Here is a 72,089-nt window from a genome sequence, read left to right on the forward strand (position 1 = left end):
CTTCAAGCTGGAATAGCCAGCGAGTAGGAGACCCGTGGGACAGGTAAGAGGGCCTGGGATACAGGCAGGGGTATCAGATGGACAGAGGCCTTGCCAGTACTCTGGGGATCCACAAACATGCATGTGCTTGTGAATCTAGAAAGTGTCGTGTGTGTGCCTTCACTAGTGATCTGTTTCTGCCAGCCAAAGAGGAAGGGGACTTGGCTGTCTGTGTTATGTGGTTTATGTGCATCCTATATGTAGGTGCTGTTGAAGGCAGTGACTTGTTTCTGGCAGTCTTTGTAGCCAGCCACGTCAGCGTCTGGATGTGTGTGTCTCTGGGATGCGTGCTCAGCTTCACTACTGGTCAAACCTGCAAATAGGAAAGCAGCAGCCACGTCCCTCAGTCTGGGCAGAGATCCCAGGTCCCCGGGCTGGGCTCCAGCATCCAGACAGGAGGAAACCCCAGGCCCCAGAGCTCCTGGAGGTGGTGGCTGCCTATAACATCCCTGAACAACACTAACATTTACCATAGTACCCTAAAAATCTTTATCTTCTTAGCTACAGTTGTAAGTTGTAAAATTGTTGGCATTCAACACAATTACAATACTGTTTTGGAAAATGTTATTAAATTTCTTATATAATCTAGGAAGAGGCTTTACCTCTGGCAAGTCTTCCATATACCATGCAGTTTTACCTGCAAGAGTTGAAGGTGGCTCAATTTAGTGCTTTAATTAACATTTAAAAGGTATTGTACACTGTTGGCCCATGTGAATTACTTTATTCATGAATTGGCTCTATTGAAAATAGCTAGCTGTGTCCTATCTACAGGCATAGGAAATGTTGTGCATGAGGGACACCATTTAATTAAAGTCTTGTTGGTCAGTTCCAGCATTACATAGTGATTTAATCCTCCTCCTGCAGTAGGAACTAATGAATTTCAGCCTGGCTTGTGTGTCAACAGCCTATCTATCTACGCATGCAAAATGTACGTGCAAGAGCTATAGCCCCCTGCAGCAAAAAAATATACAATCTCAGATTTCTGTACAGTTGTGCAAGCATGGGCTTAACTTGCTTTTTTATGTTCCTAGGGAAATACCCCTGCCTAAGTAGTACATATGTGCCCATCGTTATCAAGTACAATCCTGCTCTGACACCATAACCAGCTTACTACCTGCAAAGGAGAAAAACACACACACACACAAAACCCAAAACCAAGCCATCAGCCAATTTCTCTACATCCTATTAGAAACTGAGGGATGACTTGCACAGAAATCTGAGTAATTGCTTACAGAACAACTCCTTTACAAACAGCTTCTTAAGTAGATTAAGCCCTCATGAGGTTAGAAAGAAAACCTTTACCGAAGTTCAGGGACATCATGAAACAAAGCAGTAGAAATATGTCATTAGCTTCTTGTGACTAGTAACAATAGCATCCCACCAGTAACAAATTCCCATTGGTTCCACTTCCATTGGAAGATGTGGTGACAGATGTCAGTTAGTGGCCTGACTGCACCATCGTTGGGGTCACTGTTTTGTCGTTAGGAGGCAAGGTGGCTGATCACCAGGTTGCTGTCACTTAATTATGAGCAGATCACAGTTCAGACATTAAAGGGGGTTTTTGAGGCCTAGGACAAAAGGCAACGCTCTTAAATATGGCTCTCATACTCTGATGCAGATCCATGTCTCATTAATTTCTCAGTATCAGGATTGGCTGAAGTCCTTAGGCCTCCAGTAGACCAATTCATAGCCTTCCCCCTCCTGACATATTGAGGGTAGAGGATGTAGCTGTTTCTGCAGCAGCAGTTGTTACTGGTAGACAGCTCAAGTTGTCCAAGCAGCCCTTGTAGATTACAAGGCTCTTAGTGTGTCCAAGCAACCTATAGGGTCAATGCTTTTTCCAAGTTGCAAGTAGCAAAGTTAGCACTGTTGATACAAGTCATTAGGGCAGTAGGATCAACACCTTATCTCCTGACTTGAGTATGACTCACACAGCAGTATGGGCACAGGCTAGGTACTGAGTTTTCACATTTATGGCATTTACTAAAATGAGTTTGCATGTCTGGGTTGAGGCACTTTTCCAAAGCATTTTTAGCTCAAGTCTGTAACTGCGTAGCCCCATAATATAGTATTGCTATTGCTAGTAACAGGCCATAAGCTTTATACTGAGTTTGCAAGGCCTCAGGACAGGCGTGTCAGGCCTCCTCTGTCTGAAATTTTCTTGACCTGGCTACAGCTTTGTTTTACTTAGTTTAGCTGTGACAGTCATTTCTCTAATTGACCATGTGTCTATGACCAAGTTGTTTTACTTTTATCTTTGTGTGATACAACCATATTTTATACAGATAGCAATAAGAAGCAGTTGTTCTAGGTAGAATGAGATATTTACAACTAACACAATGATGTAGAGAAATATAGGCCCGGTATGACAGCAGAGGCCTCCAAGAAGTGGAGACAGAGGATGCGGCGTAGAGGTATACATGCATGGGATGATAAATCATGGGGCACATGCTGGCACTGGAGATCCCACAGCTATAAACAACTCACCCATGGTCACTTAAAAAACCTGCAGACCTGGAGCTGGACAAAACAAGTTTCAGGGGTAACAAAGAGAACAAAGAAATAATATCTAACATACATAAGTGGCAAGATATATAGTAATTTTAGATGTTAACTGGAGCTGCAGAGCAATGAAGAAGGAATAGGGTATAAAAACATGTTAGCAAATGTATAAAAGTGACCATGAGGGGATACTAGAGGGAGGAAGAAGAAACCATCAACATGAACATCATATTTCTCCTGGCAAAGGACTCCAGCTGCTGACAACTCGCTGTAACACCCCCCTCCCACCACCACCACCAGCATCTGACCTTAGGGCTCAGAGAAGCAGTGAAAGGGTGAGCATAACACCAGGAAGAGGTGTAGAAACTCTGTGTGTATGTGTGTGTGTGTGTTGCGCTTAATTCTATTATTACAACTTTTTCCTATATAAGTACTCTAGCTGCATTATTATTCTGTTTTTTTCCTGTAATAATTAGATCTAGACTAATGATAATGGTTCAATTACTGTTAAGATTTCCATTATACTAAAAATAAGTAATTACATTTACATAATTTAAATAAAAATATATTATATATTAAACGCATATAAAAATAATATATACATATATGAAAATAAAAGTTGTGCTTCCTCTTTAGCCATAAACAAGATTTTGAATGTAACAAGTCCAAGAGCTGGAAACTGCATTCTATTCCTTCCCCTGCCTGAAGAGAATTGTCCCACTGATAAGGCAAACGCTCCTATCAGTCACATGGGTGTAGCTGACTATAAACTCATCAATGGTAATTTGGAAAAGGAATTTGGCTTGCAAAATTTCATTTTGACCAGGTGGAATATGCAGAGAGTTCTTTTGAACTCATCTATATTTTGACCTCTAATCTGTAAGAACCCAAAATAAGAATTCCACTTGAGACAAGGATCATGTAAATAGTTGCCTTCATAAAATAAAGGCCATAACACTTATGGGAAGAACTAGCCCAAGGAGCCTGCTCCAAGAGCTCCTTTCTTGACTAACCCATTTTTCCCAATTTTCAGGGATTCTCAAAGGGGAGGGAAGCATTATAACAGGAAAGCAGACACTGCTTCCCAGGACCGATGGTAGACCGGGACTAAACTACTGTGCTTGAGGTTAAGATTGGACCAGTCTTCTCAGCACGGTCTATAAAATTGCATATTTGTACTAGGATTAGCAGTCTAGAACTGAGTTTTCTTAAACTGAAAACTGGTCTAAGAAAAGCAACATTGAAAAAATGTTAGAATTACACTGAAATTTTTCATCATTGTCCTGGTTTCGGCTGGGACAGAGTTAACTTTCTTTTTAGTAGCTGGTACAGTGCTGTGTTTTGGATTTAGTGTGAGAATGATGTTGATAACACTCTGAGGTTTGAGTTGTTGCTAAGTAGCACTTATCTTAAGCCAAGGACTTTTCAGCTTCCTGTGCTCTGCCAGCAAGCAGGTGTGCAAGGAGCTGGGAGGGAGCAGAGCCGGGGCAGCTGACCTGAACTAGCCAAAGAGGTATTCCATACCATGGAACGTCATGCCCAGTATATAAACAGGGGGGAGCTGGCCGGGAGGCGCGGATCACGGTTCGGGAACTAACTGAGCATCGGTCAGCGGGTGGTGAGCAATTGCATTGTGCATCACTGGTTTTTTTTTCTTCCCCCCCCCCTTCTTTTGTTGCATTCCTTTTCATTACTATTATTATTATATTTCATTATTACTATTGTTAGTATTATATTTTACTTTAGTTATTAAACTGTTCTTATTTCAACCCACGAGTTTTACTTTTTTTTTCCTTTGCTTTCCTCCTCCTCACCCCACTGGGAGGGGGAGGGGAAGCGGCTGCGTGGTGCTTAGTTGCTGACTGGGTTAAACCACGACAGCCTTTTTGGCGCCCAACGTGGGGCACGAAGGGTTGAGATAACGACAGATCTGATCAGAGTGTGTTAAAACAAACTTCTTATAAGTATTCATTGTATTGGTTTGATAGTTACTGGTTACAATGTGGGTTCGTTTGCTCTCAAAGTTGGTGTTGTGGTTCTTGAAGTTGCGTTATGTAATGCCCTACTTGCAGTATATGCTCCCTGTTGTGCTGTTTATCATCTGTGGGAACCGGGCTAGAGTTATCACGTTGTTGTTGTTTGTAACACTGGTTTATGATATGATAGAAGTGCAAGCCGTGAAACTAATCGGGTGTTTGTACTCGGCATTGTTGTCACCTCTGTACTTCGGGAGCTGCCTATGGGAGACTATTAATAATTGTACCTTTTACCTTTTCTCCTCTGGGAACCAATCTATGGAGGAGACATCTCCGTACTTCGGGTGCTATCTCCTAGAGAATATTAATAACTGCACTTTCTACCTTTTCTCCTCAGGGAGCCAACCTATTGGGGAGACATCTTCCCACATCTTCCTTTTCTTTACCAGGTTAATTGCAATAGCATTGAAGGAGTTTGTAAATTTTGAATATCCTTGGGATGTTGAACTTAGTATGGTCGTACTGCTAGGAATCAGCCTGTTCCTGAATGTGATTCAGATCTTGTCTAGGGTTAAACAACTATTTAAAAATACCACCCAGAGATCAGCTCCCATGACTGCAGCTACTCCAACCCTGGTGACAGGCACTACGGCTACTCAAACTCTGGCGACAGGCACTGCAGCTACTCTAATCCCTATGACAAGCACTGTGGCTACTCAAACCCAGCAACAGGCACTGTGGCTACTCAAACTCTGGCGACAGCTACTGCAGCTACTCTAATCCCTATGACAAGCGCTGTGGCTACTCAAACCCCAGCAACAGGCACTGTGGCTACTCAAACTCCGGCGACAGCTACTGCAGCTACTCTAATCCCTATGACAAGCACTGTGGCTATTCAAACCCCAGCAACAGGCACTGTGGCAACTCAAACCTTGGCGATGGATGATGCAGCTGAACTAGAGGATCAACCGGTGCCAATATCAATCGCCCCTATACAGAAGAGGAAATATACAAAAAAATCAGCTCGCTTAGCGAAGGATGAAGGTGAAGCAGGGCCATCACGAGAACAGGAGGAAGAGGCAGAACCGGAGATAATCACCCGGTCACTATCCCCGAGTGAGCTGCGAGATATGCGAAAAGACTTCAGCCGTCATCCAGGCGAGCACATTATCACCTGGCTGCTCCGATGCTGGGATAATGGGGCAAGTAGCTTGGAATTAGAGGGTAAGGAAGCCAAGCAATTGGGATCCCTTTCTAGGGAAGGGGGCATTGACAAGGCGATTGGAAAAAAGCCACAAGCCCTCAGCCTCTGGAGGCGACTTCTATCGGGCGTGAGGGAAAGGTATCCCTTCAAGGAAGATGTTGTATGTCACCCAGGCAAGTGGACCACCATGGAGAAAGGTATCCAGTACCTGAGGGAATTAGCCGTGCGGGAGATGGTTTATTATGACCCAGACGATGGGCAGTTACCCACAGATCCAGATGAAGTCCAATGTGCACGACCCATGTGGCGGAAGTTTGTACGAAGCGCACCATCATCGTATGCCAGTGCATTGGCAGTAGTGGACTGGAAAGATGAGGAGGGACCAACAATAGATGAATTGGCTCGCCGACTTTGGCAATACGAAGAAAGTCTCTCTTCCTCCCTCGTCGTGGCTGTGGAGAAACTGCCAGACACGCTAGTCGAGAAATGGTCCCAAGAGTTCCAGCGATTTGAGGATAAGTTTGGCCGCCCACCTGTACGGACCAATACCTCAGCTATTAGGAGAAGGTATTCTTCTGGGCAAGAGAGAAGAGAGAGAAGGTATATACCATGGGGTACCCTGTGGTTTTACCTGCTTGACCACGGAGAGGACATGAGGAAGTGGGATGGAAAACCTACCTCAGTCCTAGATGCACGGGTACAGGAATTGCGAGGAAAAACAACTACAAATGAGGGTTCTTCCAGGAAAATGGTTGCTTCAGCCTCCAGTGAGCACTGTGAGCAGTGTGGCCGACAGAGTGGAAGGGCTGATCTTACTCCTGATTCTATGAGAAGGAATTCTAATCCATTGTTACAACAAGTGAGTGGAGAATCCTATGACCAGGACTAGAGGGGCCCTGCCTCCAGCCAGGCGGAGGAGAGGGACAACCGGGTTTACTGGACTGTGTGGATTCGATGGCCTGGCACATCAGATCCACAGGAGTATAAAGCTCTAGTAGACACCGGTGCACAGTGTACTTTAATGCCATCAAGCTATAAAGGGGTAGAAGCTATTTGTATTTCTGGGGTGACAGGGGGATCTCAACAGTTAACTGTATTGGAGGCTGAAATAAGCCTAACTGGGAATGAGTGGCAGAAACACCCCATTGTGACTGGTCCGGAGGCTCCATGCATTCTTGGCATAGATTATCTCAGGAGGGGGTATTTCAAGGACCCGAAAGGGTACCGGTGGGCCTTTGGTATAGCTGCCTTGGAGACAGAGGGAATTGAACAGTTGTCCACCTTGCCCGGACTCTCTGAGGACCCTTCGGTTGTGGGGTTGCTGAGGGTCGAAGAACAACAGGTGCCGATCGCTACCACAAGGGTCCACCGGCGGCAATATCGCACCAACCGAGACTCCCTGATTCCCATCCATACGCTGATTCGTCAACTGGAGAGCCAAGGAGTGATCAGCAGGACTCGCTCACCCTTTAACAGCCCCATTTGGCCAGTGCAAAAGTCTAATGGAGAATGGTGACTAACAGTAGACTATCGTGGCCTGAATGAAGTCACACCACTGCTGAGTGCTGCTGTGCCAGACATGCTAGAACTTCAATATGAACTGGAGTCAAAAGCAGCCAAGTGGTACACCACAATTGATATTGCCAATGCATTTTTCTCAATCCCTTTGGCAGCAGAGTGCCAGCCACAGTTTGCTTTCACTTGGAGGGGCGTCCAGTACACCTGGAATCGACTGCCCCAGGGGTGGAAACACAGCCCCACCATTTGCCATGGACTAATCCAAAATGCACTAGAAAAAGGTGGAGCTCCAGAACACCTGCAGTACATTGATGACATCATCGTATGGGGCAACACAGCAGAAGAAGTTTTTGAGAAAGGGGAGAAAATAATCCAAATTCTTCTGAAAGCCGGTTTTGCCATAAAACAGAGTAAGGTGAAGGGACCTGCACAGGAGATTCAATTTTTAGGAATAAAATGGCAAGATGGACATCATCACATCCCAATGGATGTGATCAACACAATAGCAGCTATGTCTCCACCAACTAGTAAACAGGAAACACAAGCTTTCTTAGGTGTTGTAGGTTTTTGGAGAATGCATATTCCAAATTATAGTATGATTGTAAGCCCTCTCTATCAAGTGACCCGGAAGAAGAACGATTTTAAATGGGGCCCTGAGCAACAACAAGCCTTTGAACAGATTAAACGGGAGATAGTTCATGCAGTAGCCCTTGGGCCAGTCCGGGCAGGACCAGATGTTAAAAATGTGCTCTACACCGCAGCCGGGGAGAATGGCCCTACCTGGAGCCTCCGGCAGAAAGCACCTGGGGAGACCCGAGGTCGACCTCTAGGGTTTTGGAGTCGGGGATATCGAGGATCTGAGGCCCGCTATACTCCAAGTGAAAAGGAGATATTAGCAGCATATGAAGGAGTTCGAGCTGCTTCAGAAGTGGTTGGTACTGAAACACAGCTCCTATTAGCACCCCGACTGCCAGTGCTAGGCTGGATGTTCAAAGGGAAAGTCCCTTGTACACATCATGCAACTGATGCTACATGGAATAAGTGGGTTGACTGATCACACAATGAACTCGAATAGGAAACCCCAGTCGCCCAGGAATTCTGGAAGTGATCACGGACTGGCCAGAAGGCAAAGATTTTGGAATATCACCGCCAGAGGAGGAGGTGACAGGTGCTGAAGAGGCCCCACTGTATAATAAACTGCCAGAACATGAGAGGCAATATGCCCTGTTCACTGATGGGTCCTGTTGTATTGTAGGAAAGCATCGGAGGTGGAAGGCGGCTGTATGGAGTCCTATACGACAAGTTGCAGAAACTGCAGAAGGAGAAGGTGAATCAAGTCAGTTTGCAGAGGTGAAAGCCATCCAGCTGGCTTTAGACATTGCTGAACAAGAAAAATGGCCAATACTTTATCTCTATACTGACTCATGGATGGTGGCAAATGCTCTGTGGGGGTGGTTGCAGCAATGGAAGCGGAGTAATTGGCAACGCAGAGGTAAACCCATCTGGGCTGCTGCATTGTGGCAAGATATTGCTGCCCGGCTAGAGAATCTGGTTGTGAAAGTACGTCACGTAGATGCTCATGTACCTAAGAGCCGGGCCACTGAGGAACATCAAAACAATCAACAGGTAGACAAGGCTGCTAGGATTGAAGTAGCTCAGGTGGATCTGGATTGGCAGCATAAGGGTGAATTATTCATGGCTCGGTGGGCCCACGACACCTCAGGCCATCAGGGAAGAGATGCAACATATAGATGGGCTCGCGATCGAGGGGTGGACCTGACCATGGACACTATCGCACAGGTCATCCATGAATGTGAAACATGCGCTGCAATTAAGCAAGCCAAGCGGTTAAAGCCTCTTTGGTATGGAGGACGATGGCTGAAATACAAATATGGGGAGGCCTGGCAGATTGACTATATCACACTCCCACAAACCCGTCAAGGCAAGCGCCATGGGCTTACAATGGTGGAAGCAACAACTGGCTGGCTGGAAACATATCCCGTGCCCCACGCCACCGCCCGGAACACTATCCTGGGCCTCGAGAAGCAAATCTTATGGCGACACGGTACCCCAGAAAGAATTGAGTCAGACAACGGGACTCATTTCCGGAACAATCTCATAGACACCTGGGCCAAAGAGCATGGCATTGAGTGGGTGTATCACATCCCCTATCATGCACCAGCCTCTGGGAAAATTGAGCGATACAATGGATTGTTAAAGACTACATTGAGAGCAATGGGTGGTGGGACTTTCAAACATTGGGATACACATCTAGCAAAGGCCACCTGGTTAGTCAACACTAGAGGATCTGCCAATCGAGCTGGCCCTGCCCAATCAGAACTTTTACATACTGTAGAAGGGGATAAGGTCCCTGTAGTGCACATGAAAAATATGCTAGGAAAAACAGTTTGGGTTACTCCTGCCTCAGGCAAAGGCAAACCCATTCGTGGGATTGCTTTTGCTCAAGGGCCTGGGTGCACTTGGTGGGTGATGCGGAAGGATGGGGAAGTCCGATGTGTGCCTCAAGGGGATTTGATTTTAGGTGAGAACAGCCAATAGATTAAATTGTATGCTATTAATTGCTATATAATCCTGCCACTGTATGTCATCATTATTATAATTATTATGTGCTATATTAATGGTATTATAGTAAGAATTACTTAGATTAATGAAGAATGAACTTTGACAAAACTGAGTGAAGTGCAGTAGTGATGGAACCAGGACTGACTGCAGCATGCAACAATCCGACACCACACACCAGCCTCCTGCTGCGCCCAATGTCACCTGCCTGCCACATCACACCGAAGCCCAATCCTGTTCTACCGACTGAGCGGACTTTGCATCATCCCTCCTGCCCAGACAGACTGTTACGATAGATGGAGCTCAAAGTCATGGACTGAATGAACTCAACACACATTTGATAGAGGTGGCCCATAGATCGCGGGAATGATATCTATACATATATATTAAAAGACAGGAAAAGTGATGGTGATTAATTGGAAATGTATTGGAAAGTGTGGGATCCGGGCATAACGTAAATGGTATAGAATAAGGGGTGGATATTGTCCTGGTTTCGGCTGGGACAGAGTTAACTTTCTTTTTAGTAGCTGGTACAGTGCTGTGTTTTGGATTTAGTGTGAGAATGATGTTGATAACACTCTGATGTTTGAGTTGTTGCTAAGTAGCGCTTATCTTAAGCCAAGGACTTTTCAGCTTCCTGTGCTCTGCCAGCAAGCAGGTGTGCAAGGAGCTGGGAGGGAGCAGAGCCAGGGCAGCTGACCTGAACTAGCCAAAGAGGTATTCCATACCATGGAACATCATGCCCAGTATATAAACAGGGGGGAGCTGGCCGGGAGGCGCGGTTCGGGAACTAACTGAGCATCGGTCAGCGGGTGGTGAGCAATTGCATTGTGCATCACTGGTTTTTTTTTCTTCCCCCCCCCCTTCTTTTTGTTGCATTCCTTTTCATTACTATTATTATTATATTTCATTATTACTATTGTTAGTATTATATTTTACTTTAGTTATTAAACTGTTCTTATCTCAACCCACGAGTTTTACTTTTTTTTTCCTTTGCTTTCCTCCTCCTCACCCCACTGGGAGGGGGAGGGGGAAGCGGCTGCGTGGTGCCTAGTTGCTGACTGGGGTTAAACCACGACACTTGACTAACCCATTTTTCCCAATTTTCAGGGATTCTCAAAGGGGAGGGAAGCATTATAACAGGAAAGCAGACACCGCTTCCCAGGACCGATGGTAGACCGGGACTAAACTACTGTGCTTGAGGTTAAGATTGGACCAGTCTTCTCAGCACGGTCTATAAAATTGCATATTTGTACTAGGATTAGCAGTCTAGAACTGAGTTTTCTTAAACTGAAAACTGGTCTAAGAAAAGCAACATTGAAAAAATGTTAGAATTACACTGAAATTTTTCATCTACAATGATTAGAACATTCAGACAGAACCAAGTTAAAATAATATCTCTCTGCTTTTCTCCTCTACAGGCTCACCTATTCCTATGACCACATCTGCTACTGCTTTACTTAATACATCGCTACAGATTACATTATTTCAATAATGAAGGTGGAAGTCAAGCTTCACATAGCAGTAGGTCGACACAGATTCCATATTTTAGTCATGAACAACCTACATTGGCTATACACAGCATAGCACAGAACAGTATTTAAGTAGCAGCTGGTTAGAAACAAGAAGTTTTACAACTAGCTCTCTACATCAGGACTAAAGCTGGCAGACCAAGAAACTATTAATTCTTAAATAAACTGGTAAATCACACAAGTTTAATGGACATGAAAAAAATTAAACAAATTTGTGTCAGGTTCACATATTACACATTTGCATTATAGAGCAAGTTCTGATTTGACAAACAGCAGTGCAAATCCAAAAACTGTAGATATATCTTCACATGAATTAGAAATACTTGTGCATCCTTCAGTAAACCGCAGCTCTACAGAGCATCAAGAACGCTACAGAACCTTAGTCTAAGACCAGGCACTTGAACACAGATACAAGAATTGCAGATTTAGTCAAGAAAACTATTCCAGACTGCTTGTCTGACAGACAGTGTTTATGATCAACTTGATCTGCACTTGCATCCTGGAGCTTTATACAAATTGCAAAGTCAGTTTTCATATTACCACTTTAATTTCTTTATGCTTTTAGAATGAACTATAGCTGAATTTAACAGCAACAACAACAACAAAAATATCAGGAAGTGAGGGTGAATCACCTGTAGTCCTTCACTTGTCTACTGACGCATATAAAGTGGCATCACAGTGGTTATTAACTGGCCCTTTTAAGAAGTCTGACATTGAACACCACCTCCAAGGTGGTGCTCATCTTCATAGGCTTCTCCATTATAGCAATGTCTTCTGTCTTGAGCTGGATCAAAGTCCATTAAATCCATTTGTTCCATTTCCTCAGTTTCTTCTACTTCCTGCCTTGCAGGTAGCAGTTTTTCCAGCAAATACAACTTATCTGAGGAGAGGAAGCCACTACCTGGGAAGTTCACCTGAAATAAAGAGCTGCAGTTACTGAATTTGTCTTTAACTGGCATCTATCTCACTTACTACAGGTCAATTATCTGCCAGCATCAGCTTTATAGTTACAGAAGACTTGAAAACCCATTGCTAAGGAAATAGTTAGGTCACTTGCCAGTCTTTCACATCTGCCAAAAGTGCATTTTTACTATATTTGGCAACTTCACTGTCTTGGCTAGTTCAGTCTTTTTTTTCTGCCCCAGACTGCCATATTGAAAGGGCTAAAAAAAGATATCCTCAGCTAAAGCCAGAGTAGGGGGACACAGCAGTTAGAGATTAGCCTGATTCCCCTCCCGTCAGTACTAATGAAACTCTTTTCAGCAATTACAATTAACTAACTGATCCCCTTGCTCCAATACAAGGTCAGTTATATTTCAGTTCTTCCTAAGACACGTTGGAGGCCAAAAAACATGTCAAACATGAAAATTCACAGGATATCCAAACAAGTTATTTCAGTACTTAGTATATTTTCAGTAAAGAGCTATTTAGAAGTGTCGCAGTTTAACCCCAGCCAGCAACTAAGCACCACACAGCTGCTCGCTCACTCCCCCACACTCAGAGGGATGGGGAAGAGAATCATAAGGGTAAAAGTGAGAAAACTCATGGGGTTGAGATAAAGACAGTTTAATAGGTAAAGCAAAAGCCGCGCATGCAAGCAAAGCAAAATAAGGAATTCATTCACTACTTCCCATCGGCAGACAGGTGTTTAGCCATTTCCAGGAAAGCAGGGCCTCAGCACGCGTAATGGTTACTTGGGAAGACAAAACACCATAACTCCGAATGTCCCCCCCTTCCTCCTCCTTCCCTCCAGCTTTTATTGCTGAGCATGACATCATATAGTATGGAATATCCCTTTCGTCAGTTGGGGTCAGCTGTCCTGGCCATGTCCCCTCCCAACTTCTTGTGCACCCCCAGCCTACTTGCTAGCAGGGCAGTGTGAGGAGCAGAAAAGGCCTTGACTCTGTGTAAGCACTGCTCAGCAGTAACTAAAACATCCCTGTGTTATCAACACTGTTTCCAGCACAAATCCAAAACATAGCCCCATACAGGCTACTACGAAGAAAATTAACTCTACCCCAGCCAAAACCAGTACAAGAAAGAATTGGATACTTTCTGTCTATAGCCTTGTGCATTGCATTAGATTATCTGACCACACTGCAAGAAACGCACTAAACAAGACACTTGATGATTAGTGTCTCTTCTTGCTTGAGTTATTACTTAAGGTTGAAGTTCTGCATGTTCAACATTAAGCTGTACCATGGAAGTTGATTCACTTACCTTGAACTCTATGATTAGACGTCCTTTTTCATATGGCTTACGATATATTGGCATGCCTTCATTCAGCACACATTTAATATCCCCATGTTTGACAGTCTGGCCTTAAGTAAATAAAAAAAAAAAAAGAAAAAAAAAAATCCAGGCAGGCAAAACAAGCAATTTTAGTTTCAATTCCTTTTAGGATGCATTTGTGCAGCCTTGTAAGCTGTGTTTCAACAACTATACCGATATCCAGTAGTCTAATAGGGATCTACTGCCTGATAGCTTTTGCGTAGGAGAACAGGTACACATCTATGCTATATTCTACCATTTTGTATGCTTCTCAAAGGGAGCATAACTATGAATGTCAAGTATTCCATGAGCTCTAAGTCTGAAAAATTTATCTTCAGAGACCTTGAGTATCCTCAGGATATCAGCACATCCATGAAGCAAAGTTTGTTCCTGTGTCATACGAAGAAACATGTAGTTACTGTTGCCCACTAAGCAAAACTTTTATTTGTTTAAAGCTCTCTGCTGTAAAGACTTGGGGGGGGGGAAGGAGGGGAAAGAAGTAGTATTTTGAGGATCAATCCCTTCTGCTCCCCTATGCTAATTGCTTGCTTTTCAGCTTACATTTGCTGGATGTACAGATTTTTAGCACAAAGCAAACCAACACTTACCAGGATGAGAAGTAATAATTATAGTTCTATTATCCAGTGTTGTGATAGGTTTTTGAAAGCCACACAGTGCTTCAACCAGCTGTATATCCATGCACATAACAAGGTCTTCCCCTCGCCTATGGTAGAACCAAGCAACAACAGTCAGGGGTGGGGTGAGGGAACAGGAAGAGTGAGAAGGACCATGCCTAACTCAGGTATTAAATTTGGTAAAGACAATAAATTTGGAATCTTAATACTAAGAAGCCTGACCAGTAAAACAGAGAACATTAACTATTAACTAAGCCAACTACTTCAGGGATAATACCTGCGATAAGAGCCATTTACTACTCAAGGACAGTTATTTAAAAGCTAACCCCCCCAAACCATACCACACACAACAGCATTCGGTTTCATTTCACTATGCTTTCCCCCTTCTGGGAAAAGGTTTGTCTCAAACTCCAAACTTCTGCTGCTGTGACAATTAATCCCTTCTTTAACATTGTCCAAATTGGACAAAAATTTGCACAATCCTGTCATATATTAGCACAGTCATCTAAAAAACCAAGACGCAGCAACACTTTTTTAATCAATCTGGTTTATTCTTCTCCAACATCATTTTTGGCTTTCAGATGTTGTGGGCAACACTAGGGATCTAATATGATTTTGTATCTCCTTCTTCCTTCTACTTAGTTACATCATTAGGGGAGACCAACTTCCCTGAGATCAGGCTGCTGCCTTAATCTGGTAAAGCTGATCTTTGACTAATTTAAATATCCTCACTTCAAGAGCAGATGCCTAGGGAAGAGTACAAGAGCAAGGCAAGCACACAACACTGCCCCAGAATACACTCAGCTTCCAGCCCTTATCAGGACACCTCAAGGACTTTAACCTGGAAGTGTAGTTTTATTTTTTCCCTCCCTTTCATGAAATCTATTGATGGCTATCAACCATTGACAGCATCTTATGCCAAAGATTTCCATATCCACATACAAAGAGCCACTTCCAGTTCTGAACCTCACAGAATCACAGAATGGTTGAGGTTGGAAGGAACCTCTGGAGGTCATCTGGTCCAGCTCCCCTGCTCAAGCAGGGTCACCTGGAGCAGGCTGCCCAGGACCATGTCCAGACAGCTTTTGAATATCTCCAAGGAGGGAGATTCCACAACCTCTCTGGGCCACCTGTTCCAATGCTTGGTCACCCTCACAGTGAAAGAGTGTTTCCTTACGTTCAGACAGAATCTCCTGTGCTTCAGTTTGTGCCCACCGCCTCTTGTCCTGTTAGTAATAGTAACTGTAGTATCTCAAGTGATACTAAGAGACAGACAACAGTTGCTCCTACACAAATTCTCCCTCTTTCTTCCTCCCCTCTTTTCTACAAGGAAGGATCTACTTCAAAAAAATCACTCTCCACATAGAAGCTATTCTATCTTTTCCTCATTACCCTTCTTTAAGATTCTCCAATTCTGCTGTATCTTTGTGTACTGGGTCTGGCTGGGATAGAGTTAACTTTCTTCGTAGCAGCCCATGTGGTGCTGTGTTTTAGATTTGTGACTTACTTTCACCTATTAAACTGTCTTTATCTCGACCCACAAGTTTTCTTGCTTTTGCTCTTCCTAGTCTCTCCCCTAGGATGCTGGGGGGGGGGGGGCAGGGAAGTAAGCAAGCAACTCTGTGGGTGCTTGGCTGCTGGCTGGGGTCAACCCACCACACTTTGCAATGCAAAATCTGCATTACATGCAGTATTCAAGGTGCAGGCACACCACAGATTTTTATATAGACAGCAATTGGTTTTGTTGTCGTCCCACGTCCCGTCCCGTCCCCGGAATTCCTAACATTTTACTTGCTTCTTAGCATTGAGATGATCTATTCATAGATCTGTTACAACCAACGTTTTGGTACTGCTGAGATCCCACTATTGTGCAAGTATTTAAGTTTATGCGCTTCATTTTACATTTAACATTCAACTTAAATTGTCATGTTTGTTGCATTATATCATGCAATCGTTCTGCAACTCTAACCAACTTCCATCTTCCTTACCCTGTAAAAAGTTCTGTATCATCAAGTCACCACCTCAGTTTAAATGAAATTAAAGGTCCCCAGTGCAGCTCTTTTTAGGACTCATTCAGGGTCCCATCATGTTTCTTTATCAGAGGGAATTATATTCTTACCTGGTTTCCTACTTTTTAGCCAGTCATTTATCCATGTAATATTCCCTTCCACTCCTCAGTAGTTTAGTATATTCAAAAACCCTTTGCTGAAGAATTTAATTCAATGCCATTTTAGCAATTCAGTGGATCACCTGGATCTCCCTAGTCTGCAGTAAACACCACTGCAAGTGTGAAAGCTTGAGCATTTCTGCTTAAAGCAATCTTAATGTGAAACTCTTCAGCCAAACAAAGAGTTAATATTTTCTGCTATTAAAAATAATAACCTGAAGGTTACTGTAGATGAAGTAGATACAGTAATTTTAGTGAGACTGAAAACAAAATGCAGAGAGCTCAGAACTAAACTTTTATTTCAAGAGAAGTCAGAAACAACTCTTGACTTCACTAATCAGTTTAAAAACAGAAATTTTAACATGGAGAAGGGAACAGCCTGAACACTTAAGAACACTCAATCCTGTGTTGTAAGTAAGGGGGCCTTTTAAATGCAGCTGGATAAGTTATCAAAGAATCATGGAATAGGTGAGGTTGGAAGGGACCCTTTGGAGGTCTCTAGTCCAACCCCCCTGCTCAAAGCAGGGTCAACTAGAGCAGGTTGGTCAGGGCCACATCCAGTCGGTTTTTTGAATAACTATAAGGATGGAAACCCCACAGCTTCTCCGGGCAACCCATTCCAATGTTTGACACCACCACACCCCAAGTAAAAAAAAAGTTTTTTAAGTGGAATTTCCTGTATTTCATTTCATGTCCATATGTACCTCAGATGCTAAACACTTTGCAATGCTTTTTAAATTAAGATAGCTGTGGGACAGTATTCTCATCTGGACTACAGTAAACAAAGATATGGAGCAAGAAGTTAGTTAACCAGTTGGCCTTGAAGGCTGATGTCCAACTGGGGATTTATCAATACAAAATTCTAGGTCACATACTTGAAGACTAAAACCTTAATATATTGCAGCAAGCTCAGCTGGAGATGATTAATTGTAAAGGTAGCAATGAAATTGCTAGGTCAACTGTTCCAGTCACAAAAATTATTTCCAGCAGAAATAGGAAAGTATTAGTGCCACTGAACAAGATGGTAGCAAAATTCCAAGTCTCATACATTTCTATTCAGCTACATTAGATGACAACTCAAGTAAAACTCCCTCCTCAACACTAGAAGAGCTTGATTTGCAAAATGGAGGGAATGCAATTGCTTATAGATACTGTAGTATAAATATTAAGGAAGACAGTTGTACACTTTTATTGTATACATTGATGTACAGGCAGGTACAAGTTAGCTGCAAGAAGTTAAGCTTGATATTTAACTTGAATATATTTATGTATCAACATCCTCAAAGAACCTTCCAAATGGAATCATAAGAACAAAATAGGACTTGCCTTTACGAGCAGTGTAAAGCCAGAGGCTTGAAATTGTCATAAGGTAGTAACTGGAACAGCTACTACCAACTAAACAACAAAATATATCCAGTAACAACCAGCTAGGTTTTAAGACAGGATTGAAAGAAGTCTGTAAGGGAATCATCTCTCCTATGCCTCAGTTGCCTCCTTCAGAGTCTCCTGCACTCCCCTCTGAAGTTCTGGTGGTAAGGAAGTTTAGAAAGCAACTCTGAGTCACTCTGAAAGGAGCTTCTAGATGAAACCAGGATGCATCCAGTTAAGTCAGAACTGAAAATTAAAGAAATTACATTAAAGTCAGCACAAATGATGTCTGCATGTGCTGGGATGTTCAGGAGTTATTTAGTTTAAGGGCACCTCAAACCTATTAAAAGGACTTGGACCTATTAAAAAAGATTAATTTAAAGGTGTCTGGAAAGAGACTTGCCTGGAAAGTTTTAGACCCTGAAGGGACAGGAGGTACATTCCATCTGCCCCAGAAGTGGCATTACCTCAGCATAACCCCACAAAACTACTGATATCAAGGAACATCTAAGGATGTTAAAGCTGAAGCCAGTGCAGGGGGATGGACATCAATACTCCAGTACAGTCAGAACTTCAAGTCCCAGGTAACATAATAAATGCATGGACCAGGCAGACCCTTTGACACAACTGATTCAACACCTGGTTTCACTGGAAACTGGGTAGAGAAAATTGCTCATCACTAGCCTGCCAAATGCCATGAAGGTTCCGATTCTTTGATCTGTGAGCTCAATGCTGGAAGCTGCTAACAGTAGTATTCCATCTGTCCTGACTCAGCACAAAGTTTTGGCACCAGCTTCTGGAGTTAAGCACCATACAAGACTGCTGATTGGATTGACTACAGGCTACACTAGAGCCTTTGACCTGTCATTCCTACTTACAGGGACAAAGGGATGAGCTGTTAGACTAAGTGCCCCCACCTTAAGAGACCAATGCCTTCCCAAATTCATTGTTCCCCTCATGAATGCTCTGATAAGCAGTTAGTTACACTTTGTACCTACTGCTCATCTTCTAGAGGTGGCCAAAGTGCTGCTTTTTCCAGAAGAGAAGCTACTACATGACAGACTCATTCCACAAAGTAACTTGAAACAATGGACTTGAACACAAAGCAACATTGTTAGGCAATGTGAAGTACTTGACTAACATAGTTGACACTACCCAGTTCAGTTTCACTTCCACAAATTATCAGTCCTCTCTATTCTTCATGTTACCCAATGCATTCAGGCAAGGAAAACACATAGGAGGCAGATCACCTTGATATTATGCATATAGGATGCATGCTTCTGACCATAAGGCAGCCATAAACAGGATCCTGAGAAATAGCACAAGCACTGAAGCTTGGCTTCAAGGCAGAAGAAACTACATAACAAGCAGTTGCCTATGCTAGATCAGAGTTTGGTATTGGAAGACTTTCACAGAAGGAGGCAAGAACAAGGAATTAGTAAGACAACTGCTACAGATATTCACAGCTATTAAGAAACAATTATTTTCCAACATTGGTAGTCCTTAGAAGTTTGTGAATTCCCAATATCCATAACTACCTTAGGTTTGTCTTACTTCCTCTCCCACCCCCAGAGAAAGAAGAAAAACTCACTCCAAACAACCCAAAAAATAAAACATATAACCACAAACCTTGTATGTTTAGAGCACCAACTGCTTTGACTAGTTCTACCAGTACTTCTATAAATATGTCAATATCTGACAGCCCAAACCAACTCACAAGTGAGCTCTAGACATATAGTCCTATCTGACAATATTTCCAGTTACTAAAAAAAGCCAGTGGTAACAGAGGAAGCTTGAAGACAAGCATCTCAGGAGCATGCATAAAGACTCATGGAGTTTACCTTGTAAGTGTAGGGTGATCTTTTTGATCTAAGACGATAATTATGTCCCCTGGCTCTAGTCCTGGCTCTTGGTCCCCTTCACCATGGAATGTTATTTTCTGACCATCCTTCATTCCTATTGCAGAGATCACATATTTCAGCTTTTTTTTTCTTTCCTCTCAAATGTAATGTGAAATATTTTAATAGGCGTTAGCTTGTACTAGGATATTACTGAACCTTGAGATTGCAACATTAGGACCTTTGCTTGAAGCAAGTATCTTACTAACTCATCTTTCCAAAACATGTTAGTACTGCCAACTTGAGCTACGTTTCATAAGCATGAAATCCCATTCTAGTAGAAATTAGTCACCTGCTAAGATAAAAATCCTTGAGGGAAATATCAAGATGGCTTCTATCATATGCACAACCACTATAGAAGAGGCATAGAAGAAATGCTGCACACAAAGCTTGCTTTAAGAAGTTGATAAGTCTCTTAAGTCTGTGGCAGAACTACTTGAGAAAAAAGATCTCAATGCCTTCAGTTTAGGAAGCACTCTTCCTAGGAGTGCGACTGTCACTCAAGAAAGCAACTTCACCTACAGAAGGGTTATTGCACTATTAATTCTAGCAGCCTCATGCTACCTGGTAGAAAACCAGGATGACTACAACAGACAAAATTTTGCTCTTTTCAGTAACTTTTAAAACAGTGTTTAAAAATATTGGTGATATACTCTTGCCAAGCTTCAAGTTTAGTGTTACTATCATATTCTTCCTCTTAAAGATGAGACATTACATAAAGCACGCTTAAGTAGAGATGTAAAACAGTTACAATAGACTTGTACCTAACAGTAATCAGTAAGCCACATGCTTGCCAATGCATTTGATCTTTCAACTCCAACTCCTCCAAAGACTGCTCCCACCTACTTTTGAGCAGCTTACTCTGAAGAAAAGTGTTTGCTGCTAAATAGCCTCACATTCCCTTATCATTCTGGGGATTTAAATTCTGAATTAAGTTTTGCCAGACATAAAGGACACAGACCAGAACATCTGTACTGCACAATGTCATCAGGGTGACATAACAAAATGAATTCTAAGCATTATAGGCTTAGCAATGTCTTCACACTTCAGGAGACAGTAAAATGCCATAAAAGTGATCAGATTCTGTAGGGTCTCCAAAATGTCAAGATAATAGTTAAAATTGCTTAATAAAGCTAAGTGATGTATTCGCTTTTTATCAATCCAATTAACTGGTCAGCATTTTTGTTTCTGAACCTGCTCTTATGGAGATTAGTTCACTACTTGCATCATTACAAGCTTTGGGATTAACACTTAGTAATGTATATAGTGCCCACTTACTAATACACAAGTAATCACCCTTGCTTAAAGGCAAGTCTACCTTTAAAGAGTAGGAACAGGCTATTGTACTGAATGCATATCCAACAGTGTTACTCATAACAAGTGATCAACACCATGCATTTGCTGAAGCTCCTGTTTTAGTGCTAAAAAACCCCCACAAACCACCAACCCCAATGACAATCTATTTAAATATAATACTCCAAGTTAGTAAAACCCTTACCTTTGTCAATGTGAACTTCTAGAATCTTCTTCTCTCTAACAATTTTTCTGCCAGTGCAGCTCTTGCACCGGTCCTTGGGACTGATACGCTCCCCATGCCCCTGACACTCCATACATACAGACTGAATCTGTTGCACCATTCCTGGACCAATCTGGTGAATTCTGATTTGCATGCCTGTGCCTCTGCAATTAGGACAGCATTCTATTGCACCCTTCTTACCGCCACGACCTGACGACAGAGTGAGAATCAAACAGTTATATTTCCAGAAGAAACTACAAGGTCAAAATACATTTGGAGCTTCAGAAATAACTAATGTCTAGTTTTAGCGTTGAAGTTACCTTCACATTTGTCACAGATCACATTCTTTTGCAAAGCCAGCTTTCTTGTTGCACCGTTATACAGATCTTCTAAGCTTATCGACAACTGATGAACAACATTTTTGCCTATAAGGGAATGGGAGGGAGGGGAGAGTATATTTATTCAAATTTAATAGCTTGAATCCAAAATTATAAGTTTCCCATGTTACTATGTTCAAATTGCATTAGAATAAGTCTTTAAAAGCTTTAACACTTCCTATTTATCTACTTCTGCTGTTATCAATAGCTTTTTCCTATTTAATTTTACAATTATGTAACAATTATCATTGCTTTCTTAGTAATCTTTTTCAGAAGGAGCCAGAAGACTCCTCCATGAAAGTATAAGCAATAATAATAAGAACAAAATACACTGAGATTTAGGTTTAAGATTTTAACTTTGTCTAAAGGGCGAAAATAGACAGGTATGTTTGGATAACTACAGGGAAGTAGGAGATAGTTCCTACAGCCAATGAAATACTACCGCCACCCCTACCCCTCCCCTTCCCCCCAGAAGTTTCCCAAAACAGTTGGGCAATTGGATTTTTACAATCAGGAACTGTTTTTGCCAAGTAAAGTTCTAATCAAATCCATGGTAAAGCTAACAAGTTCTTGCTTACTGAAAATGTTTTGCTACATGAAGTTGTATGACGTTTTGATATAAGACCTTCTTTTCTTTCATTTATCAGCACTGAATATGAACTAAGAAGTGATATAGCCAGCACTACTCTTAAACACAGTTTTTAAATTAACATTGACATCTTCGCTGATACTATTGGTCTGAACTTCAATTTGGATTGGCATTTTAGCTTTACTGCAGCTTTAACCCAATTCCACTGGACAGTACAGAAGAACAAGGAGATCACATAAATGAAAACTGCTTTGTTCACTTTATTTATATTTTGTTACTTTTAACTAAGGTCTTTCAGCTAGAAGTGATTTAAAAACTCAGATTTTGACAGTACACTCGTGGTACCTTAGTTACCAAGTAAGATACTTTACCATACCATTCCTGTTCTATTTTATTAAAAGCTAGGCTTATCCTTAGATAAAGGCTTCCCAAATGCAGAGTCTAGCTAGGTATTAAATTAACATAAGACAACTCACAGATCTAAACTACCAGTGTATAAAATGAGTACCCTTCTCATTACACAGGCACCCCTTTCCCTACTCATTTTAGGCTTTAAAGGCTAACAACAGTTTTATATGGTTTCCGGAATACAGCTATAAGATCATTTTAATAGCCTTAATGCAGTCTTGCAAGCCACGCTATTCACCCGAGGCAAACTTCAGCACTCTTTCACATACAATGGTCATACTGTTAAGTCTAGGGCAGCATCAGAAATAGGAACATTACCTCGTCTCTCCCTTTGCATCCTCCCACCACCTCCAAAGAACAAATCAAATATGTCCATGGGTGACCCAAAACTACTACTGGAGCCACCCTCTTTGATGGCCTGCTCACCACCTTTATCATACAGATCTCTCTTCTTCTGGTCAGACAGTATCTCATAGGCTTGGGAAATCTGTTTGAACTGTGAAAGATATACATTAAGCCTCAGATCCCAATCCTTAAACAGCAGCTCCCCCAGGAGTCCATTACCCCCGCTCCCAACCTGACAATCCTCCCTCAAGTGCCCATTTCCCGCCCCCCCAATCAGGTCCAGCCAGAACCCCTCTCTCCACCAGGGGCTCTCATTCCTACCAACCTCCCCCACAGGGTCCATCAATTTACTATTAGACCCCTCCCCACTCCAACCAGGCCCCTGGCAAGAGAACACTTCCCTCCCCAGACAATAGGGTCCCCCCAAACCTTTCCCCTCCAAAAGCAGCAACAATATCTGGAAGGGTCTTTATAATCTCCCCATCCAAGCCCCTCGCTCCAGTCAGCCCCTAGGCAAAAATCAGGGGTGACTCCCCCCCAACCCCTCAGCAGCTTTGGTCCCGCTCCCTCAACACTAACCTTCTCACCCTCATTGGGGTTCTTATCAGGGTGATATTTTAAGGCCAGCTTACGGTACGCCTTCTTCAGCTCCTCAGCAGAGGCACTGGGCTTCACTCCCAGCACATCATAATACAGGGTCTCCTTCACCATGGCGACAGACCTACAAGAACACTAAGCGATTAATCTCAACATACGGACACACCAACACCCTCAACGAAGGAAAGAATCAAACCGCACTACACAAAACTTAGAACTTACAATTCAGAACCTTTCTGGAAAATTCCAAACTAATATCCACATCCGGGGAATTTTGAACCGACAAAAACCCACCCCCGGAAACCCCACCCTCTTAGTTGTTCGGGGGGTGGGGAATCAAAGGGAGGAGACCCAGTAACAGGCTACGAGTCGGTCATGCTGCGATTACCTCACTAGACTACAGTTCCCGGCAAACACTGCGGTCCACCCAAAACTGCAACTCCCAAAACACACTGGCCCTCAGCTGCGTCCTGGGCCGTGCGCAAAACTATGAATAGTCCCTAGGCTATTCGCGGACTATAGTTCCCAGCATGCACGGGGAGCAGTCTTGTCGCAACGCTTCCTCTATTCACGTCTTAGTGACTTATTTCCAGGGCGTAGTAGCGGTTAAATTCTGATTCCCTCTATTAAATGTCCTTTTTTGTTGGTTTGAAAATTCAGTGAATGGATACCAACACTGGGCTTTAAGCCCAGTTTTATATAAAACAAACCAGTTTTAGATATAATATTGATGGATATGAAAACTTTCACCTTTAATGTTTGTCCAGTTGTCATCCTGCAACTTAGCTATCTCACTAGCTTGTCTGTTTGGACAAAAGGGAAATTTTTTTCTATCAGCTGATGACAGTATTGTTGTCCCAAAAATCAGGATTCTTTCACCCGGTGTGCAAAAAAGCCGATTAACACACAGAGCCGAGATATTTGTTTATTTCATGTCTGCGCAGAGATGGGTGCTAGGTGGTAACTCCACAAAGCTAGCACACCCGGTTAACACACGGTAAAGCATTTTATACCTTTCGAGCAACAGTTATCAGTATTTTTACAGTTTCGCTGAGTTACTCTCGTTCCTATTGGTTCTCGCAAGTCTCATCTCCACTTAAAGTCGCAGTGTCCTCCTTTTTTACTGCGCATGTTCTGTGAGGAAGGGGTTTCTGTTGGTAGGGGGCTCTCCCTACCCGAGGGCGGGTTTTCTAGTATGTTAATTAGGATAGTTCACTCACAGTTCAAGTAGCTCTTTGGTTGCCCCTGTGCTTATCTTGGTATGTCTTTACCTGGCTGACTTATGGTGTCATCTCGTTTCTCTTCTCAAGGTCACGCCTTGTTAACTAAGTAGCATCCTTTGTTTTTGTTTCTCGCATATCTCCAACAGTATGACTAAAAACTCACTTTGGTATCTGTGCGAGACTAGGCAACTAGTAAACAGTTTATATGGGCTATAAGACAGATAGGAGTCACTCTTGATATTCCCATTCAATTGAAAACAATAACTGTTGTCTTAATGAAGGCAAGGAGAGAAGGAAGTTATATTAGCCTGTTTTAATTGTCCACATGGAAGGAAGTGCACAACCATAAGTGACCAGTATAGTTGGTAAAACAAGCTAAACTTTCAAAATTCTTTCCATTCAAAAATTATACCTGTTCTTCAATTATCTCTGCTTTTCCAAAATGATCAGAGAAATATCTTTAAAAAATGAAATAAATAACAGTCCTCCACAATTTTATCTACTTTAAGGGTATGTGGAAGGAGAGTGTCTGCTCCTTTAAGGGTATCTGGTCAAAAAAGCCATAAACAAGAACATACAGAGACAAACCTGACCAACAAATGACAGGTGGTGATGAGAACAAACCTGGTCAGTCACACTGGGCTATCAAGAAATGGCAGGCAAACCAAGACTTTGCAACTGATAAGGATGCAAACCTGAAGGTCCAGGATGTTGGAGGGGGCCAGTGGGACTATGCCAACTGATTAGACAATGTGCAGGGGAAGGGAATTGGGGAGAGACAAAGTGGGGGTAGACAGAAAGGAGTTGTCCTGGTTTCGGCTGGGATAGAGTTAATTTTCTTCCTAGTAGCTGGTATAGTTCTGTGTTTTGGATTTAGTAGGAAAAGAATGTTGATAACACACTGATGTTTTTAGTTGTTGCTAAGTAGTGTTTATACTAAGTCAAGGATTTTTCAGCTTCTCATGGCCAGCCAGCAAGAAGGCTGGAGGGGCACAAGAAGTTGGGAGGGGACACAGCCAGGACAGCTGACCCAAACTGGCCAAAGGGATATTCCATACCATATGATGTCATGCCCAGTATATAAACAGGGGGGAGTTGGCTGGGAGGGGCAGATTGCTGCTCGGGAACTAACTGGGCATGGGTCAGCAAGTGGTGAGCAATTGCATTGTGCATCACTTATTTTGTATATTCTAATTCTTTTAGTATTATTATTGTCATATTATTATTATTATCATCATCATTATTTTTCCTTCCTTTCTGTCCTATTAAACTGTCTTTATCTCAACCAATGAGGGTTTTTTTTCCGATTCTCTCCCCCATCCCACTGGGTGGGGGGAGTGAGCGAGGGGCTGCATGGTGCTTAGTTGCTGGCTGGGGTTAAACCACGACAGGAGTATAAAAGGGGCCAGTTGCCTGTAAAATGGGGCTGATCAGTACACTTTTCTGGTTGAGCCCTGTGCCTGATCACCACAGTCTGTCCTATCTTTTTATTAAATCTTTTTTTAACTATCTCTGCATAATCTCACTCTCTATCCCGTGTGTATGTGTGCTGCAAGGACTAGGTACCAGCTACTGGTGAGACCTCTCTGTGTGTGTGAGTAGATTTGGTGCCAGCTACTAGAATCAGACTGGGGGTGTAGGTGCCCTGGGCCTGTGGTGTCAGCTACTGGAGCAAGTGGGGTTCTCAGTGCCAGCTACTGGAGCAGGTGGGGGTCTTTGCGGCCAGCCACTGGGGTGGGAACAGTGTGTGTCCCAAAAAGCAGTTACTGGGGGAAACCAGCATGAGTAAGGGGCTCAGCACCAGCAGCTAGAGTGGGACTACGGGTCACAGCCTGTGTGCCTGGTGCCATCTGCTGGGGGGTCCGAGTGTCTGTATCTTCCCCAAACTGGGTGTGTATTGGGGGTGTGCATGTCATTCACTAGCAAACTTCAAACTGGACTAGCCGGTAAGCAGGGGGGCCTGGGATCTGGGCAGGGGTATCAAGTGGGCAGAGGGTCTGTGCTGGTATCTGGGGGAACTTGCAAGTGTGGGGTGGCTGTGGGACAGGTGTGTGAGTGCTGCATATTTGCTAGCAAGCATCAAGCTGGACCAGCCAGCAAGTAGGGGGCCTGTGAAGCAGGTCAGAGAGCCTGGGATCTGGGCAGTGGTACTGGATGGACAGAGGGGCCATGCCAGTACTCAGGTGATCTACAAATGTGTGTGTGAATCTAGAGTGTCGTGTGTGTGCCTTCACTAGTGACCTCTGTCTCTGCCAGACAAAGAGGAGGAAGGGGACTTGGCTGTCTGTGTTTGTGCTTTATGTGAGTCCTATATGTATGTGCTGTTGAAGGCAGTGCCTTGTCTGTGGCAGTCTTTGTAGCCAGCCATGTCAGTATCCTGCGTGTGTGTGTGTTGCTGCGCTACTGGTTGAACCTGCAAATGGGAAAGCAGCAGCCACATCCCTCACCTTGGGCAGAGACCCCGGGTCCCCGAATGCACCGGGCTGGGCTCCAGCATCTGGGCAGGAGGGGCCTGGACTGGAGCTGCTGGAGAAAGTAGCCGCTCTCTCTCTTAACATCCCTTAACAGCTACAGTACTCCAGCACTCAGACTGGAGGACCTCAAAATACAAAACTGGAGGCCTTTAAGTCTCACATTTTCCTTACCCCACTCATCTCCAAACCTAGGAGGTGTTAAGGCTGCAGACCACTGACTGATGTTTAACTAACTGAACAGATCATGAGAAACTACCAGAAATGACATGAGAAATTACTGGATGTGACAGATAACAGAGTGAGAAGCTGACAGAAGTTACAGTGCCATGAGGGATGGCTGGATTTCACAGGGAGTGATGTGAGAGATGGCCAAGCTTCACAGCTAACTGAAGGGCTGTCCTGGTTTCGGCTAGGACAGAGTTAATTTTCTTCCTAGTAGCTGGTATAGTGCTGTGTTTTGGATTTAGTAGGAAAATAATGTTGATAACACACTGATGTTTTTAGTTGTTGCTAAGTAATATTTATACTAAGTCAAGGTTTTTTCAGCTTCTCATGCCCAGCCAGCAAGAAGGCTGGAGGGGCACAAGAAGCTGGGAGGGGACACCATCAGGACAGCTGACCCAAACTGGCCAAAGAGCTATTCCATACCATATGACATCATGCCCAGTATATAAACTGGGGGAGCTGGCTGGGAGGGCAGATTGCGGCTCGGGAACTAACTGGGCATCGGTCAACGAGTGGTGAGCAATTGCATTGTGCACCACTTGCTTTGTATAGTTTAATTCTTTTAGTATTACTATTGTCATATTATTATTATCATTATCATTGTTTTTCCTTCCTTTCTGTCCTATTAAACTGTCTTTATCTCAACTCACGAGGTTTTTTTCCTGATTCTCTCCCCCATCCCAGGGGTGGGGGGGCAGTGAGTGAGCGGCTGCGTGGTGCTTAGCTGCCGGCTGGGGTTAAACCACGACAGTCCTTTTTGGCGCCCAACATGGGGCACGAAGGGTTGAGATAATGACAAATCTGACTGGAATGTGTTAGAACAAATTTGTTATAAACATACATTATATTAGTTCAATAGTTGCTGGTCACAATGTTGATGTATTTGCTCTCAAAGTTGGTGCGCTTGTTCTTAAAGGTGCGTTATGTAATACCTTACTTGCAGTATATGCTCCCTGTTGTGCTGTTTATCACCCGTGGGAACTGGGCCAGAGTTATCATGTTGTTCTACTTTGTAACACTGGCTTATGATAAGATAGAATTGCTGGTCGTGAAACTAATCTGGTATTTGTACTCAGCATTGCCGTCATCTCCGTACTTCGGGAGCCGTCTATCAGAAACTATTAATAATTACACCTTGTACCTTTTCTCATCGGAGAGCCAATCCACGGGGAGACACATTTCTTCAGCTTCCCCTTCTCCTCCAGGCAAATTACAGTAGCTCTTGAGAATTTTGAATATCCTTGGGATGTTCAAACCAGCATGTTCCTATTGCTATGTCTCCTGAATGTGTTCCAGGTCTTGTTTAAGGTTAAACAACTATTTAAGAATACCACTCGGAGATCTGCCCCGAGGCTGGATAGCCATGGGTGGCATGGCATGTGGGAGAATATGGGCAGGTATCTAGAGAACTTCTCACCTCCAATGGTTTGGAACTTCACTCCTGAACAACTACAGGACCCTGATAAAGTGATAGACTATCTGAAAGGAAAATGCTGTGGCGATTCCAAAGAGGCACAACTTATCGCACTGTGCTGGGCCCTGGCCAGTATCTACCAAACACTGCGCGATACTGTGCAGCACCCTCAGGGGGAAGGGAGGGAAAACAGACCGACAGATACTGCGGCTACTCCAACCCCTGCAACAGACACAGCGGCTACTGCAACCCCAGCGACAGGCAAGGCAGCTACTCCAACCCCCACAACAGACACTGCGGCTACTCCAACCCCCACAACAGGCACTGCGGCTACTCCAACCCCTGTGACAGGCACTGCGGCTACTCCAACCCCTGCGACAGGCGCTGCGGCTGAACCAGAGAACCAACCTGTGCCAGTATCAGTCGCCCCTATACAGAAGAAGAAATATACAAAAAAATCAGTTCACTTAGCGAAGGATGAAGATGAACCAGGGTCATCACGAGAACAGGAGGAAGAGGCAGAACCAGAGGTAATCACCCGATCTCTATCCCTGAGTGAGCTGCGAGATATGCGAAAAGACTTCAGCCGTCGTCCAGGTGAACACATTATCACCTGGCTGCTCCGATGCTGGGACAATGGGGCTAGTAGCCTGGAATTAGAGGGTAGGGAAGCCAAGCAGCTGGGATCACTTGCTAGGGAAGGTGGCATTGATAAGGCGATTGGAAAAGGGACACAAGCCCTCAGCCTCTGGAGGCGACTCCTGTCAAGTGTGAAGGAAAGGTATCCCTTCAAGGAAGATGTTATATGTCAACCAGGCAAGTGGACCTCCATGGAAAGAGGTATCCAGTACCTGAGGGAATTAGCCATGCTAGAGATGATTTATTATGACCCGGACAGTTTACAATTACCCAGAGATCCAGATGAAGTTCAATGCACACGATCCATGTGGCAGAAGTTTGTACGGAGCGCACCATCATCGTATGCCAACCCATTGGCAGTACTAACTTGGAAAGACGAAGAGGCACCGACAGTGGATGAAATGGCTCGCCAACTCCGGCAATATGAAGAAAATCTCTCTTCGTCCCTACGAGCCTGTGTCTCGGCTGTGGAAAAACTGTCCGAAAAGTCCGAAGAACTGATCGAACTGATCGAAAACTCCTACTCCCCACCTGTACAGACCAATATCTCAGCTATTAGGAGTGAGCATTCCTCTGATCAAGAGAGAGAATATAGAAGGTATACACCACGGGGTACCCTGTGGTTTTACCTGCGTGACCACGGAGAGGACATGAGGAAGTGGGATAGAAAACCTACCTCGGTCCTAGATGCACGGGTACGTGAATTGAAAGGAAAAACAACCAGAAAAGGGGATTCTTCCAGGAAAGATGCCGCTCCGGTTTCCAGACAAAGTAGAAGGGCTTCTGACCCTCTTGAAGGGACCTCTAAGTCATTTTTACAAGAAGTGAGTAACAAATACTCTGACCAGGATTAGAGGGGCCCTGCCTCCAGCCAGGTGGAGGAGAGGGACAACGGGTTTACTGGACTGTGTGGATTCGATGGCCTGGCACATCACACCCACAGGAGTATAAGGCTCTAGTGGACACCAGTGCACAGTGTACTCTAATGCCATCAAGCTATAAAGGGGCAGAACCCATCTGTATCTCTGGGGTGACAGGGGGATCTCAACAGCTAACTGTATTGGAGGCTGAAATAAGCCTAACTGGGAATGAGTGGCAGAAACACCCCATTGTGACTGGCCCAGAGGCCCCATGCATCCTTGGCATAGACTATCTCAGGAGAGGGTATTTCAAGGACCCAAAGGGGTATCGGTGGGCCTTTGGTATAGCTGCCTTGGAGACAGAGGGAATTGAACAGTTGTCCACCTTACCTGGTCTCTCTGAGGACCCTTCGGTTGTGGGGTTGCTGAGGGTCGAAGAACAACAGGTGCCAATTGCTACCACAGCGGTGCACCGGCGGCAATATCGCACCAACCGAGACTCCCTGATTCCCATCCATATGCTGATTCGTCGACTGGAGAGCCAAGGAGTGATCAGCAGGACTCGCTCACCCTTTAACAGCCCCATTTGGCCAGTGCGAAAGTCTGATGGAGAATGGAGACTAACAGCAGACTATCGTGGCCTGAATGAAGTCACACCACCACTGAGTGCTGCTGTGCCAGACATGCTAGAACTTCAATATGAACTGGAGTCAAAGGCAGCCAAGTGGTATGCCACAATTGATATCGCTAATGCATTTTTCTCAATCCCTTTGGCAGCAGAGTGCCAGCCACAGTTTGCTTTCACTTGGAGGGGCGTCCAGTACACCTGGAATCGACTGCCCCAGGGGTGGAAACACAGCCCCACCATTTGCCATGGACTAATCCAAAATGCACTAGAAAAAGGTGGAGCTCCAGAACACCTGCAGTACATTGATGACATCATCGTATGGGGCAACACAGCAGAAGAAGTTTTTGAGAAAGGGGAGAAAATAATCCAAATCCTTCTGAAAGCCGGTTTTGCCATAAACCAGAGTAAGGTGAAGGGACCTGCACAGGAGATCCAGTGTTTAGGAATAAAATGGCAAGATGGACGTCGTCACATCCCAATGGATGTGATCAACAAAATAGCAGCTATGTCTCCACCAACTAGTAAACAGGAAACGCAAGCTTTCTTAGGTGTTGTAGGTTTTTGGAGAATGCATATTCCAAATTATAGTCTGATTGTAAGCCCTCTCTATCAAGTGACCCGGAAGAAGAACGATTTTAAATGGGGCCCTGAGCAACAACAAGCCTTTGAACAGATTAAACGGGAGATAGTTCATGCAGTAGCCCTTGGGCCAGTCTGGGCAGGACCAGATGTTCAAAATGTGCTGTACACCGCAGCCGGGGAGAATGGCCCTACCTGGAGTCTCTGGCAGAAAGCACCCGGGGAGACCCGAGGTCGACCTCTAGGGTTTTGGAGTTGGGGATATCGAGGATCTGAGGCCCGCTATACTCCACATGAAAAGGAGATATTAGCAGCGTATGAAGGAGTTTGAGCTGCTTCAGAAGTGGTTGGTACTGAAACACAGCTCCTGTTGGCACCCCGACTGCCAGTGCTAGGCTGGATGTTCAAAGGGAAGGTCCCTTGTACACATCATGCAACTGATGCTACATGGAGTAAGTGGGTCACACTGATCACACAATGAACTCGAATAGGAAACCCCAGTCGCCCAGGAATTCTGGAAGTGATCACAGACTGGCCAGAAGGCAAAGATGTTGGAATATCGCCGCCAGAGGAGGAGGTGACGGGTGCTGAAGAGGCCCCACTGTATAATAAACTGCCAGAAAATGAGAGGCAATATGCCCTGTTCACTGATGGGTCCTGTCGCATTGTGGGAAAGCATCAGAGGTGGAAGGCGGCTGTATGGAGTCCTGTACGACAAGTTGCAGAAACTGCTGAAGGAGAAGGTGAATCGAGTCAGTTTGCAGAGGTGAAAGCCATCCAGCTGGCTTTAGACATTGCTGAACGAGAAAAATGGCCAATACTTTATCTCTATACTGACTCATGGATGGTGGCAAATGCTCTGTGGGGCTGGTTGCAGCAATGGAAGCGGAGTAATTGGCAACGCAGAGGTAAACCCATCTGGGCTGCTGCATTGTGGCAAGATATTGCTGCCTGGCTAGAGAACCTGGTTGTGAAAGTACGTCATATAGATGCCCACGTACCCAAGAGCCGGGCCACTGAAGAACATCAAAACAATCAACAGGTAGACAAGGCTGCTAGGATTGAAGTGGCTCAGGTAGATCTGGATTGGCAGCATAAGGGTGAATTATTCATGGCTCGGTGGGCCCATGACACCTCAGGCCATCAGGGAAGAGATGCAACATATAGATGGGCTAGTGATTGAGGGGTGGACCTGACCATGGACACTATCGCACAGGTTATCCATGAATGTGAAACATGCGCTTCAATCAAGCAAGCCAAGTGGTTAAAGCCTCTTTGGTATGGAGGACGATGGCTGAAATACAAATATGGGGAGGCCTGGCAGATTGACTATATCACACTCCCACAAACCCGTCAAGGCAAGCGCCATGTGCTTACAATGGTGGAAGCAACCACCGGATGGCTGGAAACATATCCCGTGCCCCATACCACCGCCCAGAACACTATCCTGGGCCTTGAGAAGCAAATCTTATGGAGACATGGAACCCCAGAAAGAATTGAGTCAGACAACGGGACTCATTTCCGGAACAATCTCAGACACCTGGGCCAAAGAGCATGGCATTGAGTGGGTGTATCAGATCCCCTATCATGCACCAGCCTCCGAGAAAATCGAGCGATACAATGGACTGTTAAAGACTACATTGAGAGCAATGGGTGGTGGGACCTTCAAACATTGGGATACACATCTAGCAAAGGCCACCTGGTTAGTCAACACTAGAGGATCTGCCAATCGAGCTGGCCCCACCCAATCAGAACTTTTACATACTGTAGAAGGGGATAAAGTCCCTGTAGTGCACATAAAGATTATGTTAGGAAAGACAGTCTGGGTTACTCCTGCCTCAGGCAAAGGCAAACCCATTCGTGGGATTGTGGGATTGCTTTTGCTCAAGGGCCTGGGTGCACTTGGTGGGTGATGCGGAAGGATGGGGAAGTCCGATGTGTGCCTCAAGGGGATTTGATTTTAGGTGAGAATAGCCAGTGAATTAAATTGTATGCTATTAATTGCTATATAACCCTGCCACTGTATGTCATCATTACTATAGTTGTTATATGCTATATCAACAGTATTACAGTAAGAATCATCTAGATTAATGAAGAATGAACTTTGACAAAAACTGAGTGAAGTGCAGTAGTGATGGAACCAGGACTGACTGCAGCATGCAACAATCCAACACTACACACCATCCTCCTGCTGCGCCCAATGTCACCTGCCCGCTGCACCACACCGAAGCCCAATCCTGCTCTGCCGACTGAGCGGACTTCACACCATCCCTCCTGCCCAGACAGACTGTTATGACAGATGGAGTCCAAAGTCATGGACTGAATGAACTCAACGAACATTTTAAATGGACATTTTAAAGGCTTATACATTAAGGGAATGATATCTGTGTGTATATGTATCAAAAGGCAGCAAAAGTGGTGGTGATTAATTGAGAATGCATTGGAGAGTGTGGGACCTGGACATGATGTAGATGGTATAGAATAAGGGGTGGATACTGTCCTGGTTTCAGCTAGGACAGAGTTAATTTTCTTCCTAGTAGCTGGTATAGTGCAGTGTTTTGGATTTAGTAGGAAAATAATGTTGATAACACACTGATGTTTTTAGTTGTTGCTAAGTAGTGTTTATACTAAGAAGTCAAGGATTTTTCAGCTTCTCGTGCCCTGCCAGCAAGAAGGCTGGAGGGGCACGAGAAGCTGGGAGGGGACACAGCCAGGACAGCTAACCCAAACTGGCCAAAGAGCTATTCCATACCATATGACATCATGCCCAGTATATAAACTGGGGGAGCTGGCTGGGAGGGGGGATCGTGGCTCGGGAACTAACTGGGCATCGGTCAACGAGTGGTGAGCAATTGCATTGTGCACCACTTGCTTTGTATAGTTTAATTCTTTTAGTATTGCTATTGTCATATTATTATTATCATTATCATTGTTTTTCATTCCTTTCTGTCCTATTAAACTGTCTTTATCTCAACTCACGAGGTTTTTTTCCTGATTCTCTCCCCATCCCAGGGGTGGGGGGGCAGTGAGCGAGCGGCTGCGTGGTGCTTAGCTGCCGGCTGGGGTTAAACCACGACAAGGGCAGTGATGGGTACCTTTTGGGGAGCAGAGTCTTCCAAGGCCAGCAGTGCCTAGGTAACTGCATCAGTAATACCATGTATAGCCAAGATGACCTAGGTAATGGTATAAGAAATACCAAATTTGGGTATGGATGAAGCAAAACTGGGACCAATGGGGAAAAAAAATCATTATTTGGGAGGAGACTGGAGTGGCGAAAAGGAGGGCCAAGAAATGGGAAAAGGGATAATAAGGTATGCAAATGATGTGATGGTTGTTGTTCGGAGGTCCCTGTCAGGCAGCTGTGCACTTGATCACTGCAGGTGGAGCAGAACAACAAATCAAACCTTTTGTACTGATCATACCACACAAGTCTGACCTGCTTCCACAGTCAGTAGGCTTGAGATGGGAGTAGGGTCAGGTGCTTTCCCTGGCTAACAGGGAAACACCTGGTTGGACAGTTTGAGCATCCTGGTATCACCATGTTGGTGTCCATTCCAGGTCTGACAGCATTCGCAGCTATCCACTGCTTCATAACACTTGCAGAAGACACTATTCTACTTTGACACCAGTTGCTCCTTTCCCTCCACTTAATGGAGGCCTTGCAGGGATACAAATGGACTCCACGTGGCCCACATGGAGGGAAATAATAGCCCACAGTCAGCAAAGGAAGGCCTGTGTTGTGGTTTAACCCTGTTAGGCAGCTAAACACCACAAAATCGCTTGCTCACTCCCCTACCCAATGGGATGGGGGAGAGAATCAGAAGGGTAAGAGTGAGAAAAACCCTTGGGTTGAGATAAAGACAGTTTAATAGGTAAAGCAAAAGCCACGCATGCAAGCAAAGTGAAATAAGGAGTTCATTCACTACTTCCCTTCGGCAGACAGGTGTTTAGCCATTTCCAGGAAAGCAGGGCTTCATCACGCATAATGGTTACTTGGGAAGACAAACGCCATAACTCCGAACGTCCCCCCTTCCTCCTTCTTCCCCGCAACTTTTATTGCTGAGCACGTCATATGGTATGGAATATCCCTTTGGTCAGTTGGGGTCAGCTGTCCCGGCTATGTTCCCTTCCAACCCCTTGCCCACCCTCAACCTACTCGCTGGGGAGTGGGGGGAAAGGGGAGAGAGAAAGCCTCGACACTGTGTAAACACTGTTCAGCAATAGCTACAACATTGTTGTCTCATCAACAATGTTTTGGTCACAAATCCAAAACATTTTTTTTGTACATGCTCCCATTTAATCTTTTAACTTGTTTTCCACCTCTGCAAAGAAAACTGAAATGTCAGGTACCACTGTGTGAAATACATGTATGTATTTGCTGAAAGAGTTTTCATCTCTAGAAAGAATATTCCCTCAGCATGTAAGAGTTTTATTTGTATGTATAGATGTATATCTTAGACTAAGGATATTGAACTGTTTGTTTGTAGTTTATTATGTACTATATGTTCTGTTCTGTTTCAAGGGTGCTAGATTATACTGGGTCAGTGGAACTGACTGGAGAGAGGGCAGTAGCTTCTCTTGGGATCAACCAAGCCTGCTGGGGCAGTGGGGGAAAAAGAAGCTTCCAGGATGAGGCAGATGATAGACAGAGCTTAGGACAGGGTGAGCAAGCAACAGAACAGCCTGGGAGTCTGCTGAGAGGAGCACGGAGAACCTGAATCCAGATGTTGTCCCAAAAATCAGGATTCTTTCACCCGGTGTGCAAAAAAGCCGATTAACACACAGAGCCGAGATATTTGTTTATTTCATGTCTGCGCAGAGATGGGTGCTAGGTGGTAACTCCACAAAGCTAGCACACCTGGTTAACACACGGTAAAGCATTTTAAACCTTTCAAGCAACAGTTATCAGTATTTTTACAGTTTTGCTTAGTTACTCTCGTTCCTATTGGTTCTCACAAGTCTCATCTCCACTTAAAGTCGCAGTGTCCTCCTTTTTTACTGCGCATGTTCTGTGAGGAAGGGGCTTCTGTTGGTAGGGGGCTCTCCCTACTCAAGGGTGGGTTTTCTAGTATGTTAATTAGGATAGTTCACTCACAGTTCAAGTAGCTCTTTGATTGCCCCTGTGCTTATCTTGGTATGTCTTTACCCACTGACTTATGGTGTCATCTTGTTTCTCTTCTCAAGGCCATGCCTCGTTAACTAAATAGCATCCTTTGTTTTTGTTTCTCGCATATCTCCAACAATTCCCCCCTTTGAGACTTAGATAAATAGTTCTTATTTAAAATAAGTGTCACTTAGATCTTTTCATTCTAAAACTTCAGTCTCTGGGAGATTTCAAAAATTTCCAAAACTGCTCATAGGTTCCTTCCCATTGACATATGTCTTGCTGGAATTTTTTCCTGTCCTTTATAGGGAAGTTTTCAAGTTTGAGGGATTTATCTCCCTCTGTCGTGAGCGTGCATACCCTGGGTGATTGCATTAGAGCAATTTGCTTCATCATGTGCCAAACCTTAAAATACAGTATGATTATAAGCAGTAAACATAAACATGTTAGCAATAACAAGATCACAACAGGGTGTAGCATGAGATTAAGAATGCCTGTTGTCTTGGGTGACCATCCAAGGAAGGCTTCCCACCACCTATGTTCTCCATCTTTCTTCACCCGGTCCAAAACACGATGTATCTCTTCTGTGTCATGGTGAACGGTGATTAAAGTCCTTTGTCCCTCTTCTCGGGCACGTTCCAGCAACTGGCGTAGATCATTATGTTGTAAAAATTTTTTTTCACCAGTGTGAGATCCATCCCAATGGGAGTAAGCAATAGATCCTTAACTAAAGTATAATTGGATTGTATTAGCTGATAAGTCGTAACCGGAGCTGAATAGTTGAAATCACATCCTATAATGTTAGTAAAGTTACAAATGCAAGTATTTGAGTGATTATTTATCCCAACAGTAATATTATCTACGACTATAAAATTACATAGAGTTCTTATACACACACATCCTTTCCCAATGTATATGAGTACAGTTCCAGGGATTTCTTTTGGATGTATCTCGAAGTGACAAACATTTTGCTCAGTGTCAAGACAAATGTCTTGAGCTTTGATGGTATTACTTTCGCAAATAAATCCCTGTTGTTCCCGTACCATACATGCATCAACTTCAACAGTCTGCCATTTGTTATTGTCTCGTTGTGCCCATACTCTATGCTCTAGTGGATAAAGTACAGTCCCATTGTGATTTAAGCCTAACGCAACGATCGGGTAGATGGTTTTTACCGATGCATTCTGTATGGTTACAACAAAGGCCGTGGCTTTGTTATCGATAGGATTGTGAGTGAAATTGCCCAGATACCACCATGATTGGAATTCTCTTTCAAATGCAGTTGCCTTTTCCCAGATTATTTTCCGAATTTCAGTAGGTAAGGTGCCATCTTCACCTTCTCTTACAATTGCTGCTATTGTATATTGCACCCACAGTTGAGCTTGGATGCAACTAAGAGCTAGCGAAATATTATTTTGGGCTATACCAAGTACATCTATGATTAATTGGTGGTCCTTTTCATTAACCCTTTCCCATTGAGGCAATATATCAGACAACAGCCATTGATGAGTTCCTAAAGCTGACAGGGAGGATTGCAATGGATGTTCTAGTTTTTTTAGATCATGTGTGGCTGTACTGAGTTTGTTTGCAAGTACTTCAGCATCTATGCTGTTTAAGACTCCCAATCCTGTCCCTAGGATATCAGTTACATTTCTTTTTACTCGATTTGGAAGGGTAAGAGACTGCCCATGTAACCATGCTAACCATCCTGTATAGGACGCACTTACGAATGGTGAACAGGCTGGTTTAACTGCAGAGATATTAATCTGCATTGATAGTTCTACCCGTTTGAGGGACCATGATGGATTAAACAAAAGTCGTTGTTGTCCAACCCTTTTAACGACATATGGTCCAACTCTAGCTATCTGGGGGGTTATTTCCTTTAGTAATATCCTAATTACTTCCCTAGCCCCATTGTTGCGACAAGGGAAAGTCTCAGGCCGTCCGGAAAACATATCCACTAGAACAAGTAGATACTTATGTTGTCCACATTTTGGTAATTCAGAGAAATCTATTTGCCAGTATTCCCTAGGGGTTATTCCTCTTTTTACGTCACCTGCTGGCGGCTTTCTTTGTATTTTGGGATCATTTACACAAGTTTCATCTCTTTGCTATTATATCTGCATTTGTCTGCATTTTTGGCCCTACAGCATATCTCTTAACACTGCTTATCATAGCATCAGCTCCCATGTGAGTTTCTTCATGTAGTTTCTTGAGGAGAGCTTCCATCGTTTTTTTTAGTTTCATCAAAACTACTCCGACACTCTGGAGTCCCTTCTAACAACTCCCCACAAGGCCCTTTGTGTCTGCGTATAAGGGCTTGGTTGTAAGTCCGAAATTGGGGATCCATATCCAGCAGAATCTGGCTATTCCCAGAAAGTTTAGCAGGCTTACTGTGGCTTCTGTACAAGTCTGTTCTGTATCTGCTCCAATTAAGATATCGTCCACATACTGTAAGAGAGTAACATTATCATTATTAGTTTGCCATTGTTCTAATTCTTTGGCCAGTACTTCACCGAACAAAGTGGGACTATTTTTAAATCCCTGGGGAAGAACAGTCCAACACAGTTGTCCTTTCCTTCCAGTAGTCGGATTCTCCCATTCAAAAAGCGAAGAGTGTTTGACTCTGTTCATCCACTGGAATGCAGAAGGCGACATCTTTTAGGTCCAACACTGTAAAATAGGCATTGTTTTTGGGTACAGATGCTAACAAAGTATAAGGGTTAGACACTGTAGGATGTATGTCTTTGGTTATCCAACTTATAGCCCTCAAGTCCTGCACTAATTGGTAATCCTGGGAGTGAGGCTTTCTCACCGGTAAAATCGGTGTATTGTATTCAGATTGACATTCTCTGAGCAGTCCATATTGAATAAAGGTATTTATCAGGGCTTCGAGGCCCTTGCGAGCTTCCAGCCTAATAGGATATTGATGCACCCTTACTGGTTTTGCCCCCTCTTTTAGTTCTACTTTAATCGGACTCACATTTTTTGCTTTACCTGGGTTTTTTTTTGAAGCCCATACCAGGGGAATTACTGCATTTAATACAGCATCTGGAATATTCTCTTCAATTTCTTCCGGTGTTTCATCTGTCAGCAAGCAGATCTGAGCTCTCCAGGCGGTTTCAGGTGGGATATGGAGCTGTACAGCATTCTTAGAAAAGGTTACTTGTGCATTTAGTTTGCATAATAAATCTCGTCCCAGTAAAGGTAGGGGGCATTCTGGCATGTATAGAAACTCATGAATTAATTTAGCTCCCCCAGTTGTGCATTCCATTGGTTGTAAAAATGGCCTTAACATTCTTTTTCCCGTTGCCCCAACAATAGGTATAGTTACTTTACTTAGAAGTCCTTTACAAGTGGTGACCACTGAATGAGTAGCCCCACTGTCAATTAAAAAAAATCTATGGTCTCGTTCCCCAGCTTAACTGGAACCAGGGGATCAGCTGGGGAGATTTTAATGTTCTCCCCTGGTCCCCTTCATTCATTGTCTGAATCTTATAACAAGATTAGCATTTTCTGCATGATCCCGTTCCTTTGGCCCCTCTCGTTTCAGGCATTCATTCTTCCGGTGTCCCTCCTGTTCACAGACCACACACTGATTTAGCCCTAAAGGGGTTCAGTTTTGCGGACCTCTTCCCTGCATTATTCCACCACATCCTCCTCTTCCTTTACTTTTTCCTCTACCCTTCCCTTCAACATCATTTCCATTTATTGCCGCTGCCAGCAAAGATGCTTGCAACTTTATTTTGTTCTGTTTTTCTTTTCTTTCCCTCTCATCTCGATTGTCATAAACCTTATACTCTATCAATTGTGAGATCGACATTCCCCCAGCTCCATCAACTTTCTGCAACTTTCTCCTTATATCCTGAGTCGACTACCCAATAAACAACATATATTGAACATCCTCTGATTTGCCTCATCATCCGGATTCAAGTCCATCCATTTTCTAGCTACCTCACATAGCCTTTCATAAAAGGCAGATGGATTTTCCTCCAGACCCTGCCTTACCTCATAAAGCTTAGACACATTCTTCGGTTTAGGCACTCCATGCTGAACCCCATATAGTATCAGCTGCTGATACTGCTTCAGTTGAGCCCTCATTCCCCCCCCATTAGGATCCCATTCTGGGTCCCTTTTAGTAGGCAGAAACTCCTCAGAATCTTCTTGCCTGTTTCTCCTTCCCCCTTCTTCCCTGGCCCTTTCAATCACCATTCTCTTTTCCTCTGCCGCAAAGAACGTATTTATCAAAGCCTGTATATCTCCCCAGTTGGGATTATGTGTTAACATTATAGTTTCTAATAGTTGATGTACTCCGTCAGGGTTTCCCTTATAGGATCCAACAGATTGTTTCCAATTTAACAGCTCAGAGGTAGTGAACGGAACATGTATAAAAACCAGCAGTCTTTCCGGTCCCACTGCTTGTCTCAGGGGAGCCTGTACAACTGGTTCAGCGTGCCCTCTAGTCCGGCTGGAAATGAGGCTAAAGTTATCATTGCCCGATTGTAAATTAGGATCGATTGGCAATTGTCCAGCACTGCTTTTGTATAGTGGTGGGGCTGTCGGGACTAACAGTTGCACATCTTTCTGCTCTTCTCCCCCTGCAGTCTTTCTATCATCACAGCCTATGCAACAAGCACTCTCCTTTTTCTCAGAAGCTGTATACATCACTAGGTCAGTCTTTAGCTTACATTTTCCCGCATATCAGATTTTCTATACAAAGTCATAAAGGCATCAACATAAGGTACGTCGTCGCATTTCCCCATCCAACGGCAAAACGACATCAATTGTCATATAGTATTATAGTTTACCAATCCATTTTCTGGCCAGACTTCATCATAACCCAATTTATAATTTGGCCACCATTGATTACAATATCTTTTCATTTTATCTTTAGTCATTAGATTTCCCCCAAACTTATTCCAGTTTTTCAAAATACACCCCAAAGGGCTACAGGGAGGAATCACGGATTGGCTTGCTCCCATTTTAACCGAATTTACCTATTTGCCGGCTTTGACTCCCTTGGTCGGTAATTACCCTTCTGACCCCTTTGGTCAGTAATTACCACTCTGACCGCTTTGGTCAGTAATTTCCTCTCTGACCCCCCTTGGTCAGTACCGCTCTGACCCCCCTTGGTCAGTATGCGCACTCAGTTCTGACCCCCCTGGTCAATTAAGGCAACCCTTGCCAAGCGTCTATGTGCGACTTTATGCGCCCCCCTGGCAACTTGATGCGCACTCGGCTCTGACCCCCCTGGTCAATTACGGCACCCTTTGCCAAGCGTCTACGTGCGACTTTATGCGCCCACCGGCGACTTGATGTGCACTCGGCTCTGACCCCCCTGGTCAATTACGGCACCCTTTGCCAAGCGTCTACGTGTGACTTTATGCGCCCCCTGGCGACTTGATGCGCACTCGGCTCTGACCCCCCTGGTCAATTACGGCACCCGTTGCCAAGCGTCTACGTGCGACTTTACCCTTTAACCTTCCATGGGAGTCATTGAATTTGTAATTAAATTTTATACTCACCAATCCAAGGATTCATTCCCCTTTCACCCTGATACAAATATCTCTGGTTGGCATTGCACCTTTGAGTCGCTTGTCGCCCCGGCTTCGGAGGGAATCCGGAGGAGTCCCCGATCAATAGGTCGGTGCGCGCTGGAGCTCAGTCCGGTCCGGTCCGCTGTCGGGGACGGCAAGACGATCCGGGCAAGGCCTTATGGCCGTCCCATCTGGGTCGCCAAAATGTTGTCCCAAAAATCAGGATTCTTTCACCCGGTGTGCAAAAAAGCCGATTAACACACAGAGCCAAGATATTTGTTTATTTCATGTCTGCGCAGAGATGGGTGCTAGGTGGTAACTCCACAAAGCTAGCACACCTGGTTAACACACGGTAAAGCATTTTATACCTTTCAAGCAACAGTTATCAGTATTTTTACAGTTTTGCTTAGTTACTCTCGTTCCTATTGGTTCTCGCAAGTCTCATCTCCACTTAAAGTCGCAGTGTCCTCCTTTTTTACTGCGCATGTTCTGTGAGGAAGGGGCTTCTGTTGGTAGGGGGCTCTCCCTACTCAAGGGTGGGTTTTCTAGTATGTTAATTAGGATAGTTCACTCGCAGTTCAAGTAGCTCTTTGGTTGCCCCTGTGCTTATCTTGGTATGTCTTTACCCACTGACTTATGGTGTCATCTTGTTTCTCTTCTCAAGGTCACGCCTCGTTAACTAAATAGCATCCTTTGTTTTTGTTTCTCGCATATCTCCAACACAGATGCAGCCAGATCTCAGAGGTGACAGAATTTTCCTATAGATCAGGGTTGCTGGATTGAGACCAAGCCCTGAAGAAATAACCTGTCTGCAAGATAATGCAGTGGGTGAGGAAATGTTTATTTATAAAACCCTTTTATCTGTGTTCTGTCTTCACTTTGAATGTCCCTGTTTTTAAAATGAATTATTCTAGATTTTAATCTTAAAAAAAAAATCTTTCAAGCCCTCAGGGTGTTCACTTTAAAGCAGGTTAGTCCTAGTCTATGTGACAAGCTTTCCAGTAAAGCCAGAATTGTTATATGTTATTTTCTTTTCTACATTCAAAAGATTTTAATTGGTAGAAGTTTAAGGCTGGGAATGAAATCCTAGACACATTCAGGTTATGGACAAAATTATTTACTCTCAGTCTTTTCTTTGTAATGTCTATGTCTAGGCAGGTGTGGAGAGTACTCCCTCAAAAGCGTGTTTTCCAGAAAAGCACATGCTTTGCATTTTTCATGACAGGTTCATTTATGAATCTTCCATGTGGTATAAAAACTGGCAATAGGTATGCCATCACAACCAGCTTGCCACCATGTCCTTGTCATTGTGACCAGCCTTTGCTCTCACACACAAGGCTGGGGAGAGAAGGGTGGCTCTCAAAGCTCCATGTATTACTTCTGATCCTACTAGGAGGAAGCAAAAGAAGAATGCTTTTCTGATGTTAACCAAATCCCCATCATTGTTTTCTAATACATATGTATTGACTTTAATTTGTAGCCACTTCTGGCAGACTCTCATGCGACCTGTGGAGTCAGCAGTCAGGATTTATGCTGATCCAAAACAGTCCCCTTGTGGTATAAGGTCCTCACTGCTCCTTAACTCCTACAACTGAATGATTTTTCTCAATGACTACACTGTTCAGACCTGCCTTTATTGGGGGGGGAGGGGAATCCTGAGTGCAAATTGAATCTGGTGAATGATTTGGATTTGCAAAACAACAGAGAGAAATGTTGAACCTGTCAGAAGAGAAAATGGGTTTGCAATTTCTTTCAAAATGTCATTTTGTATTAAAAAAAAGCTAGTTGAAGGGACTGTGGTGGGTTGACCCTGGCCAGCAACTGAGCACCCACCAGCTGCTTGCTCACTCCACCACACAGCGGGATGGGGGAGAGAATCAGAAGGGCAAAAGCGAGAAAACTCGTGGGTCGAGATAAAGACAGTTTAATAAGTGAAGGAAAGAAAAAAAACGAGTGATGCAAAGGCAGTCACTCACCACCTCCCACCAGCAGATCGATTCCCAGCCAGTCTCCAAGCAACAGCTACCTTGGAAAGACTACCCACACTTTTTATTGCTGAGCATGACGTTATATGGCATGGAATATCTCTTTGGTCAATTCGGGTCAGCTGTCCCAGCTGTATCCCCTCCCAGCCTCTTGCCCACCCCCACACTACTCGCTGGAGGGGCAGAGTGAGAAACAAAGGCCTTGACTCTGTGCAAGCACTGCTCAACAATAGCTACAACATTGGTGTCTTATCAACAATGTTTTGGTCACAAATCCAAAACATAGAAACATATGGGCTGCTATGAAGAAAATTAACTCCATCCCAGCCAAACCCAGTACAGGGACAAAAAAAAAAATCCAGAAACAAATAGGGGTTTTATTCTTCTTGCAAGAAATGTGTTGGGTCAAGAATAAAGTAAGAGATATTTCTGTTTTGTCCAAAAATCTTTAAAAAAATGTAAAAGATTCAATCCACCCTGAAGAATTTCCCTTCTAATTTTTGTTTTGGTGGCTGAACCAATTGATCCTTGCTTTCCTCAGCAGTTTCAATTTCTACTTGGGCCTTGGGCCCTTAGCGGTGCATACTTGGCAGGGCCTAGGCAGTACCAGACTACTTTCTTATCCGTTGTATGATCAAAACTCACTTTTCAGGGATAGCAAGAACCCATTCTTAGCAAAGAGAGTATTCTGGATAACATTTGGGGTATTTGGAATGTACAAATCAAAAAGAAGTGTTTCTCTTTGGAGCTGGCTCAGGTGTTGATTGAAAACATCCCATAATTCCATGGCTCACCTGGGATTTGATATAGTTGTTTGTTTGTTTCCAGACAGGCAAGCTTGACCCACATTATCCCAAAATATGTGGGAACAAAGAGAATGTGCTGGAAATCAAGCGGAACCCATTTGATGGCTTTATAATAGCTTCATGCTCAGAAGACGACACTGTAAGTTTGCCAGCTTGTCCTCTTTGTTATTACCCAGTGCAACAGGACAGGCTGGGTGCTAGCTCACTAGAAAGCACCTTTGCAGAAAAGGACCTGGGGGACCTGGTGGACAAAATGTTGAACATGAGCCAGCAAAGTGCCTTTGCAGCAAAGAAGGCCAACAGTAGCCTGGGCTACATTAGCAAGAGTGGAGTCAGCAGATTGAAGAAAGTGATTCTTCCCCTCTATTTGGCAATTGTGAAACTACATGTGAAGTGACGTGTCCTGTTTTGGGCTCCCCAGTACAAGGAAGTTATGGACATACTGGAGTGAGTCCAGTGGAAGGCCATTGAGTTGATTATAGGGAGCTGGAGCACATGACATATAAGGAGAGGCTGAGAACTGGATTTGTTCAGTTAGGAGGCTGAGGGGAGATCTTTTTGCTGTCTACAACTACCTAATGAGAAGGTGCAGAGAAGATGGAGCCATCTTCTTCTCAGAGGTGCACAGGGATAGGACGAGAGACAACAGACACAAGTTGGAACATGGGAAATTCCAATTAGATATAAGAAAAAATTTACTATGAGGGTGGTCAAACACTAAATGGGGGCCCAGAGCATTTGTGAAATCTCCATCCTTGGAGATATTCAAACCCTGACTGGACACAGTCCTGGGCAACCTGCTCTTAGCTGACCCTGCTTGAATGGGGGGCTGGACCAGATGATCTTAAGAGGTCTCTTCCAACCTAAACAATTCTGTAATTCTGTGAAAGGTGCATGCCTCACCCACACCCTCAGTTACTCTGTGAAGTCATGCTGGACCAATATGAGTGTTAAGGGATGTTAAGAGTGGCCGCTGCTTCCAGCAGCTCCAGCCCAGGTCTTCCTCCTGCCTGGCTGCTGGAGCTCAGTCCAGTGTGCCTGAACCTGGGGTCTCTGCCCAGGCTGAGGGAATCAGCTGCTGCTTTCCTGTTTTCAGGTTCAACCAGTAGCGAAGCTGAACACATATCATAGAGATACACAGTCACATACACAGAGGACATACACAGGACGCTGACACAGATGGTTACTACAGCCAAGGCGCTGCCTTCAACAGCACCTCACAGAGAACATAAGCACAGACAGCCAAGTCCCCTCCTCCTCTTCGACTGGTAGAGACAGAAGTTCACTAGTGAAGGCACATACACAACACTCTCTAGGTTCACAAGCATGCCCGTGTTTGTGGATCCCCTGAGTAAAGGCACAGCCTCTCTGTCCATCTGATATCGCTTCCCAAATCCCAGGCCCTCTGACCCACCCCATGGGTCTCCTACTCACCAGCTGGTCCAGCCTCATGCTTGCTACAAACATGCAGCACTCACACACTCGTCCCACAGGCACTCCACATTCACAAGTTCCCCTGGATACCAGCACAGACCCTCTTCCCACCTGATCTCCCTGCCCAGACCCAGGGTCTCCTACTTGCCAGCTAGTCTAGCTTGAAGTCTGCTAGCAAATGACACACACCCACACCCACGCATACCCAGTTCGGGGAAGATACAGACATTCGCCCCCTCAGCAGCCGGCATCAGGCACATGGGCTGTGACCCACGGTCCTGCTCCAGCTGCTGGCGCTGAGCCCCTCACTCGCCTCACACCGGTCCCCCTCCCAGTAGCTGGTTTTTGGGACACACACTGTTCCTACACCAGTGTCCGGTGTCTGAGACACCCATCCTCTCCCGTAGCTGACTGAGACCCCACTCACTCTAGTAGTTGAGGCTGAGACCCCCACTCACTCCAGTATCTGACACCAGAGACCCAGGGTGTCTACACTATTGGTCTGACTCCAGTAGCTGGCACCCAGTCTACTCATGCTGGTCTCCCCAGTAGCTGGAGCTCTGAGCACAAAGTCTGTAGGACCCATGCCAATCCAGAGAGCTCTGGCCCCTCCAACTACTGATTATAGGACTCTCACTCGCTCCAGTAGCTGACACCACAGGTCAGGGACATCCACACTCCCAGTCTGAATACAGTAACTGGCCCAAAATCCACTCAGAGAATCACAAAATCGTAGAATGGTTGAGGTTGGAGGGCACCTGTGGAGGTCATCTTGTCCAATTCCCCTGCTAAGCAGGGCCACCAAGAGCTGGTTGCCCAGGACCACATCCAGATGGCATTCGAATATATGGAGACTCCACAACCTCCCTGGGCAACCTGTTCCAGGGCTCAGTCATCCTCACAGTAAAAAAGTGTTTCCTGGTGTTCAGAGGGAACCTCCTGTGTTTCAGTTTCAGTTTGTGCCCATTGCCTCTTGTCTTGTCACTGGACACCACTGTAGCATGGGCTGCAGTGATCACACCCTGGTGGAATTCACAATCTTGAGGGACATGGGTCAGGTGAAGAGTAGAGTCAGGACCCTGAATTTTAGGAGAGCAAGCTTTCAGTTGTTTAAGGAATTAGTGGATGGGACCCCTTGGGAAACTGCCCTCAAGGATAAAGGAGCAGAAGGGAGCTGGCAGCTCTTTAGGGACATTTTTCTTAGAGCACAAGAGCTCTAAATGCCCATATGTAAGAAATCAGGCAAGGAAGGCAGGAGACCAGCGTGGCTGAGTAAGGACCTCCTGGTTGAGCTGAAGTGCAAGAAGGAAATGCATAGGCAGTGGAAGCAGGGACACGCATTCTGGGAAGAATATAGGGATGCTGCCCGGGTGTGTAGGGATGGGATCAGGAAAGCTAAGGCACAGCTGGAGCTGAATTTGGCAAGGGATGCAAAGAATCATAAGAAGGGCTTCTACAGGTGCGTTGGTCAGAAAAGGAAGACTAAAGAAAACGTACACCCCCACCCCCACCCCCCTCCGATAAAGAAGACAGGAGATCTAGCGACAAGGGACATGGAGAAGGCTGAGGTACTCAACGATTTTTTTCCTCCATTATTTTCACTGTTCCCACATCTCTCAAGTCCCTGAACCTCAAGGCAGGGACTGGGGGAACAAAGTCCCTCCCATCGTAGGAAACGATCCGGTTCGAGACCACCTGAGGAATCTGAACATACACAAGTCCATGGGACCCGACGAGATGCATCCCAGCATCCTGAGGGAACTGGCAGACGTAGTTGCTAAGCCACTCTCCATCATATTTGAAAAGTCATGGCGGTCAAGCAAAGTCCCCAGTGACTGGAGAAAAGGGAATATCACACCCATTTTTTAAAAGGCAGACCCTGGGAATGACCAACCAGTCAGCCTCACCTCTGTGCCTGGGAAGATCATGGAACAGATCCTCCTAGAAGCTATGCTAAGGCACATGGAGGACAGGGAGGTGATTCGAGACAGCCAACATGGCTTCACCAAGGGCAAATCGTGCCTGACTACTCTAGTGGCCTTCTACGATGGAGTGAATGCATGGGTGGATAAAGGAAGAGCTACGGATGTCATCTACCTGGACTTCTGTAAGGGTGGTCCAACTCGATACTTGCTACAAGCATGCAGCACTCACACACTCGTCTCACAGGCACTCCACACTCATGGATCCCCCCCAGATACCAGCACGGACCCTCCGCCCCACCTGATACCCATGCCTGGACCCAGGGTCTCCTACTCGCCAGCTAGTCCAGCTCCAGCCACTGGCGCTGAGCCTCTCACTCGCCTCACTCCAGTCCCTCCCACCCCACCTGATACCCGTGCCTGGACCCAGGGTCTCCTACTCGCCAGCTAGTCCAGCTCTGGCCACTGGCGCTGAGCCTCTCGCTCACCTCACTCACTCCAGTCCCTCCCAGTAGCTGGTTTTGGGGACACACACCATTCCCACTCCAGTGGCTGGCAGCTGAAATCCCCACCCGCTCCAATAGCTGGCACTGGGACCCCACTCGCTCCAGTAGCTGACACCACAGGCTGCGGGGCACCTACACCCCTGGTCTGACTCCAGTTGCTGGCACCCAGTCCACTCACACACACACAGAGGTCTCACCAGGAGCTGGTACTTACTCCTTGCAGCACACATATACATGGGATAGAGAGTGAGATTATGCAGAGATAGTTAAGAAAATATTTAATAAGAAGATAGGACAGATGCGATCAGGTGCAGGGCTCAGTCAGACAAGCATGCTGACTGGCCCAATTTTACACGTGACCAGTCCCTTTTATACTCCTTTCTGTCTACCCCCTCTTTGTTCCTCCCCAATTCCCTTCCCCTGCACATTGCATCATCAGTTGGCATAGTTCCACTGACCCCCTCCAACATCCTGGACCCTGAGCTTTGCATCCTTATCAGTCACAAAGTCCCAGTTTGCCTGCAATTTATTGATTGTCCAACAATTAGTGTGACTGACCAGGTTTGTTTCTGGTTATTATCTTTGTTAATGCTAATTGGTCAGGAGAAAATGAACATTCTCACAATCCACATAGCCTTACCAATTAGTGCGACTGATCAGGTTTGTTCTCATGACAACCTTCCTTACCATGTGTCAGTCAGGTTTGAGTCTCTGTATGTTCTTGCATATGGCTCCTTTGACCAGAAACCCTTAAAGGAGCAGACACTCTCCTTCTACATACCCTTACAATGAAGTGGTCAAGGAACCTGGGTCATACTTTGTTCTGCACAGACCATCAGTGAAATGAGTATATTTCTACTAAAATAGGGGCTGAGCAGAACTGGCATGTGACTACAGATGATTTAGCAGTGCTTGCACAGCATCAAGGCTTTCTCTTTTTTTTCCCACTCTGCCCCCTGCCAGTGAGTAGGCTGGGGATGGGCAAGAATATTGGTTTGGGACACAGACGACTTACTTACCCAAATTGGCCAAAGGGATATTCCATACCATATAACATAGTGCTCAGCACTAAAAACTAGGATAGAGGAAGAAGGGAGTGGCAGAGGAGATTGTCTTCCAAACTGGCTGTATCTTGGAGACTGGCTGGGCATCAGTCTGCTTGTGGGAGGTGGTGAGTGATTGCCTTTGCATCACTTGGGGGTTTTTCCTCTCTTTTCTTCACCTACTAAACCATCTTTACCTCAACCCAGGAGTTTTCTCACTTTTGCTCTTCCTATTCTCTCCCCCGTCCCACTCGGGGGTGGGGGGGCAATGAGTGAGCAACTGTGTGAATGCTTGACTGCTGGCTGGGGTCAACCCACAACAGTCTTTTTTGGTGCACAATGTGGGGCTCAAGAGGTGCAAGATAACAACAGATTGGATCAGAGTGTGCTAGATAGAATTTATAGTGGTTATAGCTGTTTAGCTGTTACTTGGCAGGCTGTTACTTGCTGTTGCTGATCACAATGTTGACTTATTTGCTCTTGATGCTGATTTATTTCATCTCACACCTTCTCGATTGCTTGCTCTCTTTCTTATGTGTCGTGGTTTAACCCCAGCCAGCAACTAAGCATGACGTCATATGGTATGGAATAGCCCTTTGGCCAGTTTGGGTCAGCTGTCCTGGCGGTGTCCCCTCCCAGCTTCTCGTGCCCCTCCAGCCTTCTTGCTGGCTGGGCACGAGAAGCTGAAAAATCCTTGACTTCTTAGTATAAACACTACTTAGCAACAACTAAAAACATCAGTGTGTTATCAACATTATTTTCCTACTAAATCCAAAACACTGCACTATACCAGCTACTAGGAAGAAAATTAACTCTGTCCTAGCTGAAACCAGGACAGTATCCACCCCTTATTCTATACCATCTACATCATGTCCAGGTCCCACACTTTCCAATGCATTTTCAATTAATCACCACCACTTTTGCTGCCTTTTAATACATATACACACAGATATCATTCCCTTAATCTATAGGCCTTTAAAATGTCCATTTAAATGTCCCTTTAAAATGTTTGTTGAGTTCATTCAGTCCATGACTTTGGACTCCATCTGTCATAACAGTCTGTCTGGGCAGGAGGGATGGTGCGAAGTCCGCTTAGTCGGCAGAGCAGGATCAGACTTTGGTGCGGTGCAGCGGGCAGGTGACATTGGGCGCAGCAGGAGGATGGTGTGTAGTGTTGGATTGTTGCATGCTGAAGTCAGTCCTGGTTCCATCACTACTGCACTTTGCTCAATTTTATCAAAGTTCATTCTTCATTAATTTAGATGATTCTTACTGTAATACTGTTGATATAGCATATAACAACTATAGTAATGATGACATACAGTGGCAGGGTTATATAGCAATCAACATCATAAAATTTAATTCACTGGCTATTCTCACCTAAAATCAAATCCCCTTGAGGCACACATCGGACTTCCCCATCCTTCCGCATCACCCACCAAGTGCACCCAGGCCCTTGAGCAAAAGCAATCCCACAAATGGGTTTGCCTTTGACTGAGGCAGGAGTAACCCAGACTGTCTTCCCTAGCATATTTTTTATGTGCACTACAGGGACCTTATCCCTTTCTACAGTACGTAAAAGTTCTGATTGGGTGGGGCCAGCCCGATTGGCAGATCCTCTAGTGTTGACTAACCAGGTGGCCTTTGCTAGATGTGTATCCCAATGTTTGAAGGTCCCACCACCCATTGCTCTCAATGTAGTCTTTAACAATCCATTGTATCGCTCGATTTTCCCGGAGGCTGGTGCATGACAGGGGATGTGATACACCCACTCAATGCCATGCTCTTTGGCCCAGGTGTCTATGAGATTGTTCCGGAAATGAGTCCCGTTGTCTGACTCAATTCTTTCTGGGGTTCCATGTCTCCATAAGATTTGCTTCTCAAGGCCCAGGATAGTGTTCCGGGCGGTGGTATGGGGCACGGGATATGTTTCCAGCCATCCGGTGGTTGCTTCCACCATTGTAAGCACATGGCGCTTGCCTTGACGGGTTTGTGGGAGTGTGATATAGTCAATCTGCCAGGCCTCCCCATATTTGTATTTCAGCCATCGTCCTCCATACCAAAGAGGCTTTAACCGCTTGGCTTGCTTAATTGCAGCGCATGTTTCACATTCATGGATAACCTGTGCGATAGTGTCCATGGTCAGGTCCACCCCTCGATCACGAGCCCATCTATATGTTGCATCTCTTCCCTGATGGCCTGAGGTGTCATGGGCCCACCGAGCCATGAATAATTCACCCTTATGCTGCCAATCCAGATCCACCTGAGCCACTTCAATGCTAGCAGCCTTGTCTACCTGTTGATTGTTTTGATGTTCTTCAGTGGCCCGGCTCTTGGGTACATGAGCATCTATATGACGTACTTTCACAACCAAGTTCTCTAGCCGGGCAGCAATATCTTGCCACAATGCAGCAGCCCAGATGGGTTTACCTCTGCGTTGCCAGTTACTCTGCTTTCATTGTTGCACCCAGCCCCACAGGGCATTTGCCACCATCCATGAGTCAGTATAGAGATAAAGTATTGGCCATTTTTCTCGTTCAGCAATGTCTAAAGCCAGCTGGATGGCTTTCACCTCTGCAAACTGACTCGATTCACCTTCTCCTTCCGCAGTTTCTGCAACTTCTCTTACAGGACTCCATACAGCCACCTTCCCCCTCCGATGCTTTTCTACAATGCGACAGGACCCATCAGTAAACAGGGCATATTGCCTCTCATTTTCTGGCAGTTTATTATACAGTGGGGCCTCTTCAGCACCCGTCACCTCCTCCTCTGGCGATATTCCAAAATCTTTGCCTTCTGGCCAGTCCGTGATCACTTCCAGAATTCCTGGGCAACTGATACTGGCACAGGTTGGTTCTCTGGTTCAGCTGCAGCGCCTGTTGCAGGGGTTGGAGTAGCCGCAGTGTGTATTGTGGGGGTTGCAGTAGCCGCTGTGTCTGTTGCAGGGGTTGGAGTAGCCGCAATATCTGTCGGTCTGTTTTCCCTCCCTTCCCCCTGAGGGTGCTGCACAGTATCGAGCAGTGTTTGGTAGATACTGGCCAGGGCCCAGCACAGTGCGATAAGTTGTGCCTCTTTGGAATCGCCACAGCATTTTCCTTTCAGATATTCTATCACTTTATCAGGGTCCTGTAGTTGTTCGGGAGTGAAGTTCCAAACCATTGGAGGTGAGAAGTTCTCTAGATACCTGCCCATATTCTCCCACATGCCATGCCACCCATGGCTATCCAGCCTCGGGGCAGATCTCCGAGTGGTATTCTTAAATAGTTGTTTAACCTTAAACAAGACCTGGAACACATTCAGGAGACATAACAATAGGAACATGCTGGTTTGAACATCCCAAGGATATTCAAAATTCTCAAGAGCTACTGTAATTTGCCTGGAGGAGAAGGGGAAGCTGAAGAAATGTGTCTCCCCCGTGGATTGGCTCTCCGATGAGAAAAGGTACAAGGTGTAATCATTAATAGTTTCTGATAGACGGCTCCCGAAGTACGGAGATGATGGCAATGCTGAGTACAAATACCAGATTAGTTTCACGACCAGCAATTCTATCTTATCATAAGCCAGTGTTACAAAGTAGAACAACATGATAACTCTGGCCCAGTTCCCACGGGTGATAAACAGCACAACAGGGAGCATATACTGCAAGTAAGGTATTACATAACGCACCTTTAAGAACAAGCGCACCAACTTTGAGAGCAAATACATCAACATTGTGGCCAGCGACTATTGAACTAATATAATGTATGCTTATAACAAATTTGTTCTAACACATTCCAGTCAGATTTGTCATTATCTCAACCCTTCGTGCCCCATGTTGGGCGCCAAAAAGGACTGTCGTGGTTTAACCCCAGCCGGCAGCTAAGCACCACACAGCTGCTCGCTCGCTCCCCCCACCCAGTGGGATGGGGGAGAGAATCAGAAAAAAACCCTCGTGAGTTGAGATAAAGACAGTTTAAGAGGACAGAAAGGAATGAAAAATGATAATGATAATAATAATATGACAATAGTAATACTAAAAGAATTAGACTATACAAAGCAAGTGATGCACAATGCAATTGCTCACCACTTGCCGACCCATGCCCAGTCAGTTCCCGAGCCGCGATCCCCCCTCCCAGCCAGCTCCCCCAGTTTATATACTGGGCATGACATCATATGGTATGGAATAGCTCTTTGGCCAGTTTGGGTCAGCTGTCCTGGCTGTGTCCCCTCCCAACTTCTTGTGCCCCTCCAGCCTTCTTGCAGGGCATGAGAAGCTGAAAAATCCTTGACTTAGTATAAACACTACTTAGCAACAACTAAAAACATCAGTGTGTTATCAACATTATTTACCTCCTAAATCCAAAACACTGCACTATACCAGCTACTAGGAAGAAAATTAACTCTGTCCTAGCCAAAACCAGGACATTGTGGTACATCAAATTCCAAGGCATGTTAATGGCTGCTTTTGGCTTTTGCTGTTGCTGTGTTATCATTTTGTTTTGTTTTGCCTGGGAGAGCTATGATAAAAGCACTGGCCTTGACACTAATCTGACATTTAGCCCATGCATTGCTGTCACCTCAATACTCTGGGAACAACCATCTTGTGGACACAATGAGCAATTACAACTTCCTCCTCTTCTCTGGGACAGACAGTGGGATAGACCTTTCCAGCCTTGTTGCAATGGCCACTCAGTTTCTTGAACATCCCTACATAATTGGAATGTTTATATCGGTCTGTGCTGTGATCCTGATTTTGATTTTTGCATTGATTGTTCATACAGCTAACAATAGTGACCCTGTGGCCCCATGCCGCCACTGCCACCGCCACCATCCCGTACCTGCTGCTGCCACATCGGACTCTTAATCCAGTGAATCGAGTGCAGAACTTGGTAGAACCTCCAGTGGTCAACCAGTTGAGGATGAAATACAAGAATGTGCCCTGCAGCAGCTGATTCCTGAGTGGCAAGGTGTGTGAGAGAATTTGGGCAGGTGCCTAGAGCAGTTGCAACCTCTGATAGCCCTCTGGGAGTTTATGCCAGAAAAGTGCAGAATCCTGTTGAAGTGGCAGAACACTTGAAGAAAGGATGCCTTGTCTATACCAGAGAGACACAAATTCTAGCACTGTGCTGGGGTCCAGCCTACATTTACCGAGCCTCTGTCCAGCACCCTCAAAGGGGCTAGAGGGTCTCTGGATCAAAAACTGTGGCTAAGCCAGAGACCCAACCCTCGACTATAACAGTTGCTCCTGTAGTCAAGAAGAAACAATGGAAGCGGAAGTCAGCTCAGTTAGAAAGGGAGGAAGAAGCTCCTCATAAGAGGGAGCAGGAGGAAGACTCAGAAGAGGCAGCATTTTCTGCAGCAGAGCAGCCACAAGAACAGGAGGGGAAGAAACAGAAACCATAAACGAGTCAGAAACCACTCAGTTCCTATCCCTGAGTGAGCTGCAAGATATGTGGAAAGGTTACAGCCATCAGCCAGGCAAGTGAATTATCACCTGGTTGCTCTGATGCTGGGATAGTGGGGCCAACAGTCAAGAATTAGAGGGTAAGGAAGCCTGGCAGCTGGAATACCTCTCTAGGGACGGTGGAATCAACAAAGGGATTGGAAAAGGGGCAACAATCTGCAGCCTTTGGAGGTGGCTCCTGTTGAGCGTGAAGGCGAGTTATCCCCTCAAGGAAGATCTTATAAACTACCAAGGCAAGTGAACCACCACTGAGGGAGGTATCCAGAATCTGACAGAATTAGCGATGATGGAGGTGATCTACAGCAACCTGGACAACAACCAGGCCTCCAAAGGTCTGGATGAAGTCCAGTGCACGTGATCCATGTGGTGGAGGTTAGTATGGAGCACATTGATATCGTACACCAGCACCCTGGCAATAATGGACCAGACAGACATGGAGGCACCAACTGCGGATATACTGACCTACCAGCTCTGGTGATTCAAAGATAAACTTTCTTCTGCCCTGATCCCTACAGCCCGACATCTCAGCTATCAAGGAGATGGAGTCAGCCTTTCTCTGCTCAAGAGAAAGGGAACTGCAGGCACACTCTGCGTGCTACCCTGTGGTTCTATCTGTGCAACCACAGGAAGGACATGAGGAAATGGGACAGTGCACCTACCTTGAACCTAGAAGTCCATGTACATGAACTGCAAGGAAAGACAGTGGCCAAAAACGGTCCATCCAGGAAGATTATTGCTCTGGTTGCTGTTAAGACACAACAGAATGGCTGATATTACTTCTCATTCTGATGAAGGGACTTCTGGTTTGCAATTACAGGAGTCAGGTAATGAATGCTGTGACCAGGAATAGAGGGGCCCTGCCTTCGGCCAGGCAGAGGAAAGGGACAACCGGGTTTACTGGACTATGTGGATCTGATGGCCTGGTACATCAGACCCACAGAAGTATAAGACCAACAAGGTATAAGGGGGCGGAAACCATCTGGATTTCTGGAGTGACAGAGGGGATCCCAACAGTTGTCTGTGCTGGAGGCTGAGGTGAGCCTGACAAAGAATGAGTGGCAGAAGCATCCAATAGTGACCGTCCCAGAGGCTCCATGCATCCTTGGCATAGATTACCTCAGGAGAGGGTACTTCAAGGTCCCAAGAGGGTAGCAGTGGGCCTTTGTTGTATCCACAGTGGATATAGAGAAGATTAAATAGCTGTCTAGCTTGCCTGGTCTCTCAGAGGATCCTTCTGTTGTGGGGTTGCTGAGGGTCGAAGAAGAGCAGGTGCCAATTGCTATCATGACAGTGCACCAATGGAAATATCGCACCAACCGAGACTCCCTGGTTCCCATCCAGGACCTGTTTCATTGACTTGAGAGCTAAGGACTGATCAGCGAGACTGTGGTGGGTTGACCCTGGCTGGATGCCAGCTGCCCACCAAAGCCTCTCTCACTCCCCTCCTCAGCTGGACAGGGAAGAAAAAATATAATGAAAGGCTCATGGGTTGAGATAAGGACAGGGAGATCACTCAGCAATTACCATCATGGGCAAAACAGACTTGACTTGGGAAAAAAAAATTAATTTAATTTATTACCAGTCAAATCAGAGTAGGATAATGAGAAATAAAACCAAATCTTAAAAACACCTTCCCCCCACCCCTCCCTTCTTCCCGGGCTTAACTTTACTCCTGATTTTCTCTACCTCCTCCCCCCGAGCGGCGCAGGGGGACGGGGAATGGGGGTTTTGGTCAGTTCATCACACGTTGTTTCTGCCACTCCTTCCTCCTCAGGGAGAGGACTCCTCACACTCTTCCCCTGCTCCACTATGGGGTCCCTCCCACAGGAGACAGTCCTCCACGAACTTCTCCAACATGAGTCCTTCCCACGGGCTGCAGTTCTTCATGAACTGCTCCAGCATGGGTCCCATCCACGGGGTGCAGTCCTTCAGGAACAGACTGCTCCAGCATGGGTCCCCCATGGGGTCACAAGTCCTGCCAGCAAACCTGCTTCAGCGTGGGCTCCTCTCTCCATGGGTCCACAGGTCCTGCCAGGAGCTTGCTCCAGCATGGGCTTCCCACGGGGTCACAGCCTCCTTCAGGCATCCACCTGCTCCGGCATGGGGTCCTCCACAGGCTGCAGGTGGATATCTGCTCTACCGTGGACCTCCATGGGCTGCAGGGGGACAGCCTGCCTCACCATGGTCTTCACCACAGGCTGCAGGGGAATCTCTGCTCTGGTGCCTGGAGCACCTCCTCCCCTCCTTCTTCCCTGACCTTGGTGTCTGCAGAGTTGTTTCTCTCACATATTCTCACTTCTCTTTCCAGCTGCAATTGCTCCTGCGCAGTAACTTTTTTTCCCCCTTCTTAAATATGTTATCACAGAGGTGCTACCACCGTCGCTGATTGGCTCGGCCTTGGCCAGTGGCGGGTCCATCTTGGAGCCGGCTGGCATTGCTTTATCGGACATAGGGGGTGCTTCTAGCAGCTTCTCGCAGAAGCCACCCCTGTAGCCCCCCACTACCAAAACCTTGCCATGCAAACCCTATACAAAGACTCATTCACCCTTTAATACTCCCAAACGGCCAGTGCTAAAGTCTGACAGAGGGTGGAGGCTGATAGTGGACTATCGTGGCCTGAATGAAGTCACGTCACCACTGAGTGCTGCCATTCCGGACATGTTAGAACTCCAGTATGAACTGGAGTCAAACACAGCCAAGTGGTATGCCAAACTTGATATTGCCAATGCATTTTTCTCGATCCCTTTGGCAGCAGAGTGCAGGCCATAGTTTGCTCTTACATGGTGGAGGAGTGTCCAATACACCTGGAACCGACTGCCCCAGGGGTGGAAGCACAGCCCTACCATTTGCCATGGACTGATCCAGACTGCACTGGAACAGGGTGAAGCCCCGAACATCTACAATACATCGATGACATCATCGTGTGGGGCAACACAGTAGAGGAAGTGTTGGAGAAAGGGAAAAGAATAATCCAGATCCTTCTGAAAGCTGCTTTTGCCATAAGACAAAGCAAGGTCAAAGGACCTGCACAGGACATCCAGTTTTGGGGAATAAAATGGCAAGATGGACATCATCACATCCCTATGGATCTGATGAATAAGATAACAGCCATGTCCCCACCAGCTATCAAAAAAGAAACACAAGCTTTTTCTAGGCCTTGTGGGATTCTGGAGAATGCATATTCAGTGTTACAGTCAGCTTATGAGACCTCTCTACTGAGTGATCTGAAAGAACTATTTTGAATGGGGCTCTAAGGATCAGCAGACATTTAGAATCATAGAATCATAGAATCATAGAGTCATTTAGGTTGGAAAAGACCCTTAAGATCATTGAGTCCAACCATTAACCTAACACTGCCAAGTCCACCACTAAACCATGTCCCTAAGCACCACATCTACACGTCTTTTAAATACCTCCTGGGATGGTGACTCGACGACTTCCCTGGGCAGCCTGTTCCAATGCTTGACAACCCTTTCGGTGAAGACATTTTTCCTAATATCCAATCTAAACCTCCCCTGGCACAACTTGAGGCTGTTTCCTCTCGTCCTATCACTTGTTACTTGGGAGAAGAGACCGACACCCACCTTGCTACAACCTCCTTTCAGGTAGTTGTAGAGAGCGAGAAGGTCTCCCCTGAGCCTCCTTTTCTCCAGGCTAAACAACCCCAGTTCCCTCAGCCGCTCCTCATAGGACTTGTTCTCTAGACCCTTCACCAGCTTCATTGCCCTTCTTTGGACATGCTCCAGCACCTCAATGTCTTTCTTGTAGTGAGGGGTGTTACGACCCGGACTGGACAGACCAGAGGGTCGTAGAGGTTCTGGGATCCCTCCAGGCTAAATTAAGGTGAAATGACACCAAACGATCACTTTGAACGCTTTATTCGAACAATCCAAACTGTGGAAGGCATAACGGTGGGCAGCGTGGGTTGCAGCAAAACGTTCACAAGAAGAGAGAAAAGACAAACTGTGGAAGGCGTAACGGTGGGCAGCGTGGGTTGCAGCAAAACGTTCACAAGAAGAGAGAAAAGAGAGGAATAAGGAAAAAAAAGAAAGAGGGGGAAAAGAAAAGAGATAGTCACCACCCTTGGATCCCGCGATGTCGGCGACGAGCGTGGTACTCCTCCGGTGATGGGCGTGTGCAACGTGGCTCTTTGCAGTTGTGTCTTTTATAGTCTACATCTCCGTCCACAGTCACGCCTCTTGAAGACTTATATGGGTTCATTCCAGACAGTTCTCAACATATATAGTAGTGTTCCAGAGGGTTCTTTATCTACTGAGCATGTGCGGTTTATTGGGGTGGTGGTCTTAGGGACTTTCCAAGGAGCTACAAGCCCCCTCCTCAAATAAGCTTTGTGTGACCTCTGGCCACATGTGGTGGGTTACCAGGCTGGTTCTGCCAGAACACAGGACTGCACACCCTCCGGGCACACCCCCTGTGTCCATGCCAGCCAACTTCTTGCTAATGGCCCTCTTTGTTATGCAGACCGCACCTTGGTTGCTACAATGTTTGAGACATTGACAGACATTAACTCTTTCAGTCCCTCACAAGGGGCCAAAAATGAACACAGGATTCAAGGTGTGGCCTCACCAGTGCTGAGTACAGGGGAACAATCGCTTCCCTAGTCCTGCTGGCCACACTATTTCTGATACAAGCCAGGATGCTATTGGCCTTCTTGGCCACCTGGGCACACTGCTGGCTCATATTCAGCCAGCTGTCGACCAACACCCCCAGGTCCTTTTCTGCCAGGCAGCTTTCCAGCCACTCTTCCCCAAGCCTGTAGCGTTGCATGGGGTTGTTATGACCCAAGTGCAGGACCCGGCACTTAGCCTTGTTGAATCTCATACAGTTGGCCTTGGCCCTTTGATTCAGCCTGTCCAGATCCCTCTGTAGAGCCTTCCTACCCTCAAGCAGATCAACACTCCCGCCCAACTTGGTGTTGTCTGCAAACTTACTGAGGGTGCACTCGATCCCCTCATCCAGATCATTGATAAAGATATTAAACAGAACTGGCCCCAATACTGAGCCCTGGGGAACACCACTTGTGACTGGCCACCAACTGGATTTAACTCCATTCACCACCACTCTTTGGGCCTGGCCATCCAGCTAGTTTTTTACCCAACAAACAGTATACCCGTCCAAGCCATGAGCAGCCAGTTTCTCCAGGAGAATGCTGTGGGCAATAGTGTCAAAGGCTTTACTAAAGTCCAGGTAAACAACATCTACAGCCTTTCCCTCATCCACTAAGCGGGTCACCTTGTCATAGAAGGAGATCAGGTTCGCCAAGCAGGACCTGCCTTTCATAAACCCATGCTGACTGGGCCTGATCGCCTGGTTGTCCTGTACATGCTGCGTGATGGCACTCAAGATGATCTGCTCCATAACCTTCCCCAGCATCGAGGTCAGGCTGACAGGCCTGTAGCTCCCCGGATCCTCCTTCCAGCCCTTCTTGTAGATGGGCATCACATTTGCTAACCTCCAGTCAACTGGGACCTCCCCGGTTAGCCAGGACTGCTGGTAAATGATGGAAAGTGGCTTGGTGAGCACTTCCGCCAGCTCCCTCAGTACCCTTGGGTGGATCCCATCTGGCCCCATAGACTTGTGTGTGTCTAAGAAGTGGTGTAGCAGGTCACTAACCATTTCCCCTTGGATTATGGGGGCTTCATTCTGCTCCCTGTCCCTGTCTTCCAGCTCAGGGGGAACAGATCAAACAGGAGACAGTTCATGCAGTAGCCCTTGGGCCCATCCAGACAGGACCAGCTGTGAGAAACGTGCTCTACACTGGAGCCTGGGAGCATAGCCTCACCTGGAGCCTCTGGCAGAAAGCACACAGAGAGACCCAAGATCAACCTCTAGGGTTTTTGAGCCAAGGGTATAGAGGATCTGAGGACTGCTGCACCCTGACTGAAAAGGAGATACTAGCAGCATATAAGGGGGTTTGAGATGCTTCAGAAGTAGTCGGTTCAGAAGCACATCTCCTCTTGGCACCACGATTACTTGTATTGCAGTGGATGTTCAAAGGGAGAGTTCCCTCTACCTATCATGCAACCGACACTACATGGAGTAAGTGGGTAGTGTTGATCACACAACGATCTCTAAAGGGGAACCCCAGCTGCCCAGTAATCCTGGAAGAGATCATGGACTGTCCAGCAGGCAGAGATTTCAGAGCATTGCTGAAGGAGGTGACTCGTGCCAAAGAAGCCCCACTGTATAATAAATTACCAGAAAATGAGAAGCAATATGTCCCATTTACTGATGGGTCTTGTCGTATTGTGGGTAAAATTGGAGGTGGAAAGCTGCCATATGGAATCCCACATGACAAGTTGTCAAAGCCGGCAAAGGCAAAGGCTAGTCAAGTTAGTTTGCAGAAGTGAAAGCCATTCACCTGTCCCCAGAGATTGCTGAATGAGAAAAGAGGCCAGCACTCTAAAATGACTCATGGATGGTGGCAAATGCTCTGTGGGGGTGGCTACAGCAATGGAAGCAGATCAACTGGCAGTGCAGATTTAAACCCATCTGGGCTGCTACATTGTGGCAAGACATCGCTGCCTGGGTAGAAAACATTTCTGTTAATGGTACGTCATTTAGATGCTCACATGCCCAAGAGCCATGCCACCAAAGAATGTTGAAACAACGAGCAGGTAGACCAGGCTGCCAGAATTGAAGTGGCTCAGGTGGACCTGGACTGGTAACGCAAGGTTGAGCTATTCATATCTTGGTGGACACATGAAATATCGGGACATCTATGAAGAGATGCAATGAACAGATGGGCTTGTGATCAAGGGGTGGACTTTACCATTGATGCCATTGCACAGGTTATCCATGAATGCAAAACATGCACCATAATCAAGTGAGTCAAGCGGATAATGCCTCTCTGGTATAGACAGCGACTGAGATATGTAAAAGTCAGTTCTTTGCTGGACGAGGAGGGAGACAAGGACACTTAGCATAGAGTTACCAAGGGAATTTATTCTCTCATATTAGCTATGCGCATAGTGGAGCCCCAGCCTGATGCATGGAGGACCCCGATGCAGAGGAAAACAGGGTTTATATATGTTACAATACTGTTGTGTAGACCAATCAAATCACTCATGTTAAGGGGTGGGCTAATCAGTTACTATTGCTTGTGTAATCAGGATGTGCTTGTCCCGTGCAGGTGGTGTGGACATATGGTCAGTGGTGTGTTAATGTTCATTGTTCTAAACCCATGTCCCATGCAGGTGGTGGTGGGGTTTATACTGGATTCTGGTCTGTTGCTGTTCTGGCCGTGGTTATACACCTGTTGTTGGGGTTTTTTTGAAAGGCAAATCTTCTATTGTTTTATCGTCAGTATGGGATGTTCTCAGCCGGCAAGTGCTGGCTTAGGTTGGGTCTTCAGGTCATATCAGCCCCGAGGTAAAAGCTCATAGTCTCAGGTAGTGTTCATTCTTCTAAGCAAGTTGTATTGCAGTTAGCATCTTGCTTTTCACAGATATCAATATGGGGAGGCCTGGCAGATTTATTGTATCACATTGATGCAAACCTGTCAAGGCAAGCGCCACATGCTTACCATGGTGGAGGTAACTACCGTATGATTGGGAACGTGCCCTTTAACTCATACCACTGCCTGAAACACCATCCTGGGCCTTGAAAAGCAAGTTCTGTAGTGACACAGCACCCCACAAAGAATTGAGTCAGAACAACCAGACTCATTTCCAAAACAACCTCATAGACACCTGAGCCAAGAAGCATGGCACTGATTGGATGTATCACATCCCCTATCATGCACCAGCCTCCAGGAAGACTGAGCAATACAATGGACTGTTAAAAACTATACTGAAAGTGATGGGCACTGGAACTTACAAGCACTGGGATGCAAATCTAGCAGAAACCACTTGGCTGGTTAACACCAGAGGGTTTGCTAACTGACCTGGCTCTGCCCAAAGTCCCTACATACTATGGAAGGAGATAAGGTCTCCATAGTGCGAGTGAACAGGCTTGGTGTCAGAGCCTAATACTATATGACCAGGTTCTTTTATATATTCCACACAAGGAGGGTTTAATGTTTCATATCCAATTTACTTATTTGAAGATATTTGGCATTACATGGGATTTTGACTTAGCATAATGATACAGCAATATACTGAAATCACAACACAAGGATAATATAGTAATTACAACATACAGCTGGATCACAATACAAATGTGATTCCCATTACTGGTCTCAATATGCTAACCATCACAACACTGAGTGTCCCCAGTCACTGGGAAGGAATATGTGGGTCGAAGCCAACTGAAGCCTGTTGCTCTCCTCAAGGTTCATTTTATTAGTTGTCCAGTTTTTATACTTTATGTTGGACTGAGCTATGTATACACTTCCCCCCATGCTGGTCTGGCTAGCACAGGAAGTCATTACTGTCTACTAGTTATCTCAGGGAATGCTGTTTATACACCCTAATGACCCACTGCTCAACAAAGGTTACCATCCAGCCCCCCTTGAGTTAAGTTCAGCTTTATGATAGTTGGTGGTCATTCCCTGAGCTCATCATTCTTGCCCATCTCCTCTCTGAGCCTTCTTCCATTGTGGGTATGTGTTGGTTGGTCACACTGGGAAAGACGGTGTGGGTTGCTCCTGCCTTGGTAAGAGGCAAACCTATTCATGGGATTGCTTTTTCTCAAGGACCCGGGTGCACTTGGTGGATAATGCATGAGGATGGGGAAATCCGATGTGTACCTATACTGGGTCCGGTTGGGATAGAGTTAATTTTCTTCATAGCAGTCCGTATGTGCCTTGAATTTGTGGCTAAAACGGTGTTTACAACACACCAATGTTTTGGCTATCGCTGAGCAATGCTCCCACAGCATCAAGGCTTTCCCTGTTTCTCACTCTGCCCCTGCAGTGAGTAGGATGGGGGTGGGCAAGAAGTTGGGAGGAGGCACAGCTGGGACAGCTGACCCCAACTGACCAAAGTGATATTCCATACCATCTAACATCGTGCTCAGCAATAAAAGCATGGGGAAAGAAGGAGGAAGGGGAGACATTAAAGGTTATGGCGTTTGTCTTCCCAAGTGTCCTGGTTTCGGCTGGGATAGAGTTAATTTACTTCCTAGTAGCTGGTATAGTGCAGTGTTTCGGATTTAGTGTGAGAATAATGTTGATAACACACTGATGTTTTTAGTTGTTGCTAAGTAGTGTTTATACTAAGTCAAGGATTTTTCAGCTTCTCATGCCCTGCCAGCGAGAAGGCTGGAGGGGCACAAGAAGCTGGGAGGGGACACAGCCAGGACAGCTGACCCAAACTGGCCAAAGGAATATTCCATATCATATGATGTCATGCCCAGTATATAAACTGGGGGGAAAGCTGGCCAGGGGCTGCTGCTTGGGAACTGACTGGACGTTGGTCAGCGAGTGGTGAGCAATTGCATTGTGCATCACTTGTTTTGTATGTTCTAGTTCTTTTATTATTATTATTATTATTATTATCTTTTTTACTATTATTATTATTGCCATTATTATGATTTTCTTCCTTTTCTGTCCTCTTAAACTGTCTTTATCTCAACCCACAAGTTTTACCTTTTTTTCCTGATTCTCTCCCCCATCCCGCTGGGGGGGGAGTGAGCAAGCAGCTGTGTGGTGCTTAGTTGCCAGCTGGGATTAAACCACAACACCAAGTAACCGTTAGGAGTCATGAAGCCCTACTTTCCAGGAAGTGACTGGACATCTTCCTGCTGATGGGAGGTAGTGAATAAATTCCTTATTTTGCTTTGCTTGTGCATACTGCTTTGCTTCACTTATTAAACTGTCTTTATCTCAGCCCACAAGTTTTCTCACTTTTGCCCTTCTGACTCTCTATCCTGTCTCACTGGTAGGGAGTGAGCAAGCAACTGGGTGGGGGGGCTTTCCTGCCAGCTGGGTTCAACCCACCACAGTACCTCAAGAAGATTTAACCTTGGGGGAAAATAACGCATGATTTGACTTATATGCCATAGTTGTATGTCAAAAAGTACTACAGCAGGAGCCATGTGAACAAATGGAAGATGAATATAGTAAGGGACCAGGCAAATGCAGTGGTGATCCAAACTGAGCTGGTTGTGGCACCCAGCAACCCAACCCAACCAGGCAAGGTCAACCAACCACAGTGGATTACTCCTTCCTCGGGAAAAGGCAAATTTTTGGGATTCCTTTTGCCCAAGGTACACTTGCTGGGTAATGCGGGAGTGTGGTGGGTTGACCCAGGCTGGACACCAGGTGCCTACCAAAGCCGCTCTATCACTCCCCTCCTCAACTGGACAGGAGGGGAGAAAATATAACGAAAGGCTCGTGGGTCGAGATAAGGACAGGGAGATCACTCAGCAATTACCATCATGGGCAAAACAGTCTTGACTAGGGGAAAAAATTAATTTAATTTATTACCAGTCAAATCAGAATAATGAGAAATAAAACCAAATCTTAAAAAAAACCTCCCCCCCACCCCTCCCTTCTTCCCAGGCTTAACTTTACTCCCAAATTCTCTACCTCCTCCCCCCGAGCAGCACAGGGGGACGGGAAATGGGGGTTATGGGGGTCACAAGTCCTGCCAGCAAACCTGCTCCAGCATGGGCTCCTCTCTCCACGGATTCACAGGTCCTGCCAGGAGCCTGCTCCAGCACGGGCTTCCCATAGGGTCACAGCCTCCTTCGGGCGCATCCATCTGCTCCAGCATGGGGTCCTCCATGGGCTGCAGGTGGATATCTGCTCTACCGTGGACCTCCATGGGCTGCAGGGGGACAATCTGCCTCACCATGGTCTTCACCATGGGCTGCAGGGGAATCTCTGCTCTGGCGCCTGGACCACCTCCTCCCCCTCCTTCTTCCCTGACCTTGGTGTCTGCAGAGTTGTTTCTCTCACATATTCTCACTCCTCTCTCCCGTTGCAGGTTCCCGTGCAGTTTTTTTTCACCCTTCTTAAATATGTTATCACAGAGGCACTACCACTGTTGCTGATTGGCTCAGCCTTGGCCAGCGGCAGGTCTGTCTTGGAGCCGGCTGGCATTGGCTCTATCGGACATAGGGGAAGCTTCTAGCAGCTTCTCACAGAAGCCACCCCTGTAGCCCCCCCACTACCAAAACTTTGCCATGCAAATCCAATACACCAGAGCAGAGTAGAGGGGCAGAATCACCTCCCTTGACCTGCTGGCCACACTTCTTTTGATGCAGCCCAGGATATGGTTGGCTTTCTGGATTGCGAGCACACATTGCCGGCTCATGTCCAGTTTTTCATTCACCAGTACCCCCAAGTCCTTCTCTGCAGGGCTGCTCTCAATCCCTTCATCCCCCAGCCTGTATTGATACTGGGGGTTGCCCCAACCCAGGTGCAAGACCTTGCACTTGGCCTTGTTGAACCTCATGAAGTTCACACGGGCCCACTTCTCAAGCCTGTCAAGGTCCCTCTGGATGGCATCCCTTCTCTCAGGTGTGTCAACAGCTCCACTCAGCTTAGTGTCATCTGCAAACTTGCTGAGGGTGCACTCGACCCCACTGTCTATGTCTTTGATGAAGATATTAAACAGGACTGGTCCCAGTACGGACCCCTGAGGGACACCACTCGTCATTGATCTCCATCTGGACATTGAGCCGTTGACCACTACCCTCTGGATGCAACCATCCAACCAATTCCTCATCCACCAAACAGTCCATCCATCAAATCCATATCTCTCCAATTAAGAGAGAAGGATGTTGTGGGGGACCATGTCAAAGGCCTTACAGAAGTCATCCAGATAGATAGATGACATCCATAGCTCTTCCCTTGTCCACGGATGGAGTCACTCCATCATAGAAGGCCACTAAGTTGGTCAGGCAAGACTTGCCCTTGGTGAAGCCATGCTGGCTGTCTCGAATCACCTCCCTGTCCTCCATGTGCCTTAGCATAGCTTCTAGGAGGATCTGTTCCATGATCTTCCCAGGCACAGAGGTGAGGCTGACAGATCAGTAGTTCCCAGGGTCCTCCTTTCTACCCTTTTTAAAAATGGCTGCAATGTTTCCCTTTTTCCAGTCTCCAGGGACTTCACCTGACTGCCATGACTTTTCAGATATCATGGAGAGTGGCTTGGCAGCTACATCAGCCAATTCCCTCAGGACTCAGGGATGCATCTCGTCAGGTCCCATAGACTTATGTATGTTCAGGTTCCTCAGGTGGTCTCGAACCTGATCTTCTCTTACAGTGGGAGGGACTTTGCTCCCCCAGTCCCTGCCTTGAGGTCCATCCACTCGAGAGGTGTGGGAAGAGAGGTTGCCAGTGAAGACTGAGGCAAAATGTTGTTGAGTACCTCAGCCTTCTCCTCATCCGTTGTTACCAGTTTGCCAGTCTTGTTCATCGGGGGGTATACACTTTCTTTGACCTTCCTTTTCTGGCTGACATACCTATAGAAGCCCTTCTTATTATTCTTTGCGTCCCTTGCCAAGTTCAGCTCCAGTCGTGCCTTGGCCTTCCTGACCCCATCCCTACACAACCGGGCAGCATCCCTATACTCGTCCCAGGATACCTGTCCCTGCTTCTACTGCCTGTGCATTTCCTTCTTGCCCTTTAGTTTGACCAGCAGGTCTCGACTCATCCATGCCAGCCTCTTGCCATCCTTTCCTGATTTCTTACACCTAGGGATCGAGAGCTCTTGCGCTCTATGGAAAGCATCCTTAAAGATCTGCCAGCTCTGTTCTGCTCCCTGAGGGCAGTTTTCCAGGGGGTCCCATTGACTAACTCCTTGAACAGCTGGAAGTTTGCTTTCCTAAAATTCAGGGTCCTGACTTTACTCTTCACCTGACCCATATCCCTCAGGACTGTGAACTCCACCAATGCATGATCACTGCAGCCCGGGATGCCTCCAGTCTTGATGTCACTGATTAGCTCACTTGCATTGGTGACCATCAGGTCCAGTATTGCATCCCCTCTGGTAGGACTGTCTATTACCTGGCTTAAGAAGTTATCCTCAATGCACTCCAGGAGTCTCCTGGACTGCCTACAGCTCGCTGTGCTACTTTTCCAGCAGATGTTGGGGTGGTTGAAGTCCCCCAGCAGGATGAGAGCCTGCAAGCGCGATGCCTCCTGGAGCTGGAGTAAGAAGGCTTCGTCAATAGGCTCCCCTTGATCGGGTGGCCTGTAGTAAACACCAACCACAAGGTTCCCTTTGTTGCCTCGGTCTCTAATTCTTACCCATAAGCTTTCAACCTGCTCGTGACTATTCTTCAGAGACAGCTCTTCACAATCTATCCATTTCTTGACATAGAGGGCAACCCCTCCACCCCTCCTTCCTCGCCTGTCCCTTCTGAACAGCCTGTAGCCATCGATAGCCCCACTCCAGTCATGGGATTCGTCCCACCAAGTTTCAGTAATGGCAACTAGGTCGTAGCTTTCTAGCAGCACGGTGGCTTCCAACTCCTCCTGTTTGTTGCCCATGCTGTGTGCATTGGTGTAGAGGCACTTCAGCTGGGCTGTTGGCTGTGTCACCTTCTTAGAGGAACACCCCTTAATTCCTTTGAGGTATTTCACTGGTGTTTCCCTGCTGGCTCCTATTACCTCAGGAGCCCCTGGCTCCTCTCTGTAAGACTTCAGGTGTGCTGCAGTGTAGCCAGCACGTCTCAGAGCAACAACAGGCTGAGGGCCCTCGCTAGCACTCTGTCCCTCTAACCTTGTGTCCCGGTTTCGGCTGGGATAGAGTTTATTTTTTTCTTAGTAGCTGGTACAGTGTGTTTTGGATTTAGTGTGAGAATACTGTTGATAACACTCTGATGTTTTAGTTGTTGCTAAGTAGTGCTTATCTTAAGCCAAGGACTTTTCAGTTTCCCATGCTCTGCCAGCAAGCAGGTGTGCAAGAAGCTGGGAGGGAGCATAGCCGGGGCAGCTGACCTGAACTAGCCAAAGGGGTATTCCATACCATGGAATGTCATGCCCAGTATATAAACTGGGGGGAGTTGGCCGGGAGTGGCGGATTGCTGCTGGGGCATCGGTCAGCGGGTGGTGAGCAATTGCATTGGGCATCACTTGTCTTTTCTTGGGTGTTATTTCTTTTTTTTGTTATATTCCTTTTCATTACAATTATTATTATTATATTATTATTATTATTAGTTAGTAGTGTATTTTATTTTACTTTAGTTATTAAACTTTTCTTATCTCAACCCACGAGTTTTACTTTTTTTTCCTCCTCCCCACCCCACTGGGATGGGGGAGAGGGAAGCGGCTGCGTGGTGCTTAGTTGCTGGCTGGGGTTAAACCACGACACCTTGGTGTGTCATCCCACAGCTTGTCACAGGCGAGCCTGATATTATCCCCCTCCCCCTTCAAGTCTAGTTTAAAGCTCTGTCAATCAATCAATCAGCCCTGCTAGCTTGTGAGCAAAGACCCTCTTCCCCCTTTGAGAAAGGTGAATCCCATCCAATGCCAGCAGGCCTGGTGCCGTGTAGGTCATCCCATTATCGAAAAACCCAAAATTGTGGCGGTGACACCAGCCACGGAGCCATGTATTAATAGACTGGGTCTGTCTGTTTCTTCCAATATCGCTGCCCGCAACTGGAAGGATAGAGGAAAAAATTACCTGTGCTCCGGATTCCCTTACCAACTGTCCCAAGGCCCTGAAGTCTCTTTTGATTGCCCTTGGGACTACACGTTGCGGCTTCATCGCCACCCACATGGAAGAGCAATAATGGGTAATAGTCCGAGGGATGTACCACGCTAGGAAGTTTCCTAGTGATGTCCTTAACCCGGGCCCCAGGGAGGCAGCAGACTTCCCTAAGAGGAGGGTCTGTCCAGCATATTGGACCCTCTGTTCCCCTCAGAAGGGAGTCACCCACAACTATAACCCATCTTTTCTTCCTCGTGGAGGTGGTCGTGATACAGAGGGGTAGGTCTTTCTGACCTTGGCAACACCTCTGGTGGAGATGGACCATCATCCACATCATCCATTGACTGGCCTTCCACATCCAGAGCCTCATACCTGTTGTACAGAGGCACCTGGGAAGGCGAGGTAGGCAAGGAGGGGGTTCGTCTGCCGCCCCGAGCGTGGACTTGCCTCCATTCACTCCTTTCCTTTAAGCTACTGCCTTCAGCCTGGCGGGGAGAGGATACAGGATCCCCTTGATCTTGGTTTTTTCTGGTGGCTGTTCCTGTTTCTGTCTCAGGGAGGACAGAGCTTGGTTCCACCAGTCTATCTCTTTCTCAGACTCCCTGATGCTCCTTAACCTTTCTACTTCCTCTTGTAGCTCTGCCACCAGGCTGAGCAGATCATCCACCTGGTCACACCTCACACAGCTGTTCTCACTACTGCCATCCATTACCAGTGAAAGGCTCTGGCACTCCCTGCAGCCTGAGACCTGGACAGCTGCATGTTTTCATGGGAGCTCTGTCTGGGTTGCCACATCCATTCTGGTGAGTGCAGAGGACATCATAGCTTTCTGCCGGGTGGATACCATAGCTAAGCTCCTTCTGAGGGGGAGATGACCACCAACTGAACTCACCTCTTGAGCTGGTAGGGTGACTACACCCTTCCACGCAAACTGCCACACCACGCTCTGTTTGCCTGCTCTGGTCACCAGCGCTCCCTAGGCTGCTTTTTATAGGTGTGGGCATGGCCGCGGTTGCTCTGGCAACGCCCAGGCCTCGTCAGCGTCTCGAGAGAGAGCTGCCAGCTCCTGGCAGGTCTCTTTGCTGCCCTGGCGTTTCCCTGCCTCAGGAAACCCCCCTGTGCGCCAAGATCTGCTGCTCCACTGCTGCTCCGCTGCGGATTGGGCTGGCTCCGGAGCAGCTCCCCTCGGTGATTGACTCCCTTCTTCCCAGGGCAACTTCACTCCCAACTCTTCTATCTCCTCCCACCCTGAGTGGCACAGGGGGATGAGGAATGGGGGTTGCAGTCAGTTCATCACACGTTGTCTCTGCTGCTACTTCCTCCTCATGCTCTTCCCCTGCTCCAGCATGGGGTCCCACCCACGGGACACAGTCCTCCACAAACTTCTCCAGCGTGGGTCCTTCCCACGAACTGCAGTTCTTCATGAACTGCTCCAGCATGGGTCCTTTCCAGGGGGTACAGTCCTTCAGGAACGGACTGCTCCAGCATGGGTCCCCCACGGGGCCACACCTCCTGCCAGGAGCCTGCTCCAGCGTGGCTCTCAATGGGCTGCAGCTTCCTTCAGGGCACATCCACTCAGCTCCACAGGCTGCAAGGTGGATATCTGTTGCACCATTAACCTCCATGGGCTGCAGGGGAATAACCTGCTTCACCATGGTCTTCACCACAGGCTGCAGGGGAATCTCTGAGGAAGACCCGGATGTGCTTTCAAGCGAAGCATCTGGGCCAACTGAACCTGAGCCACACCCTGACCCTGACCACCAGAAGGAAGCGTGGAGTGATAGTAGTGGGCAACTCCCTGCTGCAGGGGATGGAGGCACCGATCTGACGAACTGACCTGTCATCTAGAGAACTGTGGTGCTTGACAGGGGCCTGGATCCAGGTTGTTGTGGAAAGACCGCCAAACCCAAAATGCCTAGGAAAGTTTGTGTTTCTTTTTTGTTAGTTGGTGAGGACATGTCTGTTATCTTATTCATCAGATCCATAGGGATGTGATGATGTCCATCTTGCCATTTTATTCCCCAAAACTGGATGTCCTGTGCAGGTCCTTTGACCTTGCTTTGTCTTATGGCAAAAGCAGCTTTCAGAAGGATCTGGATTATTCTTTTCCCTTTCTCCAACACTTCCTCTACTGTGTTGCCCCACACGATGATGTCATCGATGTATTGTAGATGTTCG

At 46.1% G+C, this 72,089-nt stretch overlaps 2 protein-coding genes across 5 annotated transcripts; both read right to left on the reverse strand.

The window, feature by feature from the left end:
• Window positions 1-11,519: 11,519 nt before the first annotated feature.
• On the reverse strand, window positions 11,520-23,640 carry LOC127028756 (dnaJ homolog subfamily A member 1-like). 2 transcript variants are annotated; one of them, XM_050914466.1, is made up of 8 exons: window positions 23,505-23,640; window positions 22,899-23,076; window positions 21,527-21,631; window positions 21,189-21,416; window positions 19,634-19,748; window positions 14,231-14,346; window positions 13,572-13,672; window positions 11,520-12,265 (listed from the first exon to the last, which is right to left on the reverse strand). In XM_050914466.1, exons 1-8 carry the CDS (start codon window positions 23,634-23,636, stop codon window positions 12,050-12,052), a joined length of 1,191 nt encoding a protein of 396 aa, XP_050770423.1. In that variant the 5' UTR covers window positions 23,637-23,640; the 3' UTR covers window positions 11,520-12,049. The 2 variants fall into 2 exon arrangements, with proteins under 2 accessions (XP_050770423.1, XP_050770422.1); XM_050914465.1 differs by having other exon boundaries at window positions 22,899-23,112.
• A 1,068-nt stretch (window positions 23,641-24,708) lies between these two features.
• Window positions 24,709-42,478, reverse strand: LOC127028759 (uncharacterized). 3 transcript variants are annotated; one of them, XM_050914471.1, is made up of 3 exons: window positions 42,194-42,478; window positions 36,711-39,119; window positions 24,709-24,793 (listed from the first exon to the last, which is right to left on the reverse strand). In XM_050914471.1, the coding sequence occupies exon 2, from the start codon at window positions 38,621-38,623 to the stop codon at window positions 37,274-37,276; it is 1,350 nt and encodes a 449-aa protein (XP_050770428.1). In that variant the 5' UTR covers window positions 38,624-39,119; window positions 42,194-42,478; the 3' UTR covers window positions 24,709-24,793; window positions 36,711-37,273. The 3 variants fall into 3 exon arrangements, with proteins under 3 accessions (XP_050770428.1, XP_050770427.1, XP_050770425.1); XM_050914470.1 differs by having other exon boundaries at window positions 36,711-39,305; XM_050914468.1 differs by lacking the exon at window positions 42,194-42,478 and having other exon boundaries at window positions 36,711-40,075.
• Between the last annotated feature and the right edge of the window lie 29,611 nt (window positions 42,479-72,089).

The sequence above is a fragment of the Gymnogyps californianus genome, unplaced genomic scaffold (assembly GCF_018139145.2).
Source record: "Gymnogyps californianus isolate 813 unplaced genomic scaffold, ASM1813914v2 HiC_scaffold_41, whole genome shotgun sequence".
Classification (NCBI taxonomy): Eukaryota; Metazoa; Chordata; class Aves; order Accipitriformes; family Cathartidae; genus Gymnogyps; species Gymnogyps californianus.

Coding starts and splice junctions, on each gene's coding strand:
- LOC127028756 (XM_050914465.1), bottom strand. CDS start 23,636: ATGGTGAAGGAGACCCTGTATTATGATGTGCTGGGAGTGAAGCCCAGT. Junction 21,632..22,898: donor GATGCAAAGGGAGAGACGAG/GTAATGTTCCTA, acceptor ATTCCCTTATAG/GCAAAAATGTTGTTCATCAG. Junction 14,347..19,633: donor GATCACCCTACACTTACAAG/GTAAACTCCATG, acceptor GTTCTACCATAG/GCGAGGGGAAGACCTTGTTA.
- LOC127028759 (XM_050914471.1), bottom strand. CDS start 38,623: ATGTTTTCCGGACGGCCTGAGACTTTCCCTTGTCGCAACAATGGGGCT.